We start from the raw sequence: 71,584 nt of genomic DNA, 5'->3' as shown, positions 1-71,584 counted from the left end.
TCCTGGGGGTGGGGGACTTCAAGTCACTGTTGACTCTTGGCAGTGGTGGGTTGCCTTCGGTTCTGACCGGTTCGCAAGAACCGGTAGTAAAACTGGTAGGAGGCTCCGCCCACTGACCCGGACGTCATCATAGGTGATATGCGCGGGCGCGATGCAAACCGGTAGTAAAGGTAAGTAGAACCCACCCCTGACTCTTGGTGTCTGCCTGGACAAGTCCCTGAAGTTTTCTTGGTAAGGTTTTTGAAAGAAATTTGGTCTTGCCTTCTTCCTAGGGCTCAATGACTTATCCTGCCTTAAGGCAGGACTAGAACTCGGTGCCTCCTGGTTTCTAGCCTGGTGCCTTGAACCATACCACCAAACTGTCTCATGCTGCATTTATTATTGTGTAAACACACACCCCCTGCGGAGAAATACATGGATTAGAAACGCTTGAAACGAATGAAACATCTGTTCTAAATAATCTGCATTGTTTATTCATTGTGTTTGGTTAAGGTTTTTTCTTTTCTTTTTTTTTTTTGCAAGCCACTTTGAATTTATAGTGGGAAAGAAAATGAATAACGTGTTATGAATGTAAGGTAGTGCCAGAGAGGCTCAGATGCTCCATAGAAAATCACAGGGAAGAGCTGTTCTTTGCCATGAATAAATTATGAGAGGGAGGGGAGGGAAAGAGAGAGGGGGGGCAGAGAAAGCGAGGGAGGGAGAGAGAGGGGGAGGGAAAGAAGGAGGGAAAGAGAGAGAGGGAGAGAGAAAGAGGGAGGGAGAGAGGGAGAGAAAGAGGGAGAGAGAGAGAGAGAAAGAGAGATAGAGGGAGGAAGGGAGGGAAGGAGGGAGGGAAAGAGAGAGGGGGAGAGAAAGAGGGAGGGAGGAAGAGAAAGAGAGAAAGATAGAGGGGGAGGGAGGGGAGAGAGAGAGAGAGAGAGAGAGAGAGAGAGAGAGAGAGAGAGAGAGATATTTAAAAATGAGAGCAGAATTCTCGACAAACCAGAGAAAGAGGCAGAAAAGATTTTCGTCACCTAACCAGAAAAATTTTGAATCTCCAAGGAGCTGTAACAATAGATAAAATATTTTTGCTTCTAATTTGGTAGAAAATAGGTAAAACTGTCTGGAGCAGGGCATTCCAATGTTGATTTCTGTTTGCTGTAAGGCTAAAGATTCGTTTAGTCGTCCTTAGAAATTAAGAAGCATGGTAGAACTTCAAGCATTAGGGATTTTTTTCATGAAGACTTATTTCCATCCCAGCTTTCCATCACTAATAATTTGACCATCTCTCCATTTGGAAATCTGAAGCAGTAAAATTTTTCACTTAGATCTGTAGAAGGCAGTTAGTGACAGAAGAGCCCATCTTGCTATTTGCGTAGAAAAACATATTTGTGTGTGTGTATATTTCCCTTTCTTTTCTGTGTAACCGGACCTCTTCAACAAATGAACATTGTTTCAAGTTAACAAGGGTTTTTGATATATTTTATTTTGTTTAAAATAAAGTTTCATTTTGTTAACCTTCTGTGAGACTGCCCTATTTCTCAAAGAGATGGACAAAGGCTGCCATGCCTCTAACTGTCAGCAGTTTGTATGACAGAAATTATTTAATTTGCTAAAATCTGACCTTTGAATTGCTACAAAGGAAGCAGGGAATTTGAGAGCCCTCTCATCTCATCCATTCATGGGCTTAGGACAGTGGTCAAATTCAATTTTTTTTCCTACCGGTTCTGTGGGCGTGGCTTGGTGGGCGTGGTGTGCCTTGGTGGGCGTGGCTTGGTGGGCATGGCAGGGGAAGATATTGCAAAATCTCCATTCCCACCCCACTCTGGGACCAGCCAGAGGTGGTATTTGCCGGTTCTCCAAACTACTCAAATTTTTTTTTTTTAATTTGATTTATATGCCGCCCTTCTCCGGAGACTCAGGGCGGCTTACAATGCGTTAAGCAATAGCCTTCATTCTTTTGTATATTTTATACAAAGTCAGCTTATTGCCCCCACAAACTGGGTCCTCATTTCACCTACCTTAGAAAGGATGGAAGGCTGAGTCAACCTTGAGCCTTGGAGAGATTCGAACCAGCAGTAAATTGCAGGCAGCTGTGTTAATAACAGGGTGCGTAGACCACTGTACTATCAAGGCACTGTACTATCAAGGCTCTGTACTATCTTTCCGCTGCTGGTTCTCCAGAACCTGTCAGAACCTGCTGGATTTCACCCCCTGGCTTAGGGATAGATGCCAGGTAAGGTCCCAATGTCTAAGGGGCTGCCACAAAGAAGAGGGGGTCAACCTGTTCTCCAAAGCACCTGAAGGCAGGAAAATAAGCAACAGATGGAAACTAAGGAGAGAAGCAACCTAAATCTAAGGATAAATTTCCTGACAGTTAGAACAATTAATTAGTGGAATGACTTGCCTTCAGAAGTTATGGGTGCTCCAACACTGGAGGTTTTTAAGAAGAGAGTGAACAGCTTTTTGTCCAGAATGGGTCCTGCCTGAGCACGGGGTTGGACCAGAAGATCTCCAAGGGTCCCTTCCAACTCTGTTATTCTCTTATCAAATTGTCACCTGGCGCAGGAGGTGTGGCCAAAGCATAAAGACCCAGAGAGCTTCAGGGGACATAGATTGAGTCCTTCAAACTTCTGCCCTACAATCCCAGCTATTCTACTGCAGTCACGTTGTTTTTCTAATAAAGACCAAACATGCCAGAGGGTTTAAAAACAAAAATCTATGAACCATTCTAGATTATTTACTCATTGCGTTTTATGCATTCCCTCCTTCTCCCCAGGTTTAGAGCAGAACAAAAGGATTTCTAAACAGGGAAGAGATACAACTAAAGGGAAGGCATACTTCTCCCACCGATATGGTATTTTATATTGCTGGGCTAGCATCCTAGGAATTAACATTATTATGGCTAGCATAATAATATTGGCAATGAAAAAAATGCATCCAGTTTCTTGTTTTGATAAATGGGGAGATATTTGTCAGCATCTGTGATCTTCAAGCAGTTGAAAAGTATTGTTGTGGCCCACCAGCGGCCTGCGCGGATTGTTGCTGATCCCAACGACGAGGAGGCTGGTGTGGTGCTGTGCCAGCAGCCTGTGCAGCCGGCGCTTGAGTTGGACAGCGAGGAGGCTGAAGAAGATGTGGTGCCAGAGGCAGGGATTCAGTGAGGGCCTTCAGAACCTCCAGAGGCTCTTTTAAGTGAAGAGGATGAAGAGGAGGAGCCTCTTCTCGATGCACGGGCGCGCAGAGCTGCCAAAAGGCAGGAGTGGTTCCTCAGGAGGAGGTCTCCTCGAGAGTAAGGCTTGGGGCTAATTGGCCACGCCCTTAGCCTAGTTAAGAAAGAACGCAGCTTGCAACAAGCTGCAGGAAACAACTTTAGTTCGCTAATCATCGCATTGGGATTTCTCTGCAACCTTGATTCTGGGCTTTCTGCCAACTCCAGTAAGACTCTGACTATCTTATCTGTGGAATTCTGGCAGGCTGTTAAGAATGCTTATTAACAGCCGGCATTTGCTAAAACTGTGTTATTTGAGTAAACTAAGTTTTGTTCAGAGTTTGTGTGTGCTGTGTTCTTTGGGATCCGTAGCTGGGGCAGAACAGGTATCTCTCTCTCTCTCTCTCTCTCTCTCTGAACTACTTCCATCTCTATTTTACGGCATACTTTAAACTTCTAAAAATTCTAAGAATTACAGCCAAGTGAACTCCCCTACATCTGGAGGCAGAAAAATGGAAACAGTCAAGAACACTGTTCTTGGTAACGAGCCTGGATAGCTCTGCAGACAAAGGCACTGTAATTTAACACCAGCTGTCTGCAATTAAAGTAAGTTCGAATCTCACCAGGCTCAAGGTTGACTCAGCCTTCCATCCTTTCTAAGGTAGGTAAACTGAGGACCCAGTTTGTGGGGGCAATAAGCTGACTTTGTATAAAATATACAAAAGTATGAAGGCTATTGCTTAATGCACTGTAAGCCGCCCTGAGTCTCCGGAGAAGGGTGGCATATAAATCAAATTAAAAAAAAAAAAACCAGAGAAGACACAGTACACTTAGAGCATAATTATTTGCCTTTGTAACCCTGTAGTGTTAGAGTGGTCGTTGGTGCTCTCTGAGCTTGGTTGGTTTTTTTCAGATGTTTCATTACCAAACTAGATAACATTATCAGTGCTGGTGCTCCAGCCCTGATGATGTTACTTAGTTTGGGTAATGAAACGTCTGTGAGAAAACAACCAAGCTCAGAGATCATTGAGGACCTTTCATTTCAACCCTGAGCTACAAATATTCTCCTCCATTGGCCTGTAGTGCTTATTCGCTCTCCTATAGCTTATTTCACTCCCTTGTTCATGGTACTTTGTTTCATTGATTCACCAGTTGTAGCCCTTTCTGGACCGGGACGCCTTGCGCACGGTCACTCACGCCCTTGTCACCTCCCGGCTGGACTATTGTAATGCTCTCTACATGGGGCTCCCCTTGAAGAGCACTCGGAGGCTCCAGCTGGTCCAGAATGCGGCCGCACGGGTGGTTATGGGCGCAACTCGTTGTGCCCACATGACACTCCTCCTGCGTGAGCTGCACTGGCTCCCAGTGGTCTTCCGGGTGCGATTCAAGGTGTTGGTCACCACCTTTAAAGTGCTCCATGGCATGGGACCCGGGTACCTTCGAGACCGACTTCTGCCACCAATAGCCTCCCACCAGCCAGTTCACTCCCACAGAGAGGGTCTCCTCAGGGTGCCATCAGCCAAGTTATGTCAGCTGGCGACACCCAGGGGGAGGGCCTTCTCTGTGGGAGCCCCAGTCCTGTGGAATGAACTGCCCCCGGAAGTGCGTAAGATCTCCGACCTCCGGGTATTTTGCTGTGCACTCAAGACCCTGTTGTTCCGCCAGGCTGGGCTATCAACATAACAATTTTAAATTGGGTTTTAAATTCCTGGGGTTTTAAATTGAGCCGAATTCATTTAATAATTTTAAACTATTTTAACTGATGTTGTCTTATGTTTTTAATAGGCTGTACACCGCCCTGAGTCCTTCGGGAGAAGGGCGGTATAGAAATAAAATTATTCTATTCTATTCTATTCATTGTGAAACTGACCACTAGCCACAGCTGCTGAGATGGAGTTGGTGGTGTGAGATCTTTGAAGGTTCTTTAAGGCAGATGATTCATTACAACTTCGGTTTGGTTTCCAATCAATATACATGTTAATGCACACATTACTTGTTATAAGAAGAAATGTTTTGAGAATTTCAGTATCCTAATCACTAAAATATGGAACTTATCTTAGGAACAACTTTCATTTGGTTGAACTTGAGGTTGGTCTGTCTGTCTGTCTGTCTGTCTGTCTGTCTGTCTGTCTGTCTGTCTGTCTGTCTATCCATCCAATCTATCCATACACAGACACACACACACATCAGGAAAAAAAAGTTACTCTCTTGATTTTAAAGGATGGATCCACACTATGTGTTATTATTTCTGAAAAGCTTTTGTTTTTTAAAAAAATGAGAAAAAGACACATTATGTGACTGTAAGATCCAAACTTAATGATAAGCTCAACAATGGACTTAATTCCATATACATATTTATGCTTATCATAAGGAACGTTTCTTTTTTAATTGAACAGAATAGAAACTATATTCTAAACTCTAAATCGATTTAGATCAAACTGGGGTTAACTGTAGGGGTGATGATCTACTACAAGCATGTTCTTTTGTTTTCTTTGTATCTATTTGTATGTTTGTAATTTGTTTTATATTTGTGAAATGGCCAAAATGACCAATAAAGGTTCTATTGTATTTTAACTGTTGTTTTTGTTATATCTACAATAGTTCATTTATGATGATAATGCTGTTGTTGTTTTTTTCTCCATTGGGTTGCCGCTTTTTATTGTAGACTTCATTTTGTATTTCATTATTTTAACAATTTTTTTTAAAAAAAATCCAGAAATGGAGTAAAACCCATTCAAGCAAAGAAACCCAAGCTTTTGAGGCTAGAAGAGTATTTGGGAAATTTGTAAAAGAAAAGATACGGCCAGTTAGTATGGATCAATTCATTAAAGAGTCTAAAAACTGCTTTGTTAGTGTCTAAGAACTTTCCATTAGAACTGTATAAAGTCCTGAGTCATATTTCCATTTCAGGGGGAAAAAATGGATCAACAATGAATTATCTTAAGTGGTTAGAAACTGACATGTCAGAAAGCAGAAATCCAGTTTGTTTCTGTTCCCCTATCTTTTTTTTTAAACCGGAAAATTAATGTCACAAGTTTTAAGGTCATGTTATGATTTCATAAATATCTTGCCATGAAAAATTCTACAATTTCCACTAGAATCCTTCACAACGTTCTCCAAATGCATTTCACTTTCTCCAGAATATATTCCTGATTATTTTTCCATATATTTCTGGAGAAATATATCAACTTTACAGGACAATGTTTTTGAAATGCCAAAACAAAAGGAGGGGATGGAAGCAGGTATGTTTGTAATCCAATCCTTAAACAATTACAACTCTCCCAAGAGAGTAAGTCTCTTATTGCTAATGTCCTACAACACCTTAAAGAATATTGTATACTTTAGAATTAAGCCAGGGTCAAAAATAGTCCCTAAGTCTACTTTTCTACCATCACTATTACCACTACTCTAGAATCCCTCTCCTAGAACTAAGGAGAAATTTCCTGACAGTGAGAACAATTAATCAGTGGAACAACTTGCCTCCAGAAATTGTAAGTGCTCCAACAATGGAGGTTTTTAAGAAGAGATTGGATAACCATTCGTCTGAAAAGGTATAGGGTTTCATGCTTGACCAGGGGATTGGACTAGAAGACCTCCAAGGTCCCTTCCAACTTTGTCATTCTGTTTATCTCTTGTTTTGTTAATAGCTAAAAATCACTGATACACAAATGCAGCATAAACCCTAATGTAATGCCTAGGTTTCTTCCAAGACGTTCTCAGATTTTTTTAATATACACCATAGGGCTCCATTGTATATAGGTTGTCACCTTGCCAATGCTATACTTGTCAGTTGTCACCTTCCAGAAACTTTAAGTGTAAATCTTGCCCATCAAAGCTTGTCCACTCTATTATTAAAGTTGACTCAGCCTTCCATCCTTCCGAGGTGGATAAAATGAGGACCCAAATTGTTGGGTGAAAATATGCTGACTCTGTAGACCACTTAGAGAGGGCTGTAAAGCACTGTATAAGTCTAGGTGCTATTGCTGTTAACCAAAGACTGTCCCATTTGTTTTGTTTTTTAAAGAATCGATTGCTTTCCCTCGTGGTGCACGTTGCATCACAGACATTTTCTCTTGCAAAGCGGGGCGGAGATCTGCAGATTTGGCGTGCTAAATTCACTGCTGTTTCCACCGCTAGTGTTGTTGTGCAAACCCAGACGAGCCAGAGAGTGCAACAGCGTTTGTTGGTGTCCATGAGACAGTGGGTGGTGGGCCTCACCGATGTTACTCATCAGGCCGTTCGACATCAGGCAGTGGGTGATGGAATTGCAGTGAGTCAACTTCTCTTCCCAAAACTGTTTATAGACTTCCTGGATTTCCTTTTCCATGTGGTTGTTAAGTAACGAGTTAGACAGGGGTTCCTTGCGGAGAGCCAGGCTGTTCTCCCCGACATCGTCCCCGTGCCCCAACTTTAGCCCCCTGGGTTTCTGTAATGGGAAGGGAGTATCTAAGGGGAGATCCGTCGACAAGAACATGGGACCAGACAATTCGTTGTAAGTCTGGTCCACGATGTGATCGGAATCATGGGTATGGTCAGCGATATGATCTCCTCCGATATGCAGATCGGGATAATTCTGATAAAGACTTTGGCATGACCAAGATCTGTACAAATCCAGCTCTTTCCTACAGTGCTGCTCTTGAACTGGTACACGCTGAGGAACGGACAGGGGTATTTTGTGGGTTTTGTTCCTTGGTGCATCTTGTCCAGGGATCTGCTGATGACGTTTTGGATCCATGTTTCTGCCATGAATCTCCGCCACCTTCTCAGCTGCTGCTCGGCTGGATTCCGTAAAGAGCTGTTCATTTTCATCCGTATTTGCAAACTGGCCTTGCCAAGTTTCTTGTCCAACAGGTTTCAGCAACCGGCCTTCACGGGAGTCAAAAGGCTCACTTTTATAGGCAAAGACAGTTATGAAGCTTTCTGCCAGCATGGTGGCTCAGAAGACAAATCTTCAAAAAAGACTACGCAGAGAAAATGCCTTTAAAAAGAAAAAAATACACGGAGAAATTATTTAGAGAAGGAAAGAGAAAACACATTCAGTTGTTTAATTCATTGTACCTCGGTTAAGATTAGAGCAAAATATCCTCAGCCTTCTTTAAACCGAGATCTTCCTGGTTTATTGGATTCCAGAATTCCCACATCAGCATGGTCAGTATGTAGGAATTCTGGTATTTATAATCTAAAACGTCTGGAAAGCGTCTCTTACAGGGATTAAATTTTTGCTTTTCCTTTTCTGCCCTGCCACTAATGCTAAGCAAAACATATTCTATAATCCCATTAATTTGGCAATCCATTACAAAACACCAGGACGGTAAGAAGGAACATTAGAGAATCAGGATGTTCTAAATTATCCGGAAGAAACACTTAGAGAGCTACTCAGTGGCTCCACAAACACTGAAAATGATTTGGAATTAAGCAAGCAAATGAAAAAGTATCGGTCTGTGGATATCAAATCCTAATTTATCATTGGCTGAGATCATACATTCTAAGCCATGAATTATGGTTTGCAGATCACAATGGTAGGATTCACACAACACGGTATACTCTAAGTATGAAGGATTTACTCACAAATTAGATCACGATTGGCTTAGCTAGATGAGTGAAGACTCTTACGAAAATGTTTGCTTTGCTTTAGCTCAATGCATTCTGTGAATCCATGTTATGATTTGTAGATTGTATTTTACATATTAGTCTGCCACACAGACACCCATCTGACTGCAGCTTGTTCAAGAAAAGCTGATTAAGGAAGTAACGTTTGATGCAATGTATATGTTGTTTTAGCCTCTGATTCATTTTCCTTAGCTGCGTTCCTATTGCACATATAAATCTTTCTTCTTCTTCTTTTTAAAGGAATTAGAAAGTTGGTACATCAATTTCTTTTATCAGCAAAACATATAAGACAGGCAAATTACAATTTCTTCTTGAGAAAAGTTGAAGCTCAAGGTTGAACTCTGGGGTCCTTGTGCTGTCTCCCCTTGGTTGTTTTCTTGCCAATGTTTCATTACCAAACTAGGTAATCTCATCAATGCTAGAAGGAAGTGGGGAGTTGCTCTCTTTTTATATATTAGTGGTTTGCACTGTCGAAAAACAAAATAGGAAACAAAACACTTTCCCACCCACAATCAACACCCAGATAAGGACAGATTAACACCAAGATTAATACTAGACCAACAAACAAGAAGTAAACAATACTCCAATTAGAATAGAATAGAATAGAATAGAATAGAATAGAATAGAATAGAATAGAATAGAATAGAATAGAATAGAATAGAATAGAATAGAATTTTTTATTGGCCAAGTGTGATTGGACACACAAGGAATTTGTCTTGGTGCATACGCTCTCAGTGTACATAAAAGAAAAGATATGTTCATCAAGAATCATAAGGTACAACGCTTAATGATAGTCATAGGTTACAAATAAGCAATCAGGAAACAATATCAATATAAATCTTAAGGATACCAGCAACAAGGTTACAGTCAAACAGTCATAAGTGGGAAGAGATGGGTGTTAGGAATGATGAGAAGATTAATAGTAGTGCAGACTTAGTAAATAGTTTGACAGTGTTGAGGGAATTATTTGTTTAGCAGAGTGATGGCGTTTGGCAAAAAACTGTTCTTGTGTCTAGTTGTTTTAGTGTGCAGTGCTCTGGTGTGCAGTAACTACTAATTCAGACAGACAAACAGTAAACAACAGCCTAATAAAGGAACTACCAAAAATACTCCCACTTACACTGACAGGACAAGCCATTTGTATATAAAAAGAGAGCAAATCCAACTCCCTTCGGCACTGATGATGTTACCTAGTTTGGTAATGAAAAATCTGTAAGAAAAACAACCAAGCTCAGAGACCACCAAGGACCCCACAGTTTCTTCGTTGCGTTAATAATTTCCTTCGGGGATTTATGAAAACAGGCCAAATGTGTCCATTCAGTCCAGAATTGCTATGAGGGGCAGCATATACATTTAATAACTTATTATTATTAATTCTCACAACTATTTTATTGCGATTCTCATTTCTCAAAAATAAAAAGGTTAACAGGAAATTGTGGTTGAGCATAGGAGGCTCACCCAAACCATCTTCCATGCGCATAACAGTGATCAACCTAAGTGTCTCTCAACCTTGGTTAAAAGTTTCTCAACTTGGTGCCCTTGTTCTGAAATCTGATTCGAAGAACCACAAGTTGTGTAAAGTCCTGCAAGTTAAACAGCCACAATGAATTATCTTTCTAGGCCCAATTTTATACGCAGCCTATCCTTCCGATTCTAGGTGGCTTAAAATAAAATAAAAAACACTTGATAAATGTATAAAAAGATCTATAGCATTAATAAATATTTTTTAAAAAAACTATTTGGAAAAAGTGCAAAGAAGAGCAACTAAGATGATTAAAGGCCTGGAGAACGGTTGTAGGATTTGGGTTTGACTAGTCAAGAGAAAAGAAGGACTAAGGGGGACATGATAGCAGAATTGCAGTATTTGAGAGGCTGCCACAAAGAGGAGGGGGTCAATTTATTTTCCAAAGCACCAGAGAGCAGGACAAGAAACAATGAATGGAAACTAATCAAGGAGAGAAGCAACCTGGAATTAAGGAGAAACTTCCTAACAGTGAGGACAATTAACCAATGGAATGGCTTTGTCTTCAGACATTGTGGACATCACTGGAGGTTTTTAAGGAGACATTGGATCGCCACCTGTCTGAAATGGTATAGGATCTCCTGTTTGAGCAGGAGGATGGATTAGAAGACCTCCAAGATCCCTTCCAGCTCTATTCTGATTCTATTAGAATCTATAAATAAAGGTCTAGCCAGTAGCTGCCATAAAAACAAGTTGGAAGAGTCTCTTGAAGAGGATTATTTTTGTCACCTTCTTGAAACATCATCAGGATAGGGGCAGACTAAACTTGGAGAGGAGAATACTGTAGTCCAGAAGGAAGGGACCACTCATGTGAAAATTTTCCCCTGTTTTGTTTCAAGGTGAGTACTGAATACCTTCTATTACACTGTCTAGGTTGGGCAGATTCTGTATAATCTCCCCTGAATGTACCCATGGTCTAAGCGATAAAGCCGTACACTGTAGGTCATCACTAAAATATTGCAGGGGAATTCTACGGTATTGTCTGATAGCAACAGGTTTAACGTGGCATCTCTCCGGATAAAAGGACAGGTAAACTGTAGGAGACAGAGGTAAATTTTGTACAATATTCAAATAATATAATCCAACAAGGTGAGACAGTAGGAATATGAATGGTTTAGTAGGAGTACGATTTGCAGATAAGCTTAGATTTTAATTTGTCACCGACCCTTTTTTGCATCCATGTGATACTGCCTGTAGAGATTACATTGCAAATTATATTTTTTAAAAAAAGATTTTAAAACGTTAGTCCCAAAAGCTCAGCGATACTTGCAGATCCTACCATGAACTACAATAAAGCAATTGGATCTCAAATTGTCATCGTTTGAGCCATCTCAAGATGGCCCCTTCAGTAAAACATATTCCCAATTACATTTGTATTTGTTTATTTGTATTTATTTCTTAAATGTATATGTCGCCCATCTCACCAGCAAGCAATTCTGAGAGGCTTACCACAAATACCCTGGATTGTAGCCTTAACGTATTTAAAATTACATAAAATGTTAACCTTCCAGTGTTTGCAATGAACATACCTTTTGCTGGTTACATGCTATGTGGGATCAAATAGGAAAACAGCCACAAAATAGAGACAAGGATGGTCCTTCTCTGAACTTTTTTTCAGAGATTGCCCAGATGTGCTACTTTCCACAAGCTATGCTTGAATCTCTGGGATTCTGCAATGTTCACGCATTTAACAACAAGTCACTTCCAGTGGGGGGTGGGGGGGCGGAAACCTCTGTGGTCACCCTTCCTGCGATAGTAGATCCAAAAAAGGATCTGACTTTTAAAATCTATATTGTGTAATGAGGCAGATAAGCACTGTTCTCTTGTGACTGGGACGGTTTGCAGAACTGTATTGGAAAGAGGAAGAACGGCTTGATTAGGAAAACGAAAATGTAAATTGTTATTTTCTTTTCTACAGGACTTAAAGAGCCAGGCTGAATCCTGGAGTTATTATAAGGTGTGGAAGAGGGTGGAGAAGGAAAATATATAGAGCCTCAGCCTCAGGATGAATTTCCACATTTCTTACAGATCTTTACCGTGGTCCATTCTAGATCTCACCTGAATTATTCTCACGATAGGTTTAATGGAATAATAGAATTGGAAGGGACCTTGGAGGTCTTCTAGTCCAACCCCCTGCAGGAGACCCTATACAATTCCAGACAAAAGGCTGTCTAATCTCTTCTTAAAAGCCTCCAGTGATGGAGCACTCACAACTTCTGGGTCATTAATTGTTCTCGTGTAGGAAGTTAGCACCCACCCCTTTCCTGGAAGAATGAAATATTTTAGGAAATATTAAAAAGACAGAATATTATGTTTCCCTGGTTGAGAAATGGAGAAACATGTTTTAAAGACAAAGCAACTCCTACCTTCCTGCCTCTCCCCCTTTGTTAATGGGCCAGAGGCAGAAACTCAATCCTTGTCAATGGACCTTCATCTGCAACACAATGGGACCCATCTAGCAACAGAAACTCACCACATGGCACCTGGGAAGATTACATCAGCCAGCAAGGCTAGCTAAGACTCCCACCCCCTGGGAGTCTGACAACCAATCAGGATACTCTTTTGGGGCCCCAGGAAATTCAAAGCCAGAGAGAGCATAAAAACCCGGGGACTCGCTGCATTTCGGCCCTTTTTCTGTTCAGGAACTCAAGCCATGCGATCCTGTCCACCATTAAACCATCTTTCCAAGCAGTCTCCATGTTTCCAGTATCTTTTTCCCCACTTGGAGCCGAACCCAGAAGGATATTTCTTCCAACACTCGCTGGCAGGAAATTTGTCCTTATTTCTAGGTTGATTCTCTCCTTGATAAATTCCATCTGTTACTTCTAGTCCTGCCTTCAGATGCTATGGAGAATAAGTCGACCCCCTCCTCTCTCTCACAGCCCCTCAAATATTGGAAGACTCCTTCCATTTCACCCCAGTCCTTTTCTTTGTTAGACTAGACATACCGAGTTCCTACCATCATTCATGTTTTAGCTTTGCTGCTCTTCTCTGCATCCTTTCTAGAGCCTCAACATATTTTTGTGTCATGTTGATTACAATGGGATGCAGTATTCCAAGTGTAGTTTTACTGTAGACCATACCACCTTAGTTATAACTCACTATTTTATTCATCATGGTTTAATACCAGGTTTACTATAACAAGCTTTGCTTAGGACAAATCATGTTGGTTTTTTTTTTTAGAGTTATAGGCATTTTTCCAGTAAAGAAACATAGCAATTGGAAAGAATTTTCTCTGGACGCATAGTTAGGAAAATTTCAGTTATCTCCAAGGGTAAGTTCATTCATTCCTTCTGGATGTGCAAAAAGACTCCAAGCAAAGCAGCTGTCAGCATTCTGATGCTGCCATAAAAAGGAGGAGCCGAGGCTTGACTTTTCGCCTACTTATTTTCTCTGTAGATAATATCCCCTAGGAGATGGGATGGGAGGGGGGCATTCCTGTGGGCTGAGGTCAGAAGCTGGGGAGACTGACTTGGAAGATGGCCAATGAGAAGATGAGAATTGGGGAACGGAAAAGGAAGGGTTTGGGGGTCAGAGGGTTAGTATCGGCTACGACGAAGTCGGGGCCAGATCTGTCGTACTCAATAAGTGGAATATTTCAGCAAAGATTAATTGTTTGGGAGTGCAATTTATTTGAGATGACATCGAAACCTGACAGCAGCACTGTTTGCATACCAATATTTTATGCAAGTATAAGATTACTACTTAGGTGTTCAAGGTAAGCATCTAACCTGGTTGACCCATCTTATTAAGGAAGGATTTAATCATGTTATAATAGGTAACCAAGCCACACATAATGCTACCTCATTCTGGATGGATTTTACGGGCGATTCTCAGCCCAGAAGCAAACCAACCATCTCAGAGGTCAATGTTATTTGTGAACCAGATTCTGTCACTTGAGTTTCCAGGGTTGTCCTGATGATAAAATGGAATGGCTAAAGAAGAATAACAGAGTGGGAAGGGACCTTGGAGGTCTTCTAGTCCAACCCCCTACTCAAGCAGGAGACCCTAGCATTCCAGCCAAATGGCTATCCAATCTCTTCTTAAAACCTCCAGTATTGGAGCACCCATAACTTCCGGAGGCAAATCGTTCCACTGATTAATTATTCTAACTGTCAGGAAATTTCTCCTTAGTTCTAGTAGCATTATAGTAGGAATTCTAGAGTAGTGGCAATAGTGATGGTAGAAAACTAGACTTGGAACGAAGTCTCGAGATCCTTCAGAGACAGAAGGTGCAATCAAGATGACAAAAGATAGAAAGTCCATTCAGAGAGTGGTAAGGACAGCCGAGAAGATTATAGGAAGCTCGATTCCCGTTATTCAGGATGCTGCTTATAAGCGCTATGTGCTTAAGAGATCAAAGTATTGTTAGAGACCCCACACACCCACTTCACGGTCTGTTTCTGTCGCTCCTCTCTGGGAGGAGGTTTCAAAGTAATTTCTAGCAGGACTTCCAGATTCTGTAACATAGGGCAGGTTTCAAATCCTGTTGCTACCAGTTCTCTCATGCTCGCACGTGCGCTCGCACGTGCAGCGCTTCTGTACATGCGCAGAAGCATCCGGGCAAGTGGGTGGAGCTTCCAGTCGCCGCTGCTATCGGTTCACCCGATCCGATCTGGTGCAAACCGGTAGCAACCCACCACTGCTGTAACAGCTTTGTTCCCTATGATATCCATCTGGCAAACTAGCAAGATTTGTGTCTCTTGCCATGTGCATGGATACATCCGAACTAAACTGTGTTGTTTCTCCATGTCATATAATATATGTGTGTACATGCATAATTTTGTATTTATTTATTCATTTATCTTGTCATGTTTATGTTTATATTAGAGGTAGAAACACTTTGAGAGCTGTATGTAACGTAATTTCATTTTAATGTATGCTTATTAGTGTACATTCAAAGTGACAATGAAATATTCTACTCTATTCTATTCTATTCTATTCTATTCTATTCTATTCTAGAACAGAGAATAGAATAGAATAGAATAGAATAGAATAGAATAGAATAGAATAGAATAGAATAGAATAGAATAGAATTTTTATTGGCCAAGTGTGATTGGACACACAAGGAATTTGTCTTGGTGCATATGCTCTCAGTGTACATAAAAGAAAAGATACGTTCATCAGGAAACAATATCAATATAAATCTTAAAAATACCAGCAACAAGGTTACAATCATACAGTCATAAGTGGGAGGAGATGGGTAATGGGAATGATGAGAAGATTAATAGTAGTGCAGACTTAGTAAATAGTTTGACAATGTTGAGGGAATTATTTGTTTAGCAGAGTGATGGCGTTCGGGAAAAAACTGTTCTTCTGTCTAGTTGTTCTGGTGTGCAGTGCTCTACAGCATCGTTTTGAGGGTAGGCGTTGAAACAGTTTATGTCCAGGATGTGAGTGTTGCAATATTTTCAGGATCAGACTCAATAAAGATAATAGAAGTTAGAGATTTAAATATATTTCTCTTTAATCATAATAGGCATTCTATATTCGCTGAATATTCAAGATAGAAGCAAGTAAAATGGGGAGGATGGCTCCTTATATATACAAGGGGTGGAGCCAGGAATGGGAGTGGTAAATTATGAATACATTAAAGTCCAAAGAATAAGTTAACCCCTGATGTTCCATATATACATTATTTACACATTAGAGAATAAGGCATTTACATCTGACAAATCCCCCTCTAAATGCCGGTTCGTTATACAACACCAGTTACATTCAGATTCAGGACAATATAATACATATAATTTAGAAGTTAAATATTTGTGTTGTTTAGAAGGTAAGGGTTTTGTTAATATGTCAGCTAATTGTTCAGAAGTATCACAATGTATTGCTTTGATGAATCCGTCTTGAGATAGTTGTCTCACGTGCTTAAATTTTATATCAATATGCCTGGACCTTTGTCCAATTGCATCGGATCTAGATATTTCAATGGCCGCTTTATTGTCTTCATGCATAATAAATGGTAAAGTAGGTTTCTTCCAAACATCTGTGATCAAATCATTGAACCATACAAGGTTATTTGCAGCTTTAGACAAACAAACATATTCCGCTTCTGTGGTAGAAGTGGCTACCAGTTCTTGTTTACCAGTATACCAGTAAACTGGACAATCGTTCAATAGAAAAACATAACCAGAGGTACTCTTTCTGCATGATGTATCACCAGCCCAATCTGCATCAGCATAACAAGTAATTTTTGGTTCTTTGTCATTATTGGGTTCCAATATTAAACAAAAATCTAATGTACTTTTCAGATATCTTAAAATTCTTTTGACAGCTTCCCAATGATACAAGGTTGGTCTGCTAACATATCTTGACAATAAATTGAGAGGTAATGCAATATCTGGCCTAGTCCAATTAGATATATAAAGGAGTGAACCTATAACTGATCTGTAAAATGTGTTGTCTTTAAACTCAGGGGAAGATTCATCAATGTTTCTGAGAAAATCAGTTTGCATAGGTGTGTCACATGTTTTGGCATTATTTAAGTTACATTTGTTTAGGAGTTCAATGATTTTATCTTTCTGAGTAAGTTTGAATCCCCTTTTTGTTTTGTTAATTTGTACACCAAGGTATTTGTTCACTCTACCTAGTGATTTCAATGAGAAGTGTTCGTTTAACTTATTTACAAAGATTTCCCTGCTCTCTTTATGCTTTCCAATATATAAAATATCATCAACATAAATTAATACAAATTCAATATGATCATTACTCTTTTTTACAAAGAAACAGTTATCAGCAGTGGTGGCGTTGAAATCCATGGTCTTAAGTACTTTTACCAAACAATCGTACCACCTTTTGCCAGATTGCTTCAATCCGTACAGACTCTTATTTAATAACCAAATTTCGTTCTTATTAGTGTATTGACTGTGTGGTGCTCTTACATATATTTCCTTATCTAATTTTGCGTGTAAGTATGCAGTCTGTATGTCATATTGAAACACGTCCAGATTGAGTGCAGATGCTACTACAAGAGCTGTTTTGACACTCTCTGTTCTCACTGTTGGTGAATATGTGTCAGTATAGTCTTCTGGATATTTTTGTGCATAACCTTGTGCAACTAGTCTGGCCTTGTATAAGGTATTACCTCCTTCTAAATTCTTAATTTTATAAATCCACCTGGTACCTATAATTGTTTTATCCTTAGGTGCGATCGCAGGTGTGAATACATTTAATCCTTGTAAACTTTCCATCTCTTTTTCCATAGCTAGTTCCCATTTTTCTCTTTCTTCACGGGGAAGTTTCAATACTTCCTCATATGTATTAGGTGTTATTTGTTCTTCATCCATATGCATTATGTAATCTTTGTATTTATTTGGTATTTGGTTTCTATTGTTTCTAATATTTCTTTCAGGTTTGCTATGGTTGTCATGCAAATATCTAGCTTCCTTTTTTGTTAATGTGTCTGTCTTTATTTTATGCTGACTATTTGTCCAAGTTTTGGTTTTGTTCTTACTTTTGTTAATACTTTGATTTTCTGTTGTTCCTTCCTCGCAAGATATATTATCTTTGCTTTTATTAGGAAATATTTCATTAAGGTGCAATTTAGACCAATTGGCCTGTTCATGGAACACAGCTGTTCTGGATACTATAAATTTGTTATTATTATCAATGAATCTGTACCCTTTGGTTCCAGTTTCGTATCCCATGAATCTTAATCTCCTGGATACGTTTTCTCCCTTTCTCCTCAATTGTTTAGGTATGTGTACGTCTGCAGTAACTCCAAATATGTGCATGTGTGCTAATTTGGGTTTTCTATTGTACATCACCTCATATGGTGTCTTATTCACAATACTGGACCATGTCCTATTTTGAGTGTAATTTGAATAATGTAAGGCTTCTGACCAAAATTGTTTGCCTAAACCAGCATCCTCTAATGTGCATCTAATCATGGTTTGTAGTGTGGAATTCTTTCTCTCTGCAATCCCATTTTGAAATGCAGAAAATGGATTGGACGTGAAATGTAGCATCCCTCTATCCTTTAACCACTGGGAGAATTCTTTAGACATGAATTCACATCCCCTATCTGTCATAATTTGTTTTATTTTGATATTATGTTGTGTTTCTATGCGTTTGTAGAATTCCTTAAATTTCTGAAAGGTTTCATCCTTGTGCTTTAATGTGTAAACAAAACCATAGCGACTGTAATCATCCACTATTGTTAGGAAGTAACGTTTTCTATAGGTAATTGATGGAGTTAATGGACCAACTAAGTCCATATGTACCAAATCAAAAATATTGTTGGTTGATCTGTTAGATTTTTTTGGTCTGGGACTGGTTTTTAGTTTGGTGGATTTACATACTGAGCATTCCAAATAATTTTCACAATTTTTTATTTTGACACCTTCTGCGTGTTCAGTCATTTTTTGTACTACAGGAAAGCTTGCATGTCCTAACTTCCTATGTAAGATGTGAGCACACTCATCATGAATTGGTTTACCTATTTTTGGTTTCTTCTCATTGTGTGTATTTTTGTTATCATGAGTTATTTTACATTCATCATTGTCACTGTTACTGACATTTTCATCATCTGCTTCAATACAATCTTCCATATTTGAATCAATGTTATGTAACCATCTTTCTTTGGTTATCAGATAGGGTAGACCCCCTTTTATCATCACAGTGCCTACATTTGTTTTGTTCTTTTCTATAGTTGCTTTCCCCTTTGAGAAAACTATATTGATGTCAGATTCTCTGCTTAGTTTTATAGCACTCAGTATGTTGTGAGGTATTTCTGGGATTAATAATACCCCCTCTATTTTCCCTAAACCAGGCAAGGTCACATTTCCTCTGCCTAATACTTGAACCTTTTCTTGATTAGCTACCTTTATCACAAACTTATCTTCTGTAAATGAAGATAATATACTTTTGTTGTTAGTGGTGTGATTTGTTGCACCAGAATCAATAAGCTAATTATTGTTCTCATCTTGTTGTGTTCTGATGCTGTCTTGTTTATTTAGCCCATTTAGTGACCCAGATTTTCTCTCTTTTGAATTTTCTCTACCCCCTCTACTTTCTCTGTAATTTGGTGGACTTCTATATTTGTGTCTATCTGTGGAAGATTGTCTGTAATTGTATTTGCTCCTATATTCTGGCCTATGTCTCTCCCTTGGGACTTTGGGACAGTCTCTTCTACTGTGTTCCCTGGATCCACAATTGTGGCATCTAAAGGCCTCATTATATTTATCTTGAAAGACTACTTTCCTAAAAGATTTGTGTTCTGTTTGGTTACTGGAACGATTTTTTCTTGAATTGTCTTCTGCTATCAATTTATTAGATAGACTTTCTATTGATAAATATCCCAAATTAATGGTATCTAAGTGTGACATAAAGCTATCCCATGATGGATCAAGTGAATTGATAATAACACTTTTCATTGTTTGATCTGAAATCACTTCCCCCCTCAATTGCAACTCAGCTCTTATTTTGTTTAGATTTATCAAATGCTCACTTATAGAAACCCCTGGTTTCACTCTAGAAGAAAAGAAATCCTTAGACATTCTTGTGGTTGTGGCTACGCTATCGCTGTGAAATAGATTAAACATGCATTGAATTATTTCTGATACAGTTAGGTTTGGTTTGATGCTATGATACATTGCAGGAGACACGCTAGAAATTATTATGAAAAATGCTCTATGATGTAAACAATCTATTTTTAAAGTCCAAGGTCTTCTTGGAGGACTAGTTATAAAGAATAGTAAATTTTCTTTCATAAAAATAACCTGAAGCTGTTGGTACCACTCTTGTAAATTAATGCCATCAACTCTAAGTTTTGGGAAGTCACTGGGTAAATTCCCCACATTATTTTGTCCATTACTTACAACCTGAGGCAGTCCGTGGTCTCTCAAGTGCAGGAAATTACAGAACGGCATTGGGATGCTTGTAACGAGTCTGCGCGGTTCTCTGGCCAGTTCAAGTCTTTCGGGGCTGTCTACGTAGTTTTGCACATGCGCGTTGCTCATTTCTTCTTTGGCGCCGTTGTGGAAGGTTCTCTCCATTTCAGCTCTCTCGATCCGCTCCTCTTCAGATGAGTCGGTCTCTGGCTCGGTTTTTGGGGCTTTGGTGATGGCGACGGTTCTTCTCTTTCTCTTGTGTGCGCTGGCACTCGATTCTGTCTGCGGTGTAGGACGGAATCGGCATGGCTCTCTGGGCTCGGGTGTCGTCGTTTTCGAAGTCAGGATGGGAGCGTGCAGGTCTTGAGTTGTCGGTTTGATTTCTTGCTTCTTTGTTGATGTCTTGGAAATTTTCAATCTTGGCCCAAAAGCAGCAAAAAGCGTTTTCATTGCTGACTTTACTTGAGACTTTGTTAAATCGTCTTCACTTTCTGATTTTGGTTCATCTGAAGAGTTTGAGACTTCTTTTTCACTTTCTTCGTCTGATAGCGTTTTTCGCGCCAGAAATTTTGAACTGAGCGTTTTGATTGGCTCTGCTTCACTCTCTTTTGAAGTTCGTTGAAACCAAGATGGCTGCCATTCAAAATTTCGCGCGATGTCACATCTTTTCTTTTTTACAACTATTTTCTCAGTAGTCATTTCACTCACAGTTTTTTGATCTTTGGGTTTTTCTTTAATGACGTTTTTCTCTCTCGCTGCTCCGCTGTTTCTCAGCATCTCCTGGAGGTCCGCGATGAGTCTTTCATCATTCTTTTGGCTTTTTAGTATCTTTAATATCTCTGACCTGAGTTCGTTATTTTCTATCTCGATTTCTTCCTGGTCGTTGTTTTCACTCATCAGTTCTTCTTCTTCAGTGGTGTATTCTTCGGATTCTCTCGAAATCGCATTAGTGGATTCGTTGATCGTCTCTTGATCAGTTTCTATTTCTTTGCTGTAGGCCCTGGTGTTGGGCCTATCTTTCTTGGACATTTTTAATTACTTATTGAGTCAATTAACCATCCTCTGCTACCAGCTTGTTGCAATATTTTCAGGATCAGACTCAATAAAGATAATAGAAGTTAGAGATTTAAATATATTTCTCTTTAATCATAATAGGCATTCTATATTCGCTGAATATTCAAGATAGAAGCAAGTAAAATGGGGAGGATGGCTCCTTATATATACAAGGGGTGGAGCCAGGAATGGGAGTGGTAAATTATGAATACATTAAAGTCCAAAGAATAAGTTAACCCCTGATGTTCCATATATACATTATTTACACATTAGAGAATAAGGCATTTACATCTGACAGTGAGGGGTGTGTAAATATTTTCACAGCCCTCTTGTTGACTCTTGCAATATACAGGTCCTCAATGGAAGGCAGGTTGATAGCAATTGTTTTTTCTGCAGTTCTAATTATCCTCTGAAGTCTGTGTCTGTCTTGTTGGGTTGCAGAGCCAAACCAGACAGTTATAGAGGTGCAGATGAAAGATTCTATTCTATTCTATTCTATTCTATTCTATTCTATTCTATTCTATTCTATTCTATTCTATTCTATTCTATTCTATCCTAATTCATCAAAGACACGTCTGGCCTCCCTTCCTCTCCTTGAATTCCAGATCTTCTGCACCCTCCTGCATTGCCCACAAACTCTCAGTCAGTCTCAGTGCCGGACTCCAACTCCTATCATCCCCTTCTTGCTAGCCGGGATGTGCAAGCGTCTCCAACACCAACCTAATTTCCGTCTGATGGGTCTTTCCAAGAACGTTCGCCGCAGTTCCCCTCCGGCCCGCAAGGGGCGCAGAAGAGCAATAACCAGGGAAAGGAGAGACCGGGCATGGGGGGGAGGGCTGTTCTTTGAGTGACAGCGCGAGCGGCCATTCTGAACGCAGGAGCCTCGCTGGCGGTTGTGTTCCCATAGCAACGGCGGCTCCGGGCAGAGCATGGCCGCCCTTCGGGTGTATTACACCAGTGTGACGGGCTCCAGGGAGGTGAGGGGCAGCCTGGGTGGGGCGGCCGCGCCCGAGAGCCCCTTACAAGCCGAGCTGCTTGGGAGGGCGAGCCTCCCCCAGCCCTTCTGCGACAAGTCGCCCTCCGCGGGAGTGCAGAGACTACAGGACTCATCATCCACAGCGCCTTCCTTGTGGTTGGGGTTGCAGGTCCCCTCCCCCTCCAGAGACATGGGGACCACAATTCCAGTCATCCTCAGCGCCCTTCGCCTGTCTTGGAACTGCAAGCCCCGCCTGGTGCTTCTGAGATCACAGTTCCCATTGTTCCCAGCCCACCCAGCACTGTCTTGGGGGGGGGTCTCAGAACTACAAGCCCCATGCCTCTCCCGAGACTCTGGGATCCCAACTCCCATCGCTCTCTGTGTGCTATAACCGCCATCTGTCCTCCAGAGGCTCTTGGATCACAGCTCCCATCACTCCCACCCACCCTAGAGCATCCGTTGTGTGCCTTGGAACTACAAACTCCAGTATCCTTCCAAAGGCTTGGATCACAGCTCCCATAACACCCAGCCACCTTAGCATCTTTTGTGTCTCTCTGGAATACAAGCCTCAGCAGCATTCCAGAGACTCTTGGATCACAGCTCCCATCACTCCCAGCCACCCTAGCATCCGTTGTGTGCCTTGGAAAGATAAGCCCAAGAACCTTTCCAAAGGCTTGGATCACAGCTCCCAACATTCCCAGCCACTTAAGCCCCAGTAGGATTCCAGAGGCTCTTGGATCACAGCTCCCATCATTCCCAGCCACCCTAGCATCCGATGTGTGCCTTGGAAATACAAGCCCAAATACCTTTCCAAAGGCTTGGATCACAGCTCCCATCACTTCCAGCCACCTAAGCCCCAGTAGCATTCCAGAGGCTCTTGGATCACAGCTCCCATCACTCCCAGCCACCCTAGCATCCAATGTGTGCCCTGGAAATACAAGCCCAAGTACCTTTCCAGAGGCGTGGATCACAACTCCCATAACTCCCAGCCACCTTAACATCTTTTGTGTGTCTCTGGAATACAAGCCCCAGTAGCATTCCAGAGGCTCTTGGATCACAGCTCCCATAACTTGGAAATACAAGGCCAAAATACCCTTCCAAAGACTAGGATCCCAATTCCCATCTCTCCCAGCCAACCCAGCACTTTCAGTTGAGTGTCGAAGTACAACCCTTGGACCCCTTCCAGAGACCCCAATTCCCATTACCTCTGGCCACCAGGCTGGGAAAGGCTGATCCAGGGCATCCTCTGGTGGGATGGGGACATCCTGAGTAGGGAGTGGGGGGTCAGGGAAGCGGATCCCTCAGACAGGCTATTTTGTATTCAAAAGATCAATAAAAGGCTTGCAATGAGATCAAGGTTGAGTAAAGGCTGTGAAATGCACAAACTTGGGTCTACAGGGGAGCCTGGAGAAGAGGGGCCTCAGATCCTTCCCTCTGGGCTGCTTTGGAGTTCCTGAGATTGGGGATGAGGCAGCTCCACTTCACCCATGATGGCTTGCCATGCCTCATTCTCGAGCTTTGATTGACAGAAAGCAAACCCCACTCCTTAGCACTGATCATATTACCTAGTTGGGTAGGGAGATGTCTCCAAGAAAGCAACCAAGCTCAGAAAGCACTAAGGCCCCCACAGTTCAACTCAGAGCTACAAATACACTCTTCCAATGAAGTAATATGATAATACTCATTGGAACCTTCTGTGCAAACCCACTGAAATGGGGCAGCCAACACCAGTGCTAGAAGAGACTATATAAGACAACAAATCCCACTCCCTTCTACCACTGATGCTGTTACCTAGTTGGGTATTGAAATGTCTGCAAGGAAACAACCAAACTGGGCATCTATATATCTGATGCATTTCATCTGAGGCAGTTTACAGATTTAAAGAAGTGCAAGTTGTGCTATCATGTTTTTAATATAAATATATATATTATTCTATAATTTTACACCAGCATCTTCCATCTGCTAGAAGCAAAAATAAGTCCTAATACAGGCATTCCATTCAAGGCACATTTTTTTAAACATTCAAAAGCTGCCACTCTTTTAAAAATAGTAATTTTAAAAATAGAAACACACAAACTATGGCTCAAAATAAATTAGTTTCAGAAAAAATCAGTAGAAATAGTACTACAAGAAAGCTGTGCCAAAGTTATGATGTCTTAAAAATCTGCAGTTGTCAGAAGTAGTATACAGTCATGGGCAGACTTTAAAAAAAAAAACCATTTCTGCACAAGTTTAAAAAATACTAATTAGTTGTCTGGATTCTTTCTTTTTCTTGTAGCATAATGATCTAAGAAATTTCTAAGTTTGAGTTTACTTTAAGGAAATATACAGGGGATTGTACCCTATATGTGGCCTTGTTAATGGATGCATCTTTGTTCTCTACCCTATTACCAAACTTTTAATTTAAAAAAGAATCCATTGTGATATAAAAAGAATCCAGTGACTTTACCTTGGCAGAGGGCAGGAAGGACGGAAATGCAAAATTACTAAAATTGGGTGAGCGGAGGGGGGGAAACTGTATTGAAGGGTTATGCTCAAAAGTGGGCACGAACTCTGAGGAAGCTGCTGCTTCTTTAGCCCCAGCTAAAGTCACCCACTTTTGAACTAACTCTTTTTGATATAAAGTTAGTTTCCAGCACTTCTGACTAAAACCCGGAATTGTCCTAAACAGAAGATTAGGGCAGCCCCATGGTAACACCTGGATTTGAAGAAATGCTGTCAGATCTGTGACACCCCAAAATCTCTACCCTCCCTCTTCCACCAAAACTGTCGGTATATCTAGGTGAAGCAGAGGCAGTCTGAGGTTCTTCGTATTCTGGATGGAAACCGCATGAAGTACCAGTTGGTGGATGTCTCGCTCAGTGAAACTTTGCTGCAAGAGATGAGGGACAAAGTTGGCAAGGCTGATGCAGTCCCGCCCCAGATCTTTAATGGAGACGAATATTGTGGGGTAAGAAAAATCAGACTGGGGGAGGCAACCAAATTATGGATTCGGTTATAATGGCTGGAAAACAAGTTGAAGAGCAGGTGAATAAAAGCACACTTATTCAAAAGATATTTTGTATGTGAATATGTCTCGTTAACCTTCCCTCCCCCAAAAAGGGGGAAAAAATTCTGGAATTTAATCACTTCCTCCCATTCTTGCTTTTCTTCTTCCCTCATTGGTACCACCAACATGTTGCTTGTTTCTTCTTCGAACATCGCAATCATCCCCAGCGTAAGTTACATGTTGACTATGCTATTATTTCCAACTGGAAAAGGGTGGAGGAGAGGAAGGATAGGGAAAGGAGCCCTGGTGGCGCAGCAGACTAAAGTACTGTTATTAACACCAGCTGCCTGCAATTACTGCAAGTTCAAATCTCACCAGGCTCAAGGTCGACTCAGCCTTCCATCCTTTCTAAGGTAGGTAAAATGAGGACCCGGATTGTGGGGGCAATAAGCTGACTTTGTATAAAATATACAAAAGTATGAAGGCTATTGCTTAACGCATTGTAAGCCGCCCTGAGTCTCCGGAGAAGGGCGGCATATAAATCAATTTTTTAAAAAAAAAGTGTGTGTGAATTACATTACATCAATGAGCTATTATTTAGTCATCCAAAGTGCACAAAAGAACCAAACATTATTCCCATTTTTAGGGCAAATCAGATTTGCAGAAGGATAAGTTGTCCCTAGAGAAGGTCAGTTGGTTTGGCTTTGATTCGAAAATATTCTTGCTTGTATGTAGCGGGAATCACATATTTTTACCATCTTATCCCACCATAGAGCTTTCTTTTTTGCTTTCTCCTTCCAACAATCCAAATTGGCAAATAAAGGTTGATAAAGAGTTCTCAGACCATGATAACCTGTAGTATGGTTTTGTTCAGGTTAGCATGTTCTGTGAATCTCCTTGTTAATAAATCATGATTTAATGTGATGTCTCTAGTCAGTGAGCGATTGGCACAATCCAGTAATCTTAGGAATGGAATGGCTATTTGAATCCAGGATCATCAGATTCAAGCTCAACAATAACAGCATTTTGAAGAAAAGTGATGTCCAGCTGAATGACTTTCATCCCCGGGCTCTTCTGGCTTCTTAACTCAGTTAACTTCTATCTTTTGTATTTGTTTCAGGACTTTGAGATGCTGTATGAAGCAACTGAAAATGAAGAAGTTAAGAAATTCCTTAAGGTAGCAGCTGGAGACAGAGTGGGAAAAAATGTGGCAACAATTTGAAGATGTTCCTTTATATAAGTGTTCAATGCTTAAACCATGTTTTTTTAAAAAAGTTTAAATAAAGGGAATTTTGTATGTCAAAGAAATTCAGCTCCCTGTGAAAGACATGGGAATTGCAAAAATTAATACCCACTGTATCAGCTTTTTGTGTAAGGTTTACTATGAGGACAAGGCAGTAACACCTTTCTCTAATAGCAGGAGAACACAACAAGTGAGCCATCACTTTGTGGTAGGTGGGTGGGCGCACATTAAAACACGCCTACTTGAAATCTCTCCTACCAGATAGAAGGATTTTGACTCATTTCGAATGCCAGAGTGAAAGACCAAATGGAACCTATCTTTTGAAGTTGTGACTTTGAATACCGATATTATCTGGATGAATAAAATAATAAAGTTACTCAGAGCTGTTGGGTCTCCTTTGAGAACATGATTCAAATATCCTGCAAACGCATGTGTTGTCTTTAGGTTGAATCAATCCTTGAATTGATTTAGAAACTGATTGTTTTTCCTCCAAGTTTTTTTTAAAGATATTTCTGTACTGTAACATCCAAAAATACTGATAAATCCCCTTTAGTTTTCAGTGGTCCCATTTCTGTTGACTTTCATAACCCCCGTTACCTATGAGAAGTTATTGAAGAACGAGAAAAATGTTAAAAGTATAAAGAGGATTCCTAGGCACTAAAAAGCTGGCAATTGCCATACCTGAAGCGAAAGCAGCAGTTAAAAATAACAATGATTGTTTTGTGTGTAAAAGGAGGAAAACTTTATTATGAAATCACATATTATTATAACAGAAAACAGCAGAAGATGTGCAGCTTTTATTAACAGATTTCTGGAATCGGAAGCTGGCACAACGTCCTCATTGCCACAATTAAGCCCAACGTAACAGATCAGATGAAAATCCATCTAAAAATGTGTGATTCCTCTGATATACTTTTTTTTAAAAAAAAAAAAATTCTGATTGAACTTTCCTAATTCAGAGCCCACGGCCATCATGAAATAGGGGAAAGAAAGGTTTCAAGGAGTTGTGAACGGCTATCGGTTAGGAAAAGGAACAGGACTGCCAGCCAAAGAGACTCAAGCGCAGTGGGATTACGAGAGAAAAATGGAAGTCATGAACGGATGGCAAGGACTGATAGACCAGAAGATGGGTGATCAAAGGCCTGAAGCGGAAACTAGCAGAACCCCAGCAACAACAGACCACTAGTGCCATTCGCAGAGTTGCAAGATGCCCACTGGTGGCACAGTGGTTAGAATGCAGAAGTGCAGGCTAACCCTGCCCAAAGCCTGGGATTCGATCCTGGTGGAGCTCAAGGTTGACTCAGCCTTCCATCTTTCCGAGGTAGGTAAAATGAGGCTGACCCACATTGTTGGGGGCAAAATGCAAATCTTGCTGCTAGATTGTAAACTGCGTAGAGCAAGGGTCTTCAAACTTGACAGCTTTAAGACTTGTGGACTTCAACTCCCAGAATTCCTCCTCCAGTCATGTTAGCTCAGGAACTCTGGGAGTTGAAGTCCACAAGTCTTAAACTTGCCAAGTTTGAAGACCCTTGCCCTAGAGAGTGCTGTGAAGCGCTATGGGGCAGTATATAACCTTAACGCTATTGTTAATGACCACAGCTCCGTAGCAGGCCAAGCAATGGCACTAGTTCAGGATAACAGCAGACAAAACAAAAGGACAACTGCTAACGATAATAGGGCTCCTGGGAATGGCAATCAAACAAAAACCACAAGGCTCGCTGAGTAGGCCTGTGTAAGAGGAAAAGTGCAGGCCGTAGGGATGTGGGCAACTATGGCAACTTTAAGACCTGTGGACTTCAGCTCCCAAAATTCCTAGGAGTTGGGAGTCCACAGGTCGTAAAGTTGCCAGAGTTGCCCATCCCTGTCGTGGAATATAAAAGATATAGCGTAGAGGACATCATACAAAGATGGACTTACAGGGTTAGTATAATAACAAAGAGACTGCTTATAAGAAATTAAGAGTATAACAAATTTGAGTTAAAATATACTCATTTAATGCAAAATTAATGAGATTTGAGCACAGGATTACTCCAACAGGTATAGGAAATTAAACAATAGACTATAAGAGATAAGATGGTTGTCTAACATAGGCTTCCCAATAGCAATGAATTAGGAACCCAAGATATATTTAGATCAATATATTGGAGTGAAAAACTTTGGGGAACCGGTTTCAGCCACTGGATACAGGATTTGTCCCGTCTTGAGTTTCTTACATTAAAAGCCATCTCAAACCTGCAGGGTATTCTCTGTCCAATCTGAGCCCAGAGCCAGGACAACTAGGAATGATCATTTGTGCAAAAGCATATACCGTATTTTTCGGAGTATAAGACACTCCGGACTATAAGATGCACCTACCTTTTTTGGGGAGGAAAACAAGAAGAAAAAAAAATCTGCCTCTGCCTCCCAACAATTTGCCTCCTTGCAGCAAACAGCAAACAGCCCGTTTCAGCTTCAGCACAGCCTGATTAGCACAAGCAGCTGATTGTCGGTTGGATTGACTTCCCAACCATCAGCTGCTTCAGGCTGCAGGGATTGCCATAGCCTATTGTCGCCTCTGTGCAACCCATTTTCTGCCTGCTCTGGGCGGCCAGGATCGGAATGGGCAGAAAATGGGGTGCGTGGAGGCCAAAAACGGGGCGTGCACAGCCTGAAAACGGGATGCAGAGACCAAAAATGGGGCGCATGGAGGCCGCAATAGGCTATGGCAATCCTTGCAACCTGAAACAGTTGAAGGTCGGGAGGCCGATCCAACCGACAATCAGCTGCTTGTGCTAATCAGGCTGTGCTGAAGCTGAAACAGGCTGTTGGCTGTTTGCTGCAAGGAGGCAAATTTCTGGGAGGCAGAGGCCAAAGGGGCTACAAAGGGGCAGATGGATGGGGCTACATTTGGTGTATAAGACACACCCAAATTTTCACCCTTTTTGGGGGGGGGGAGTGCATATTATACTCCGAAAAATACGGGTAGTATGAACTATGTAGAGATGGTCCTCTTTTGTTTTGAAATCCAGAACTGGTAAAACCAGACATTCTACATTAGCATTTCTCAACCTTGGCAACTTCTAAGATGGGTGGACTTCAACTCCCAGAATTCCCCAGTCAGCCATGATGTGGAATTCTGGGAGTTGAAATCTGCCCGTCTTAAAGTTGACAAGGTTGCGAAATATTGCTCTACATACTGCAGATTTCCAAAGAAAAACACCATACTAAACATCTTTCCAAAAACAGCACAGGTCAAACTTTCACACAAAAGAGAAGCAATTACTGTATCTTGACTCTCAAAGGCCTCATGAAAGCTAAGACAGATAAAATAATGCAGACGTTATAAAGTTAGCCAACTCCTGCAGAACTTAGATTCTGGAGGGAACCATGTCAAATGGTAGGAATCCTAGATTTAAAAAAAAAACCTCATGTTGATTTGTGTATTTATTTGCATGTATTATTAAGTGGCGAAAGGAATATTTGGATGGAGTTGTCTACATTAACTTTGGTCCTCCGCACGGGCTAAGAATACAACGTCCGTGAGATAAAAAGGCAACATACATCTATCTATCTGTGGAGTTCCTGATATTCCCCGAGCTTGATTATATCTGCATATGATTTGTTACGATTTTTTTTTTATATGCCGCCCTTCTCCGGAGACTCAGGGCGGCTTACAATGCGTTAAGCAATAGCCTTCATACTTTTGTATATTTTATACAAAGTCAGCTTATTGCCCCCACAATCTGGGTCCTCATTTCACCTACCTTAGAAAGGATGGAAGGCTGAGTCAACCTTGAGCCTGGTGAGAATTGAGCTCGCAGAAATTGCAGGCAGCTGGATGTTAAATGCTGCCTTAGTAGGAGGCATTAGCCTCCTACGCCACTCAGGCTCCTATTTGACTAAATAACCTCATCAGTGCTCCTTTTTTACGTAGCTTGCTTTGCCAGTGTGGTTGGGTGTGTGGTTTTCTCCTTGGTACTTCCTTGATTAGGGTAACATTTTCTGCTTGATTGTTTCTCTGGTGTTAATCCCTGCTTATCTAGTTCTTGGCTGTTGAAGGGGATGGGTTAATCAAAGAACTGCCAAGAAGAAAACCACTGCTCACCAACGCTGTGGCAGGGCAAGCTGATGTACCAAAACAGAAAGCAAACCCCAGACTCAATCTCACTGATGATGTTATCTAGTTGGGTAAGGAAACATCTGCAAGCAAACAACCAAGTTCAGTGTGCTCTAAGGTCTCCACAGTTCAACCCTGAGCTATATACATATATATACCAGTATATTCCCTTCTATTGGATATATCTATCTTGATATAATTTGATTGAGGCTTTGAGATTCAGTTGCATTTCTTCAACTTTCCAAATCCACAGGAGGGAGACACACATTTTGCAGTATTACTTGTAACTAATACGTTTATTGGGGTGGGGGTTCTTGCCCATATCTATTGGCAAGTGATCGTTGTTGCACTTTGTGAAAATACTAGGAGTTTGACAAACTGCTAAAGGTAAACTTCACAGCATTGCAAAACCAGACTGAAAAATCAATGGAGCTTCCGGTATCATAGAGACCTACAAGCTTCATTCCTGCAAATGATTTTTATTCAGATTTATTTCATATTGGACCCTTGATTTTAACATATTGCATCTTGCACAGAAAACGTTTTACAAGCTCAACGTATCAAACTAAGTTTTATTCTAATTCATAATTACTTGACCTTGTTTCTTAATAATAATAATAATAAAAAAAAAAAGTATTTTGGCCCCGTTTTACATTTGCTTCACATTCTAGAGAAATAAGAACTATTTTGTTGTTTTCGTAAATCCAGAGGATTAGAAATGCACGTTTTACTGAGACTGCACAAAAATCTTGCCTTTCCCTAAAACAGTTATTGTGTTCTCATCAACCCTGGCAAATCCTGCCCTGATTCCATCAATGAGACTCCAGTGGCATCAATCTATGTTACAAAAGAACAACTCTACAAACATCCTAACCACATCAAGTCATTGCAACTTCAACTGTGTGACATTGCAACTTTTTAGAAATAGCCATTAAAAGAAAAATCAACTTTAGGACATCCTATTTGTCATTTCGGGTTTTGAAGCAGGAGAGGCACTGGGGTTTATTAATAAACATTTTTGCAGCTAGATTTTCTCTGCATCTGCAAGTATAATTACAGATCTGTGTCACGGAGAGCAAAAATACAATGCTTTTGTTAATTTTACAAAAAAAGGGGGGGTGAGGACTTTTATGTAATTGACAGGGAATAAATCATATCCACTGCAAGAGTCAAAATTCAATCAAGGGTTTCTAGAAGCTTCATTTAATTTCTCTCTCTCTTGTTGTGGCACATTTATATTTATTATTATTATCATCATCATTCATAATGATAATACTATTTGGTGTGGCTTCCTGTTAATCCTATATGGCAGAATATTGTGGAGAGCAGCCAGTAATTTTGGGGAAAAAAAACAAAACCTTTGTTTCTCTTTCCTCCAAGCGCATTGGTTTTTGCTATTGTAAGGGAGAAAAGCTGTAGGATTTTTCTCTTTGCAGAATTTTTAAGGCTTGAGGCTGGGAGGAAGGGAGGGAGGAAGGATTCACATCCCTTGTTTTGCTAGTGCTTCTGCCTCCTGTGGAAAGACAATGAGAGAACTGTTAGCCAGGTTTATTTTTAATGAATAAAATAAAACAATTTGGTCACCTGTACAGGTAGTCCTTGATTTATGGCCGTAATTGTATCCAAAATTTCGGGTTGTTAAGTGAGATGTTTGTTAAGTGAATTTTGACTCATTTCACCACCTTTCTTGCCACAGTTGTTAAGTGAATCATTGCAGTTGATAAGATAGAATAGAACAGAACAGAACAGAATAGAATGAAGCACAAGGGATTTGTCACCGATCGACACACTGTTTGCAATTGTAATGGATGATGGATGTTTTATGTTTTGTTTGTTTAAAAATTAAAAAAAAATCAAGAAAAAAAAGAATAGAATAGAATAGAATAGAATAGAATAGAATAGAATAGAATAGAATAGAATAGAATAGAATAGAATAGAATAGAATAGAATAGAATAGAATAGAATAGAATAGAATAGAATTCTTTATTGGCCAAGTGTGATTGGACACAAGGAATTTGTCTTCAGTGCATAAATTCTCTCAGTATACATAAAAGAAAAGATACATTCGTCAAGAATCATAAGGTACAACACTTAACCTGGTTAAGTGAATCTGGCTTCCCCATGGACTTTGCTTGTCGGAAGGTTGCAAAAGGGCATGAGCTTGGGACATACCTTGTTTCCCCGAAAATAAGACATCCCCTGATAATAAGCCAAATCGGGCTTTTGAGCACATGTGCTAAAATAAGCCTCCCCCTGAAAATAAGCCCTCCCCAAAAATATTTAAACGCAGAGCTGGAAATCAGGTAAGACAGCAAGAGGAGCCCCATCTTGCTCCACACACCCCAAAAATAATAAGACCTCCCCAAAACTAAGGCCAAGGGCTTATTTCAGGGTTCAAAAAAATATAAGACAGGGTCTTATTTTCGGGGAAACATGGTAGCTTGGGACATAGCAACCGTCATAAATCTGAAACAGTAGCCAGGCCTCTGAATTTTGATCACATGGCTATGGGGATGCCGCAAAGGTTGTAACTGTGAACAATGGTCATAAGTCACTTTTTCCAGTGCCGTTGTAACTTTGAGCGGTCACTAAATGAACTGTTGTAAGTCGAGGACTACCTGCATTAGTTTCAATAGCTGTTGGAAGAGGACAAGACCAAATAAATGGTGTGGCCTTTGATAAATCAAACATCTCAAATAAATTCTTCCACATTCTTATTTTGGTCATAGATAAGGAAGAAAAATGACATCTGTCTCAGTAATACCACTGACGCTTTTAAGAGGGGAAAAAAGATAATCAAAAGCTAAGATGGTTAACATAATATTATATATTGGAACACTGAACTATTTCTATTAAAAATTCTTAGTACTCATCCTAAGAGCAGACTAAAGGGACAGTCTCCGAACAAGGATGCAAAAAACAGATGAAGATAAAATAAACAAAGAAGCTTATCAGCCTTAAAATATAAAATTCTCAGGCATATTCGAGTATCTTTTTGCAAACTTTAACTGCTGCCAGAGGAAAATCTAGCACTGTTTCATGTAATAAATAGTTCCTTATTGGAGAGGAGAAAATCCAGGAAAAAAAAATGGATTTCTTCCTCATGGTGAGAGGAAATAAATTTAAAATGCCACGCTTGCATTTTAGACTTTCAAAGCACAGGAAACAGTGTTCAAGCAACGGTGGCAATACCTACCTTTGAACCAGGTGGGGCAGTCAAGCCTAAAAAAGCATAGACGGCATTATTCTCTCTAGCTTCAAAGAAAGCGTCATAATCCTTTGGGATGAGAGAGGGAAGAAAAGAAAAATCAATATATAGCCTTTAGGAACCAGTTTGTAGTATTTGATCTTTGGGGAAAAGGAATTCATGAAGACCCATCATTCCTATTTATAAATATTAATATATTTCCCATTTTTTTCCCGTGGTACTCAAGGAAGCAGAGGAACCTAACTAAGCTCTGAGCAGAAGCTGGCTAGATGATTATTTTCAAAAGACATCCTAGAATTTCATCTTAACGCTCAATACTTTTCTTTAAATGAAATCTATTCCGTTCATTACAGTTGACTTCACAAGCCCATCCTTTATTCTTAGGATATTCCCTTAGTAAGAAACAAGGTAGCTGTGATAGGGAATTCATCCCTGGAGAATTGAACTTGGCTGGCTCAGTTACGTATTGCTGGCTTTAAAAATCAACATCTACTCCAGCTGGTTTGGCAAGGAATCTGATTTTTGTATTATACCTGGAACAATAAATAGGCTGAATAGCTTAGTCTCTGAGAAGTATTTCTGAGTTGGGAAATACAGCCAAATTCAAATATTCCCTAGAGGGCAGAATCTTTATATTACCAAATATTCATCTTTTAAACTAGTTTTAATTCTTGTATCATAAAAGAGGGCTATGAATAGGATAGAAATCTTTAGAAAAAGAAAGCAGCACCTTTTTGAAGAATGTCTATGGAGATTCTCAGTCATTCAGGTCATGGTTGTCCCAAAGGTGTTTTTTCAACAGGCAACTTTCTGGGTTTTTTTCTTTGAAGACGTTTCACTTCTCATCCAAGAAGCTTCTTCAACTCTTCAGAAGCTGAAGTCCAGTTCTCTCTTGAAAAAGCACCTTTGGGACACCTTTTTGCAGAGGTGAAAATGAGAATGTCTGTAAAGGTAAAGGTTCCCCTCACACTTATGTGCTAGTCGTTCCCGACTCTAGGAGGCGGTGCTCATCTCCGTTTCAAAGCCGAAGAGCCAGCGCTGTCCGAAGATGTCTCCGTGGTCATGTGGCCAGCATGACTCAACGCCAAAGGCGCACAGAATGTTGTTACCTTCCCACCAAAGGTGGTCTCTATTTTTATACTTGCATTTTTTACGTGCTTTCGAACTGCTAGGTTGGCAGAAGCTAGGACAAGTAACGGGAGCTCACCCCGTTACACATCACTAGGGATTCGAACCGCTGAACTGCCGAACTTTCGATCGACAAGCTCAGCATCTTAGCCACTGGGCCACCGCGTCCCTTTTGAGAATATCTGTAGGCCCCATTAATCCAGAAATAACCAACATCTAGAAATGACTTTGGTTCCAAACAAAGCATTTGTGACTCTATTTCTACTATTAAAAATATTTTGAAAATTCTAGAATTGAGGTCCGCACATCTTCAAATTGCCAAAGTTGAGAAATCCTGGCTTAGTTTATAGCCCAGGGATTTGTAAGGGTAGCCTGGAAGAAAAAGTCTATTTAATCTTTTTCAGTTCAAATGAAGTAGACCTGGCATTTCTCCTCTGTTGTGGCCTTCCTCCTCACTCCATCCCAAAAGTTACTTGCAAATGATGTGCCCTCCCACGAGGCAGGGAGTTGTTGTGGCCCGCCGGCGGCCAGCAGAGCTGGCAGCAGAGTCGGATAGTAAGGAGGTTGGGGAGGAACTTGGGCCAGTCCTGGGGGCTGGGGAAAGCTTGGACGAGGGCTCTGCATCGGAGGCAGAAAGGGAGCTAGACAGCAGTGAGGAAGAGGAACAGCTGGAGCCTGTTCCCAGTGTGCTCCTGCGCAGAGGTGCCAGAAGACAAGAACAACGCAGAAAGCAGGGTCGACTCAAGAGTAAAGCCACACCTTGGAGGTGATTGGCCCTTCCCATAGGAAACAAAAGAGGAGCGAACGGAGAATGGGCTTTTGCAGGAAACAATTCGTTCGTTCCGTGACTTTCAGAGACTCTGTGCTAAGTTTAGCCTTGTACTGCATTTGGGAACTAGTTACGTGGCAGCTTGCCAAGCGAGATAAGGTCTGTGTTGATAAATATTCCTTTGAAAAACTGTTTGGACAGGCCTTGCTGACTGTGAATGAAAGGAATTCACAGTCGTGTAAATAAAAGAGGTTTTTGCCAGGACCAAGACTCTGCTTCCTGCTTTTTAAGGGAGCCTAGGTCAGAACAGGAGTCTAGACTTGTGGCTTATAGAATAAAGCTTCCTGGAAGATTTTCAACACAAATGAAGAAAATGGAGGCCGTTGCTCACCCCAAGGTACTGGCTGCCATTAAAGATTCGCGGAGGCAATGGATTCCCGGCGGCTGGCCGACACTCTTCTGGGACGTTCTCCCTCATCCATTTGCGATTCTCTTCATTGGCTGCAATGTCTTTCTCTTCAAACTCAATCTTATTGACTTCCAAGAAGCCAATCACATCTTGCTGCTGCTTTTTAATCTAGGACAAAGATACATGAATTAATGACTTTTTAGTTCCTTCTCTGTGTGAAAGTGGAGAAGGACAATCCATCTCGCAGATGCTACGGTGCACACAATGTCCTTCAACATGTATGGAGGTGGACCTCATGCTGGTAAGAGAAAATTAGCATTAGCATTAGCTTTTAGACTTATATACCGCTTCACAGTGCTTTATAGCCTTCTCTAAGCGGTTTACAGAGTCAACATATTGCCCCTAAACAATCTGGGTCCTCATTTTACTGACTTCAGAAGGAGATAAGGCTGAATCAACCTTGAGCCAGTGATTGAACTGCTGGCAGTGGACAGAGTTAGCCTGCAATACTGCATTCTAACCACTGGGAGGGAAGAAAGGCAGGCAGGCAGGCAGGCAGGCAGGCAGGCAGGAAGAGCAATAGCCATAGCATTTAGACTTATATACTGCTTCACAGTGCTTTATAGCCCTCTCTAAGCAGTGTATAGCCCTCTCTAAGAGTCAGCCTCTTGCCCCCAAACAATCTGGGTCCTCATTTTACCCACCTCGGAAGGATGGAAGGCTGAGTCAACCTTGAGCCTGGTGAGATTCGAACTGCCAAATTGCAGGCAGCCGGCAGTCAGCAGAAGTACCGTGCAGTACTGCACTCTAACCACTGTGCCACCACAGCTTGTCGACATGCTGTCGATGTGGCCCAATACTGGGCGCATGTCATTTAGTTTTAATCCTATTTATCCTATATACTTTTAACACATGTTATATTTCTATGACCTATTCTATACCTATTTTACTTGCTCAGTGTTAAATGTTGTATGTCTATAAATTGAAGGTGCTTCTGACAGGAATAAAAAAAAGGAAGTTCCTTCTGGCTCCCTCTAATGTCCAACCTTCAAAATCTCATCCTTTAAAAAAAAAAAAAAAAAGAATTCAGAACAAAAACATTGTCCCATGGGAAGGATTCTTATATTAATTCCAAAATCTTATTTAAAATCCATCTGGATCCTTTACCTGTTTGTAACTTTCCAAGATCAAACTAATAACCCTTTTGCTGTTTATTTCAAAAGGGAAAAAAAATCCTTAAATTTCTTAAACCTGTATTTAAAACTTATTTTGCTAAGAATTAAAAGGCACTCAACCTATAGAAAGAGAGCAACAGAGGAAATCTGGACATACCTACCCTGCTTCCCCGAAAATAAGATATCCCCTGATAATAAGCCCAATCGGGCTTTAGAGTGCATGCGCTAAAATAAGCCCCCCCCCGAAAATAAGCCCTCCCCGAAAATATTTAAACACAGAGTTGGAAATCAGGTAAGACTGCAAGAGGAGCCCCGTCTTGCTCCATGAGCCCCCCCAAAATAATAAGACCTCCCTGAAAATAAGGCCAAGCACTTATTTCAGGGTTCAAAAAAATATAAGACAGGGTCTTATTTTCGGGGAAACAGAGTATATCCTACCTTTCCTCTACAATCACAAGGCAGTATACACAGCCATTGTGTTTCCATTTTTCCCACAAGAAGTTGTGAGTTTTTAATCTCAGGGTGAACCAGAAAGTGAAATTCTCCACTCCTAGTCCAACACCTTGCCCATTCTATCACATGGTTCATTTCATAATGAAGGAAACACACATATTTGCTTGGGTTTTCTATTACTTTTAGAGTTTATGCAACCTTGCCTATACAATGTCTAAGCCTGCATGCATTAGTTCATCTGAATGGAACTATTTATTAAAGTTACCTTAATGCGTAATTATAAAATTTAGACAGGAAGACTTAATTGTTGTTTTTCCATGAACAATTTTCTTCTTGGAGTGAAAATGTTCAATTATAGTCTCCAACCTTTCCTTCCATTTCTTCAGAGACATGAATGATTATAAGGAATCTGGTTGTTAACAAGGAAGCTGTGGACTTTGAGCCACACACCTGATCCCTCCTGGTCAGCCTTATGCCCTGGAAGCCAAAATAAAGAATGGCTGGCTAGAAGCTCATGAGAAAATCAGAATTGAAGAGGTGACATGACTTCTAATTCAAGCCAGATGCAGGACTTTTCTCCAGCAGCTTTTCCATATATGGGCAAGCAAATACACTCTAGTCCTCCAACCAAACAGATGTGAGAGCAGCAGACAGGCAAACTAACTCCAAATATGGTTGCTGAGCTGCCTGGTATGTAGGAAGACAAACTGAAAGAGGAAATGAGGGGAAGAAATGCAAGCCAATTCTTTGGCTTTGCAATGGACAGATGCAATGGGCTGATCTTGGATCCATGGGTATTTGAGGAACATTAGGGTCAAAGAGAAAGACGTTTAGAAGGATGAGAATGCGGACTGACATCACTTCAACCCCTAGGAACACACATAGTCTTGTGGTGTAAAAGATCTCGTAGAGTACTCCTGCGCATACCTGTGTCTTATCACTTTGAGTCATTGTTGACTCTTTGCAATTGCCTGGACAAGTCCCTGCAGTTTTCTTAGCATGATTTCACAAGTGGCTTGCCATTGGCTCTTTCCTAGGGTTGAAAGACAGGAACTGCCCCAAGGTCATTGGCTTTAGGCTTTGTGCCTAAGGCAGGACTAAAACTCACAGTCTCCCCCTTTTAACCTGATGCCTTAACCACTAAGCCCAACAAGCTAATAAAAGTAGAGTAGAGTAGAGTAGAGTAGAGTAGAGTAGAGTAGAGTAGAGTAGAGTAGAGTAGAGTAGAGTAGAGTAGAGTAGAGTACAGTCGAGCCGAGCCGGGCCGGGCCGGGCCGGGCCGGGCCGAGCCGAGCCGAGCCGAGCCGAGCCGAGCCGAGCCGAATAGAATAGAATAGAATAGAATAGAATAGAATAGAATAGAATAGAATAGGTTGACTCAGCCTTCCATCCTTTCTAAGGTAGGTAAATTGAGGACCCAGTTTGTGGGGGCAATAAGCTGACTTTGTAAAAATATACAAAAGTATGAAGGCTATTGCTTAACGCATTGTAAGTCGCCCTGAGCCTCCGGAGAAGGGCGGCATAAAAATCAAATTAAAAAAAAAATAGAATAGAATAGGAAAATAGAGAATAGAATAGAACAGAACAGAATGATTGGACACACAAGGAATTTGTCTTTGGTGCATAAGCTCTCAGTGTACATAAACGATAAAAGTGATAAATCATGATCATAGTCATCAGAATACATTCATCATGAATCGCAAGCGGAATTGACAGGTTATTCTACTACGATAGTGAGCTTCTTAGATACACCCGACTGGCCAGTGTATGGTGCAATTGCTGAATTAGCCAGTAGCCAATCAACCAATGCTAATATGAAAATATCTGGAGCATCAGATTTTGATTTAATAATATTATTTTGACACCATCGATACAATTGCAAAAGCCAAAACTGGGCAGATTTATTTATTTATTTTTACAAAGTAACCTTTGCAATCATGTTGGTTATAGTGAGGCTCACAACTGCAAGGCAATAGGTAGCAAAACAAATCATTACTTCCTGGGAATTTTAGATGCAATAGATTCACAAATTCCTTCTTTATATCACCATAGAAGACCAAATGTAGAAGACAAAACATAGAACAATATAGAAGGAAAGATCTTGGATGTTCAAACCCTCTTCTGCTTAAACAGGAGACCCCATGCCATGCTGGACAAATGGTTATCCAATCTCTTCTTAAAAACCTCAATTGAAGGAGCATCACAGCTTCTGGAGGTAAACTATTCCACTAATTTATTGTTCTCACTGTCAGGAAATTTCTTAGTACTAAGTTGAATATATCTTTAATGATTTTCCATTTATTACTTCTTGTTTTACCCACAGATCCTTTGGAGAATAGGCCAGTCCATTCTTTTCTATGACAGCTCCTCAGATACTGGAAGACTGCTATCTTATCACCACTAGTCCTTCTCTTTGATAGACCAGACCTGGGGTGAAATCCAGCAGGTTTTGACAAGTTCTGGAGAACCGGTAGTGGAAATTTTGAGTGGTTCGGAGAACCAGCAAATACCACCTCTGGCTGGCCCCCAAGTGGGGAGGGAATGGGGATTTTGCAGAATCCTTCCCCTGCCACGCCCACCAAGCCACACCATGCACACCAAGCCATGCCCACAGAACCGGTAGTAAAAAAAAATTGGATTTCACCACTGGATCAGACATATATAGCTCCCTCAATCATTCATCATGTGATTCAGCTTCTAGTCCTCTAATCACTGTTGCTCTTCTTTGTACTCTTTTTAGAGTCTCAGGATCTTTTTTGTATTGTGGTAACCAGAATTGGATGCAGTATTCCAAGTGTATAATATTCCACACCTAAAAAAGATATTGAGACTCTAGAAAGAGTGCAGAGAAGAGCAACCAAGATGATTAGGGGACTGGAGGTTAAAACATGCGATGAATGGTTGCAGGAACTGGGCATGGCTAGTCTAGTGAAGAGAAGGACCAGGGGAGACATGATAGCAGTCTTATAATATTTGAGGGGCTGCCACAGAGAGGAGGGGCTCAAGCTATTTTCCAAAGCATCTGAAGGCCAGACAAGGAATAATGGATGGAAACTGATCAAGGAGAGATTCAACCTGGAAATATGGAGGAATTTTCTGACAGTGAGAACAATCAACCCATGGAACAGAAGTTTCCTTCGGAAGTTGTGGGAGCTTCATCATTGGAAGCTTTCAAGAAGAGACTGGACTGCCATTTGTTGGAAATGGTGTAGGGTCTCCTGCTTGGGGGGTTGGACTAGATGACCTACAAGGTCCCTTCCAACTCTGTTAATCTGTAATCTGTAAGTGTGATCTCACCAGTGCAGCATAGAATGGTACTATGGATCTATGGATCTCAGGAAGACCTCACTTCCTAAGATCTTCAATCTATCCCTCTCTTGATGCAGCCTAGGACTGCACTGGCCTTTTTGGCAGCTGCAGCTGGCTCATACTTAAATGGGGGGTCTACTAGCATACTTAGATCATAATTCACATACATCACCTAGAATCACAGTTAAGTAGCCTAAATGCAAAACCTCGATTTTGGAAAGAAAAATATTCTCAGATCTTAAAACATCAACAACAAAAACTTTCAAATGGGCTTCATTTATTTTGATAGCATTCTCCAATATATGTCTATGGAGATTCTCAGTCATCCAGGTCATAGTTGTCCCAAAGGTGCTTTTTTCAAGAGGAAACTGGACTTTCTGGTTTTTGTTTTGCTTCTTCATCCAAGAAGCTTCTTCAGCTCTGACTGGATGGTGGGGAATGGATTTATATTCCTTGCAAACAGCTCCAGTATATTCCCCTGAAATGCAGTGGACTTTATTGCCCTCATTAGGTAAAGGTAAAGGTTCCCCTTGCACACATGTGCTAGTCGTTCCCGACTCTAGGGGGCAGTGTTCATCTCCATTTCAAAGCCGAAGAGCCAGCGCTGTCCGAAGACGTCTCTGTGGTCATGTGGCCGGCATGACTAAACACCAAAGGCGCATGGAACGCTGTTCCCTTCCCACCAAAGGTGGTCCCTATTTTTCTACTTGCATTTTTTTACGTGCTTTCGAACTGCTAGGTTGGCAGAAGCTGGGACAAGTAACGGGAGCTCACCCCGTTATGTGGCACTAGGGATTCGAACCGCTGAATTGCCGACCTTTCGATCGACAAGCTCAGTGTCTGAGCCACTGAGCCACTGCGTCCCTTTTATCGCCTTCATTAGCATAGACATAGCAGGTTAACAGAGGAACTCAGAAGGAATATTTCAAAAGGATTTTTAAAACAATCTTTCAGAAAGTCCAGTAATTTGACCACTGTCTAGAGCAGAGGTGGGGAGCTGTGGGCCCTTTATGACTTGTGGACTTCCAACTCCCAGAATTCCTGAGCAGAAAAAAAAATTGGGAGTTGAAGTCCACAAGTCACGAAAGGATCATAGTTCCCCACCCCTGCCTGGTCTAAAGGAAAAAGTGCTCCTTCAGTTGGGAATTCTTTATGGCTATTACTGAAATAATGCAGCCTTTTCTCTAATGGACCAGAGAGGCAACGTTCCAGAGCCACAGGCATTTCAACTCCCTATCTGCTTCCTGCAGATTTACTCTCCCCATTTGCACTTGGCAAAATTCCTTTAAGTCACAAGTTGTCTTGAAAAGTTTAGAGCGGAAACAACTCAATGCAGGAGTGAGATTGAGCCAGTCTGGAAGGAAAAGCAATAGGCAAGCAAGAGAAACTTGGAATAGCGATGCACAATATAAATCAGCTCTGGGCTGATTCAGAGGGGACATGTCAGCCCCCTCAAGAACCAAGAAAGACCTGTGGAGTTAATTCTGAGAGGCTTCTTTTATTGTTCCTTACCTAGAGAGACAGAAATCTTACCTACACTAAAACAACTACAGGTAGTCCTCAATTTACAACCATTCGTTTAGCGACTGTTCAAAGTTTCAATGGCACTGAAAAAAGTAAATTATGACTGGTTTTCACACTTATGACCATTGCAGTGTTGGAAGAAATATCCATCTGGTTCAGTTCCAAGCCAGGAGAAACACTGGAAAGATGGAGGCTGATTGGAAAGAGAGTTTAATGATGAAGCAGAACCACATCGATGGTTCTGGTGCAGCTGACCACATGGAATTGAGAATGGGGGGTATTTATACCTTCTCTTCGGCTTTGCACTTGAGCTTCCTGTTCCTGTGCAAGAATATGTATTCTATTGGCTGTTGTCAGACTCCCATGGGGCCATGTACATATCCTAGGAGCTTGTCTGAGCTATGCTTGGTTGAAGTTTGGGCTGATGCAATGAAGGAGCTTGTTGGACAATTCCTATTGTGGCTGAGAGCTAATCCTACCTTTGTTGGATCTTGGGTGAGGGTATTTGCTTATGAATAGAGCTAGCTATCTCTTTATCTCTTAAGTGCTAACATGTGCTGAGGGCTATTAAGGAAGGTGGGGGGCTGCTTTCCAAGAACATGTTTCTCCATTTCTCATCCAGGGAAATATAATATTCTGCCTTTTTAATATTTTTCAAAATATTTCATTCCTCTAGGAGGGGGGAGGGGTAGCTTCCCACAGCAGTATTCCCATAGTCACTTGATCAAAATTCAGATGCTTGGCAACTGATTCTTATTCATTTATTTGTTTGTTTGTTTGTTCGATTTATATGCCGCCCTTCTCCGGAGACTCAGGGCGGCTTACAATGTGTTAAGCAATAACCTTCATACTTTTGTATATACCTGCTTAGTAGGGCTTTCGGCCCCCCCCAAGGGGTGTTCTTTTTTATACAATGTCAGCTTATTGCCCCCACAATCCGGGTCCCCATTTTACCTACCTCGAAAGGATGGAAGACTGAGTCAACCTTGAGCCTGGTGAGATTTGAACTTACAGTAATTGCAGGCAGCTGGTGTTACTTAACAGTGCTTTGGTCTGCTGAGCCACCAAGGCTCTTGTTTACAACAGTCATGTGACCTATTTGTCAGGTCACCTTTTGTGACCTGACAAATAAAGTCAATGGGGAAGTCAGATTGACTTAACAACTGTGCTAAATAGCTCAGTAGAAAAGAAACTAGAAGCAGAAAATGCCCAAAAACTTGTTTTGGTCCACCAGCAGCCTGAGCACCTGGCAGCGGAGTCGGACAGTGAGGAGGCTGAGGAAGAACATGGGCCAGTCCTGGAGGCTGGGGAAGGCCCGGATGAGGGCTCTGCGTCGGAGGCAGAGATGGGGCCAGGGCCATCTGGGAGTGATGTGCGGACTCCGGAGCCTCCAGAGGCTGACAGCAGAGAGGCAGAGGAACAGGATGAGCCTGTTCTTAATGCACGCATGAGAAGAGCTGCCAGAAGCTCTTCTCATGCGTGCAAAGAGGACGACTCAGGAGTAAGGCCAAGAGATGATTGCCCCCTCCCATAAGGCTTAAAGACCAGCAATGACTCTTGGGCTCTTTGCCGGAAAACAACGTTGATAGATTTGTTTCTTGTCTTGCTGCATTTATTTCATGTCGGCGTCTTCTGCTTCTGAACTTTTGCCAAGAAAAGCCTTTGGCAGGTTGCCTAATTAGACTAAGATTGGTGATAAGGCTGAAGAATTGTATTATGAAGAATTTGTTTTGAATTAGTTTGGACTACGCTGAGAATGAGTTAATTCTCAGCTGTTCTAATAAAGTCTGTTTGTTTTCGAACTGATTGCGTCTGATAATACCTACTTGGGCCTGGGTCACAACTAAACTTTCCCGTATACATTTGCAACCAGGATTATGACAGTCTTATTCCCGGCAGACCGAGAAGAGGTGAGGTTGAGCAAAGATGCTGCAATTTGCTCCAGCTAAAATGCTGGCTTTCTCCAAACGGGGTTGACCCACTTGAATGTATGCTAACACTTGTTTTTTTTTTAAGACAGGTGATGTCCTCCTGTTTTTAAAAATTTAGGAATTACACCTAATTCCTGACAGGCTCATTCAAACCTCTTTGGCTGCGGCCTCCAGCATCCGTCCATTCAAATGGCTTGGACTTCTGCTGACAGAGCTCAGAACAGGCCTTCCTTTCAAATGAGGGGGGGGGAGAGGTGACAACAAGGAACAATGGACTGCTGCCAGGAGAAATTAATTTATCTGCAGGGAACTGAGCCAGCCTGCATGTTTTGCCTTTGTTTGACATTTAAAAGAACACTAGGAATGTGCTTACTGCTCCAGACTGAAAGTGCACCCAGCAAGAGCGCAGCTGGGAACTTGGTGGGTTTCGCAGGAGAAGACAAGAAAAGTAGTTAGGATGACATAAAGCCAACTGGTAGGCTGCAAAAAAAGGCAGGCAGCTTTTTTTTTTTTCTCCTCCCCCCCAAAAAAAATATTTATTTATTTATTTTATTTTGTCAAGCATGTAAAAGATAACAGATATAAATATAAACACAATGATGAATACATTAAATGGGGACATTAGGACAGGGACGGTAGGCACGCTGGTGCTCTTATGCACGCCCCTTACAGACCTCTTAGGAATGGGGTGAGGTCAACAGTAGACAGTCTAAGGTTAAAGTTTTGGGGGTTTGGGGGAAGAAACAGAGTCAGGTAGTGCATTCCAGGCATTGACCACTCTGTTGCTGAAGTCTTATTTCCTGCAATCGAGTTTGGAGCGGTTTACCATTAGTTTGTATCTATTGTGTGCTCGTGTATTGTTGTGGTTGAAGCTGAAGTAGTCATTGACAGGTAGGACATTGTAGCAGATAATTTTGTGTACTACGCTTAGGTCAGACCAAAGGTGGAGTAGTTCTAAATTGTCTAAACCCAAAATTTCAAGCCTGGTGGCATAAGATATTCTGTTGCGAGCAGAGGAGTGGAGGACTCTTCTTGTGAAATATCTCTGGACTCGCTCAATTGTATTAATGTCCGATATATAGTGTGGGTTCCAGACAGATGAGCTGTATTCAAGAATTGGTCTACCAAAGGTTTTGTATGCCCTAGTTTGCAGTACAATATTACCGGAGAAGAAGCTTTGCAAGATTAGGTTAACAACTCTTGGCCACCAACTGTTATACCTGATGGTCATTAAATCATAAGGAACTCTTTGGAATTAAAAGAATCTGCCTTAACCTAGCCAAGGCTAGGATATTTGGGCATGAACTTTTTTCAAAGTTCTTGACTTCCTGGTGTTGGGTACATATTGCTCACACTTTGCGGTAAGCAAAGAGCACAAAAATCTAAGGAATCTATATTTCTGTAAACGGTGTACAAAGGTTTACAGGCTAGGAATGCAGGTAGGGTTCAAATCAACAGCACTGAGACAAAAGGTGACTTGAATTAACATTTAAATCCATTCATATTAAGACTGATGGTTATCTAAGATGCCACAAGATTTAGTGCATTTAATTTTAGGTTTCTTGGAAACGCCAAAGTAATATATTCAACAGCTTGTTGACTTTAAAAGTCCTGATCCTCCCTAAAAAAAATAAAAAAAGAACTTTAATAAACTTTTTTTTGTCTATCAGGCTCACAGGTCACAAAAAATTCCATTGTGAGAAACTGGAGACAAAGTCTTGATAAATCACAAGCTAATTTTGGTCCTCCTACAGAAAATAGTATTTTGGGGTAGCGTGAGGTTTTTTGTTATGGTTTTTTGTTTTGCTTTTTAATTTAGCAACCACTGAATTTGGTAGATTCAAAACAGATTTAAAACAAAATAATAAAACAGAACAATCAGACTGTTAAATGTTACCATTATAGAGTTAAGATCCTTCCCAGAATCAGTTTTCGTCGGATAAGCTAATATGGAGTTACATTGCTGGAACATATAGAGAATTTAGCATTGCATATCTGAATGGCAGTGTAGAGAACTTCCTTCTTTTAATTGTAAGACAAGAAATAGCAGCTACTGCTTGCCTTATCCAAACCAGCTCAATTAATGATAGCATCTAATTAATTTTTGTTATGGGGCTACATGGGGCTACCCTTGAAAAGTGTTCGGAGACTACAGTTGGTCCAGAATGCAGCTGCGTGAGTTATAGTGGGTACACCTAGATACACCCACATTGCACCAATTCTCCGCAAGCTGCACTGGCTCCCTATCGGTCTCCGGGCAAAATTCAAGGTGTTGGTTATTACCTTTAAAGCCCTACATGGCTCAGGACCAGGCTATCTTCGAGACCGCCTTCTACCATATAGCTCCCAACGATCGGTAAGATCCCACAGAGTCGGTCTCCTCCGGGTCCCATCATCTAAACAATGTCTGCTGGCGGGCCCACGGGGGAGGGCCTTCTCTGTGGCTGCCCCGGCTCTCTGGAACCAATTACCTCCTGAAGTCCGGACCGCCCCCACCCTATTGGCCTTCCGGAAAGCAGTGAAGACCTGGCTCTTCCGGCAGGCCTGGGGCCGTTGATCTCGTTATAGTGATCTTGCGAGACCCGGCCACAAATTGCAATGTATGTGTTTTAACGTTTTAATGTTTTAATGTCTTCTTTTAACTTTTGTATGGGATATTGTTGCATTGTTTTATTCTCTGTTGTAAACTGCCCAGAGTCCCTTGGGAGTTGGGCAGCATAGAAATGCGACTAAATAAGAAAGAAAGAAAGAAAGAAAGAAAGAAAGAGAGAGAGAGAGAGAGAGAGAGAGAGAGAGAGAGAGAGAGAGAGAGAGAGAGAGAGAGAAAGAAAGAAAGAAAGAAAGAAAGAAAGAAAGAAAGAAAGAAAGAAAGAAAGAAAGAAAGAAAGAAAGAAAACATCGAATTGTTAACTAGGGCATACAAAACCTTTGCCAGACCAATTCTCAAATACAGCTCATCTACCTGGAATCCACACTGTATATCGGATATTAATACAATTGAGCGAGTCCAGAGGTATTTCACGAGAAGAGTCCTCCACTCCTCTGCTCACAATAGAATCCCTTATGCCACCAGGCTTGAAATTTTGGCTTGGACAACCTAGAACTACACCGCCTACGGTCTGACCTAAGCATAGTACACAAAATTGTCTGCTACAACATCCTACCCGTCAATGACTACCTCAGCTTCAACCACAATAATACATGGGCAAACAATAGATACAAACTCAAGGTCAACCGCTCCAAACTCGATTGCAGAAAATACAACTTCAGCAACAGAGTGGTCAATGCCTGGAATGCTCTACCTGACTCTGTGGTTACATCCTCAAACTCTCACAGCTTCAACCTTAAACTGTCTGTTGACCTTACCCCATTCCTAACAGGTCCCTAAAGGGGGCGTGCATAAGCGCACCAGCGTGCCTACCGTCCCTGTCCTACTGTCCCCATTTATTCGTACTCATTTCCTGTGTTCATGTCCATGTTAATACTTATACCTGTTTTCTTGTATTATTATTTTATTTATTATTTTATTAAATTTCTATACCGCCCTTCTCCCGAAGGACTCAGGGCAGTGAACAGCCAGAAGATAAAACACAGAAATACAAAATTTAAAATAAATTAAAACGAATTAAATAATTTAGGCTGAATTTTAAAATACCTCATAATTAAACAGATTAAAATTTATGTTTAAAATTTAAATTTAAAAGAGATGATTTAGGCCAGGCCAGCTTGATGAAATAAAAATGTTTTAAGCGCGCGACGGAAGGTGCGAAGATCCGGGATCCTCCGTATCTCCGGGGGGAGCTTGTTCCAGATCGTAGGTGCCCCCACAGAGAAGGCTCTCCCCCTGGGGGCCGCCAGTCGACATTGTTTGGCCGACGGCACCCGGAGGAGCCCCTCTCTATGGGAGCGTACTGGCCGGTGGGAGGCTATTGGTGGTAGCAGGCGGTCCCGTAGATAACCAGGTCCTAAGCCATGTACATGTTTGACAAACTAAATAAAATAAATAAAAAAAATAAAAAAATCTACTGCCATCCAAACCATAAAAAGGATTAATCAGGTCCATGGTGTGTGTGGGGGAAAACACCAAGGAGATATTTGTGTGTCACCCTACTCAAAGTATTCCAGACAGCTCAGTTTCAAAAAAACTAAGCAGGTCTCAATCAGTTTTGTTTCTCTCTCGTCTGTGTAGTTTGGGTTCTAAGTAGGGGTGAAATCCAGCAGGTTCTGACAGGTTCTGGAGAACCGGTAGTGGAAATTGTGAGCAGTTTGGAGAACTGGCAAATACCACCACTGGCTGGCCCCAGAATGGAGTAGGAATGTAGATTTTTGCAATATCCTTTCCCTGCCATGCCCACCAAGCCACACCATGCCCACCAAGCCATGCCCACAGAACTGGTAGTAAAAAAAATTTGGATTTCACCACTGGTTCTAAGTCATGGTTAATGGAAACCATAGTTTGGCATGATGCCTCAATTAAGTAAAGGCCGTTTTTAATGGCCATAAGAAGCTCATCTATCTGTTTCTCAAGGATTTCCAGCAATCTTGCTAACTGGGTGCTGCTACGTGTGCAGACGAACTCTGCCTACAGCCAGGAGTTCGATCCTGACCAGCCCTAGGTTGACTCAGCCTTTCATCCTTCTGAGATTGCTAAAACGAGGACTCAGATTGTTGGGGGCAATACGCTGACTCTGTAAACTGTTTAGAGAGGGCAGAAAAGCCCCATAAAAGCGGTATATAAGTCTAAGTGCTGTTGCTATTGCTATCCCAAGCAGATGCTGACTTCCCTTAAGAGCTTGGGACACTGAAGGAACACTGGAAAATCACTGGCTTAAAGCTGCAAGCATTCACTCTACTGCTCAGCACTGTAGGAGGCCTGATAATACAAAAGCTATTTTGGGAAATGGATAATTATCACTAAGTGCTCATGACTTCTTTTAAGGTTGCATTAAGCAAAAAAACCCCAAACAAACAAACCCAAAAATCATATATAAGGCAATAGCATCTACAGAAGCAGCAGGGATATTGAGTTAAGGACACAATATGGAGTGCCTTGGCCAATATGGACTATGCCTTGGGTCAAAGGGGGAAATGCATACATCCAGTTTCTAAGGGGGAGAAACCAAAACGTGCAGAGATGGAAATCGGGGGGTCTCTTCTAAAATTGGACACAGAATTTATTCAAATGCTGAATCCAGATCCAGAAAAGGCAGTCAGGATATTTCTGCTTTGATCCTGTTGATCCTGTTCAGTACTAATTTGGCAAATGAAGCAGCCTGAAGGAACTCTTGTCAAATCTGTCCATCCATCAACTCAGCCATTCCAACAACAGGGGAAGCTTCCTTTAGAAGGCAGGAAATAAAAAAAGCACAACGCACGGAAAGATAAAACATCGCTTTGATTTCTCAAGTAATCCTTATGCGAGCAAGAGGCAATTGTTTATCAACAAGAATCAATACGCTCCAGGCATTTCCACTAGTGCACTCTGGGTGCTCTGCTTTTTTTTTAAAATTTTTAATTTAGAGACTGTTTCATTTAATGACTGAGTTTCCAGTCTCAAGTGTGGTCATTAAACAAGGGCTATGTTGTGGCCTATCGGCCTCCGGACCCTCCAGTAGCCGAATCAGATGAGGAGGAGAAATGGGAGTCAAGGTCAGCATCGAGGCAACCTGAGAGCTCCGAGGGGGAAGAGGGAATGGAGCTGGCAGAGAGAGAAACAGAGGCGGAGCCTGGGCCATCCGTCAGTCCTCAGATGGAGAGTCAACAGTCCCCAGGTCTGGAGGTGGTTGATGAGGAAGAGGAGGAACAGCTGGGTCCTGTGCCTGACGTGCAGATGTGCACAAGGCAGAGGAGAGGAGAGTAGTGGAAATCTATGGGCCGGTCCTTGGGACAGAATAGCCACCGCTGCTAGCCTTTATATAAGTTTAGTTTAGTTTAGTTTAGTTTAGTTTAGTTTAGTTTAGTTTAGTTTAGTTTAGTTTAGTTTAGTTTAGTTTAGTTTAGTTTAGTTTAGTTTAGTTTAGTTTAGTTTATTTGTATACCGCCCTACTCCCAAAGGACTCAGGGCGGTGAACAGCCAAACAATAAAATACATAGATACAAAAAATAGATACAAAATATAAGGCTTTATAGAGTGGTATTAGCACCACCCTTGATCTTGATTGTATTTTACGGATCTTGATCATATTTTACTTTTACTGACTCAAGGACAGGAAACAAAAGTAATGGAGAAAAGATTAGTGCGCCATACCAGCCACGAGATTTGAAATATCGCTCTGCTTCTGACAACTTGACACAATGGTATAAACTAACAGCAGCTGGATTTGCTCGGATGGGCCTCCCATTTGACAGAGTTTCAAGCTGCAAACACCACGAAGGCTGACAGGCTAACAGTGGTGGATGGAGAAGCCAACCCGTATTTAATTCAAGTTTAGGCTGTGAATTTTACAGCTCGTAAGACAGGATGAATCTGAAGCAGTTGAAATTTGAAAAACAGAAGGAAATCTAGAAACGTGAAAAAATTGGGGAGCATTCTAAAGATGTCTGAAAGGTGTCCAAAATGGCGGTTTTATTGCACCTTAATCAGACACCAAACGAAGGAAAAAATCCTTTAGTAGCATTGCAACCGGTTGGTACAGGAGATATATTTGAAGAAAACATTGCCAACAGTGGTGGAATTCAGCTGGTTCTCTCCGGATCGCACGAACCGGTAGCAGCAACTGTGGGAGGTTCCGCCAGGGGTGAAATCCAGCAGGTTCTGGAGAACCGGTAGCGGAAATTTTGAGCAGTTCGGAGAACCAGCAAATTCCACCTCTGGCTTGCCCCAGAGTGGGCTGGGAATGGAGATTTTGCAATATCCTTCCCCCAGGAGTGGGGAGGGAATGAGGATTTGGTAGTATCCTTCCCCTGGAGTGGGGTAGGAATGGAGATTTTGCAGTATCCTTCCCCTAGAGTGAGGTGGAAATGGGAGATTTTGCAATATCCTTCCCCCATGAGTGGAGAGGGAATGGGAATTTTGTAGTAGCCTTCCCCTGGAGTGGCGTGGGAATGGAGATTTTACAGTATCCTTCCCCTGCCACACCCACCAGGCCACACCCACAGAACCGGTAGTAAAAAAATTTGAAACCCACCACTGGCCCAGACATAATGCACGGCTATTGCGCATGCGTGCGTGCACTCATTTTTGCAAAAAAATAGGGAAGGTAAGGGAATCCCACCTGTGATTGTGAACTTTCTTCAAGTTTACTCACACGATAGGTGTAGGTAACATATTTCCCGGTAAACAAAGCACATTGGTTGCGTCTCCCACCCTTTTGAGTAGGGCTGACAATTTAAAACAATACTCCAAATGTTCTCACATCTGTTGATCTACGTCTGTGCATATGTGTGTTTGTATGAGTCACTGTAGCGCCCCCCCCAAAAAAAACACCCAATACTATCATGGGATTCTACCGCTCGTTTAAAAATCTCTACATGGTTTTTTTTTGTATCTTTTTCTTTTTTTTTTTAATCTCCATAATCCTGTGATGTAGATTGCTACCGCTGCGGATTCTGGAAATAATAAATCAGAGCAAAGAGAAAATGTTTTTTTCTTTCTTTCCAAAGTCGTCCAGAAAAAGTCACAGCTGGGTGAGAATCTAAATCTAGGATTATATCCCAAATGCATTCAGCGCATGCAGAAACTCCAGCACTCCATGTACATATGTACAAAGAATTTCTAGATTTCTAGGGCCTCTTTTCTGGGGGGCACGGAGAGGGATTATTGGAGGGCTAAAGCTGCCTACAATCACTGAAAGAGAGTGGATGGTCATAGAAATTGTCTCAATAAATAAATAACGGTATAATAGCTACCTTAAACACTGCAGAGGTTTAAGGATCCTGCAAAGAGCCATTACAATCCACAAACCAGAACAAATCTCTAGGTTTTGGAAATGGGTTTTAAGGAGCAAAAGTGTATTTTAAGGCCCTGCAAGATTTAGCAAATTCATTCTGCTCCTTAACTCCTACTCACCCACACTCTCACAGAGAGAGAAGGAGGTTAAAATGTTGAGACAACCCATTTTGGCAAAGTTGCAGCAAAATTAGAGTAAACAAGTATACTTCCCAATCCAAAGCAGATTGTCCATTTATGATCTTAGTAAAAAAAAAAAAAATTAGGATGCTCTCTTAGGTTTACTCTTTTACATTCCAGATTTACTCTCCTGGTACTGCTAATCAAATGTGTATTATTTTTGAAGGTGGATGCCATGTTTAATTCTCTAGAATAAATTTAATTTTGCCATTTACACGCCAGTCTTCAGCTGGAAACAATCTTGAGCAGCTTACAGGGTTTACAGGCCCCTCCAATCAGTAAAATCTTACTGCAACTCCCCAAATTTGTAATGTGGGATTTTTTTTAAAAAAAAGGCCCTTTCCTGGCTGGGAAATTCTGGCTATTGAAGTCCACATTGAAGTCCTTCAAATTGCCAAGACTGAGAAACACTGTTCTAGAGGATGAACAGACTAATTTTTGCTTCCAGCTTTTAAGTACACTTTAAATTAGTGCACAAAGTGACCTATTTGACCTTCCCATCCTACCCTCCACATAGCTCATTTACCCCAACTTTTTCCCCTAACTGAGCAACTGATACATTAAGAAACTTGATTTTTTAAAATTATTTGCTTGCTTAAGATATGCTCAATGGGGGGGGGGTCCTTGGGGCTCTCTGAGCTTCATTGTTTTTTTGCAGACATTTCATTACCCAACTAGGTAACTTCCTCAGTTTTCAACATCATCAGGAACATCATCAGTGCAGCATGCTACTAATGAGACGTAGCCTTGTACAGTTTCCTTCCATTATTCCTTGTCTGGCCTTCGGAAAATAGCTTGATCCCCTCCTCTCTGTGGCAGCCCCTCATAATTTCAGCTTTCTCCTCTAGGATTTTCAACACCATGACTAGTTTCACACCAAAGTCTGTAATATTAAGATCTGGAATCCCGTCAATCTTCATTCTGCAGGCGCCAAAAGTGACATCCTCATTTTAGACCTATCCTGAATAAATCTCGTATTTATCTCACTTGAGGACTGCAGCTCCAGTTTGCTTAAAACCAAAATTTCCTTTGAACAGAATCAATTCTGTAAAATGTGAGTTGGAGGGAAAAATTGGACGCCAGCCACTAACTTCAGTTGGCAACCCAGCGAAAAAGCAACGTGGTCGAAGTCTGAAAAGAATGCCTTATGGCCGCAGTTTGAGTTCCTTCAGAAAGCAGTGGGCCAGAAGTTATCCACGAGGCCACCCAATGACTGCCTTTCAGTAGGAAAGGCCCAGCTTCTTGGCAGGCTCTGAAATCAGCCAAACAATGTTTGACTTTTACAGCTCTGAAAATGGCTTTTGTATAGTCCAAAATAAACACAGAGGCAACCTCTCCAATGGCTGGAGGGCAGCTGCTTAACATGGTTATCCATTAACTGCTAAAGGTTCAGCAAGGAAATTGGGGAGAGAGGGATGGAGAGCCATAGTTTGCCTGCTGAGCTCTGCCGAACATCCCTAAGACAGTTTGATTCACATTTTTCCTCTATTATTGTTAAAGGCATTTAAACATCTCATATTTGCCAACCACAGTTCAAAGATTAACAGCCAGAATAATTCAAAATGAATCGGGGAGGTAGTTTTGGGCAACGGCGCTTCCACCGATTCTGTGTCTTCCTAACAATTTACAAGTTCGTGTTTTTAGGGTGGTTCTCGGAAAAGCTGCTTGGTGAAGCTTGCCAGGAAACCGCAGAATTAAAGAATTATGTCTCCCTAAAGACTGCTTCTATGCTTTTTTCCAGTTGAATTTTCCAGCTTGGTTTGGAACAACAGATGCTGCAAATTATAACTTATTATACAAATCTAACCCATCCTTTTAAACATCCATCCTCTCATAGACTTTCATGTTCTCCAGCACACCCCAGTGCCATGATTAGATTTCCTGTCTTGTATGATCATTAAAAGACATGCTCAAGGCATATTTTAGCCATTTAGCCATCCACAACCACTTTCACTACAGTGTGCACAAATCCAAACTCACTTATACAACCAAAAAAAAACTATGAATCAGGAAGTTCCAACATATAATTAGCAAACCAGAGACCTGGAAACCACTTACACAGTTGGTAACTCCTGGATTAGGCCTTCCCCACCCCGCCCACCCCGTCCCTCCTATCAACTCCTACCCTCAAAACGACACTATAGAGCACTGCACACCAGAACAACTAGACACAAGAACAGTTTTTTTCCCGAACGGCATCACTCTGCTAAACAAATAATTCCCTCAAACTATTCACTAAGTCTGCATTACTATTACTATTAATCTTCTCATCATTCTTATCACATATCTCCTCCCACTTATGACTGTATGATTGTAACTTTGTTGCTTGTATCCTTATGATTTAAACTGATTGTTTCCTAGTATGATTTGACTGCTTATTTGTTCCCTATGACTATCATTAAGTGTTGTACCTTATGATTCTTGACGAATGTATCTTTTCTTTTTATGTACACTGAGAGCCTATGCACCAAAGACAAATTCCTTGTATGTCCAATCACACTTGGCCAATAAAGAATTCTATTCTATTCTATTCTATTCTATTCTATTCTATTCTATTCTATTCTATTCTATTCTATTCTATTCTATTCTATTCTATTCTATTCTATTCCATTCCATTCCATTCCATTCCATTCCATTCCATTCCATTCCATTCCATTCCATTCCATTCTATTTCTATTTCTATTTTTATTTCTATTCTATTCTATTCTGTATTCTATGCTATTTCTATTTCTATTTCTATTTATTTCTATTTCTATTCTTCTGTTGAATTGTGTCTTATTCTTAGAGACGATCAGAACAAGTCCCTGCAGTTTTTCTCGGCAAAGTTTTTTTTTTTTTTTTTTGGAAGTGGCTTGCCATTGACTCCTTCTTAGGGCTGAGAGAAAGTGACTGGCCCAAGGGCACCCAACTGGCTTTGTGCTCAAGGCACATCTAGAACTCAAACATCTTTCTCAAGGTTTCTAATCTGGTGCCTTAACCACTACAACTACACTGGGTCTCACCCACTGACCTCTACCCTTCCTTTAAAAGTATTTGCTCGGATTGTTCCCCAAAATAAATACCTTTTAATGGTCTCTAGATGAAATTGGGTCGAGATCCACTGGCACAAGGCATAATTGCTGAGCACATTGTAAGCCGCCCTGAGTCTTCGGAGAAGGGCGGCATATAAATCAAATTAAAAAAATAAAATAAAAAATAAAGCTAAAAGCAATATTTAAAAGAACTAAGAAAAGAATCCGAACAGCAGGAAGACTGGATATTCCTGTCTCATTCCTACAAAGGAGGCCATCCACCCTTTTCCAGTCCTCAAAAAATATTCAGTATGATCCCCATCCATCCAGTCCTGCACTCAACGATGAATCACAGTGGTACACAAAGCACGATGCTCGAGTTCATACAGCACACTGAGACCCTATGAAACAGATGGCTTAGAGGGTGTGAATCAGAGGTGGGTTCTAATTTTTTTTACTACAGGTTCTGTGGGTGTGGCTTATTTTGTGGGCGTGGCTGATGGTCATGTGACAATTATTTAGGATTTAGCAGAGGTAATGGTCTACCAGGCTTTTCACTTAACAACTGTGGCAAAAAAAAAAAGACATAAAATTAGGCGTCACTCACTTAACAACATCAGTGGAGGGACAGTTATTTGTTAAGTTTAGATTCGGACTTCTAGATACTAACGTTAGATTCGGCCGCTATCGGAAAATCCCGTCTGACAAAAGAATATGCATATGTGGGGTAAACGTCGTGGAGGACACGGCGCATATAATATTCGAATGTAGTCTCTATCAAGAAGTAAGAAAACAATATCTGTCCCCAATTATAAATAAATTTCCCCACTGGAATATAAGCCAAAAATTAGCATTTCTGTTGAGGGCTGACTCTCCTCCCCTGGTAAGAGCGATCACTCGATACCTTAAAAGAATGACGGCAATACGAGCCAGTTATATCAAAAAACATTTTATCGATGTAAGGAAGATGAGCGCAGTTAGAGAGGAGCTATCCTATTTGGGTTATCTAGTCTTGGCAACTTAGCTATTGAAATTTGATATTGTAAAATTTTAATGTCATCTATCATATATTTTTAGATTGCTATTTTTGTAACTGTTTTATCTTTTTCCCTTTTTCTTTTCTGTTTTGTTTGAAAAGGCCTTCGGGCTATTCAATAAACTATACTGCACTTAACAACTGCTTTGCTTCACAACGGATATTCTGGTCCCAATTGTGATTATTATATTGGGGATCACCTGTAGGTATAGCATCTTTCACTTTAAGTCAGTGGGTTTGTTTTCCCCGAACTTGACTTAAAATGTGTGGACTTCAACTCCCAGAATTCCCCAGCCTCCCTGCTGCGTGAATTCAAGGTACGCCTGTTGGGAATCTCCAAATGGCCAATGAAACAGCCATTTTCACGGGGTTTGTTTATTATGGACATTGCTCAAAGGAGTAACAATTAAATTAGTATAAACCACAGGAAGATACCTGCCTCAGAGGTTTATGCAGGAAGTCCTTGATTTACGACCACAATTGAGCCCAACATTTCTGTTGCTAAGCGAAACATTTATTAAGTGACTTTTCCCCCATTTTATGACTTTTCTTGCCACACTTGTTAAGTGAATCATTGACGGTCTTAAATTATTAACACGGTTGTTAACGGAATCTGGCTTCTTCACTGACTTTGCGTGTCAGAAGGCTGCAAAAGGAGAACCCCCAGGACACCGCAACTGTCATATATGTGAGTCCATTGCCAAGCGTCTGAATTTTGATCTCGTGAGCAATGGGGATGCTTCAGCGTGTGACAATTGGTCGCAAGTCACTTTTTTCAGTACCCATGTCTCACTTTGAACAGTCACTAAACGAACTGTCGTAAGTGCAGGACTTACCTATCATCCAGAATGTAGTTATGAAGGAGGAAAGGAGAAGAAACACAAGGAAAGGGTAGCAGTAAGAAAGGATAAAGCAGCAGCTGCAATTTCAATAGTAGTTAAAATCTTTCATTTGGGGTTATTGATTAAAGCAGTGTTTCTCAACCTTGGAAGCTTGAAGATGGGTGGACTTCAACTCCCAGAAACCCCAGCCAGCAGCGCTGGCTGGGGGACTCTGGGAGTTGAAGTCCACCCATCTTCAAGCTTCCAAGGTTGAGAAACACTGGATTAAAGGATGAAAGCTAATATCTCTACTGCAGAGATGGCTTCTAATAGCTGCGATACTTAAGAAAGAGAAGAGGAACAGAAAGTTCTCCTTCCTCCCTTTCTATCATTCTGTAGCGTGAAATTTCAGGGATAATCTCAACGCTAAGACAAATTGCCTACACCATTGTCTCAGCCTGGATAAAAACAGTTTCTTTAATTATAGGCTTTGCCCAAAACATGTTACATTTTAAGTAGCACTGATGTCTCTCCACCAAACCCTCCCCTCGTGAAAGCACCAGGGGTGGGCTTCAAAAATTTTAGCAAGGGGTTCTCTGCCTGGTTGCTGGGTGGGCGTGGCCAGGGTGGGCATGGCCTAGTTGGCCTCCTGCACCATGGCGGTGGGGGGGCATTTTTGCCCTCCCTGGGCTCTGGAGGCTTTTCTCGAGCCTCCGGAGTGCGAAAATGTCCTCTGCAGGCTCTGGAGGCTGAAAACGTTTCCGGTCTTCCTGAACTTCCAGTAGGCCCATTTTTCGCCCTTCCCGAGGGTCCGCACGTACCCTGCACTTACCTGCATCCAAAGCGGGCCACGTGGGGACTCCTGGGATGGGCGGGGGTGGGCGGGGCCAGCCAGGAATGGGATTCGGAGGTTCTCCAAACTGCACAGAATCTTAGCTAGAGGTTCTCCTGAATCCCTGCCAACCCCCAGCAGCCCACCCCTTGAAAGCACCCATGATACATTCACACACCAGTGGTGGGTTCCTCCCGGTTCGGTCCGGTTCGGCTGAGCCGATAGCGGTGACGATATGACGTCACCGAACCGGTTCTCTCCCACTGCCCTCCCACCCCCCCCCATGTTATTCTTACCTTTTATTTGGTCCCACCCCCAATCTATTGCTGCCTCCTAAATCCCAGCTGATGACTAGAGGGAAAAAAACTGTTTAAACTCTTGCCGCAGGGCTTCAAAGGGCCATCCTACAGCTGATCAGTGTTAAAAGCAAACAAATGAGTCGGGTCGTAAGTGTGAGGACTGGTCGTAAGTGCGAGGACCTTCCAGAAATGACTGACCAGTTAACCACGCCCACCTAGTCACATGACCTCCAAGCCACACCCAAAAAATAAGCCGGTAGTAAAAAAATTTAGAACTCACCCCTGATTCACACACACATTCATCAGCGTACTACCATGTGGGCGAACCTAGTAAAAGCGTAATTCTGCACAAAGAGAAATTCGGCACAAAGGGACTTTATGTTAGTTTCCTGGAGCAAAGGTTAGCCTCCGGGAGGTTCAGATCTCCACAAGGCTTTAAGCTAAGCTGCAGCTCAATAAGAGTTTTCCACGTGAACTTTTAAGAGTCGACTCCCTACTTGTAAAAAGGTCACCAACGCAAGAGGAGGCCGAGTGGGAAACGATCGACTCGGGAAAGTATTAAGCAGCTCCTAAGATTCATTTTAAGGCTTGTTTCTCTAGTGTTCTTGCGGTACTGATTTACCATTTTAAACTGGCTTTTAAAAAGTCTGTCCAAGAACAACAGACCGTTGCTTTCTTTAAAGCATAAGAACCCGAGGGCTTGCAAAGGTTTTCCTCACTTTATTTTCTTAGCGATAGCCCTGCCCAAGATGGTCCAGACAAGAAGCACAAACAGGAGTGCTAACTTTATCTTTATTGTAAGTATAATATTAACAGATTCTTGCAAGACTGAATGTGCTTCTCCCTTCCTTCCTTTTACTCTCCAGAAAACTAGGGAGGGTTTTTTCTGAAATGTTTCCTTCCCTCCCCCCCCCCCCCCTTCTGTGGTCTGAAACATCTTTTACTTACTCCTTGTCTAGTCTGCAGCTCTCCTTCCTGTCTCCCAAGGTCATTCACACATAGCATTACTCTTACTGACCCCAAGAGGTAGATCAGGTGAGTCAGACAATTGACAAAAAAAAAAAAGAAAGAAAGAAAGAAATCACTAAGTCTGATGACCAAGCAGAGCTTTTGCATCAAGATCTCCCCCAAAGTACACCACCCTACTTACTCAATGCAATATTTTGGTCATCCCTGTGTATTTTGGGAAATAGCCCTCCGGTCTTTCCCTAGCTTTGCAAGTCCTTCATCAATGCTGAGTCACAAGAGATCTCACTTAATGTACTCACTGAATTATAGGCTGAGGCATTTTGGATGAAAACACAGAAAGGAAACGTGAGAAATCCGTAAACACTCAGGTCTGCGGGACAGAAAATGCTTGGGAAAACCCACAAAGTGGAAATAAAATTTAGAATACACTGGCAAAGCAACATGAGGTGCACCAAACACCTTTGCTAGAATCGAAACAAAGACCAGAGCTTTGTGTTTCAAACAGTAGGATCTTTGCTTGGAGTGGTGAAAGCAGGGTGCTAAGTGGATTAAACGGATGCTTATTGTTTAGATAATCTCGGTAATCTTTTTTTTTTTTAAAAAAAAGGTGAATATGGCAAGCTGGCAACTTGATTCCTCCCAGGCAAACTTTATCACCGGAGCCCAGAAGGCACTAAGAAAAAAAAAAAAAGAATTCTTGCACAGAGAAAGAATCGGTGCATCTTCAGAGGCTCTCCAGACTAACAGAAAGCTTCCTCTAAATTAGAAAAAAGGGTTGCACCCGGTTGGGAAGCCTCAAGCATGTATTTTAGGAGATGGAAAATGTTTGTGGTCCAGCCCTGAGCAGCAAAGGATCCCATCCAATGAAGATACACTGGACTATTATATCCGGGGCGGGGGGGGGGGGCAGGAACTAAACCACAAAGCCATTATTTACCCAGGAGTGAACTGCACTGACCAGGTAGACCTTACTATAGAAGAGACCAGCCATCCAGCCCTGCTGATGAAAACTTTAAAAAAGGCCACAACCACATCCTAGGTACCACCTACCACCCTTCACTAGCGAGGCAATCCTGTATTCATTTAAACCAGTGTTTCTCAACCTTGGAAGCTTGAAGATGGGTGGGCTTCAGCTCCCAGAATCCCCCAGCCAGCAAGATGGGTGGACTTCAGCTCCCAGAATCCCCCAGCCAGCATTGCTGGCTGGGGGATTCTGGGAGTTGAAGCCCACCCATCTTCAAGCTTCCAAGGTTGAGAAACACTGGATTAAAGGGTGAAAGCTAATATCTCTACTGCAGAGATGGCTTCTAATAGCTGCAATAGAGAAGAGGAACAGAAGGTTCTCCTTCCTCCCTGTTTATCATTCTGGCTGGGGGGTTTCTGGGAGTTGAAGCCCACCTATCTTCAAGCTTCCAAGGTTGAGAAACACTGATTTAAACAGATAGGCTCCCAGTTCAAGGCCCCATCATTCCAGTGCATAGGAATTGACCATGGGCATCTTCTCCATGAGCCAGAAACTCTCTGCCACAAGGGCTCCCACACCAGTTGGGAAGGGGGTGGGGGGGGGGAAGAGGGCCTTGGTAGTACAGTGGTCTAAAGCACCCTGTTATTAAGAACAGCTGCCTGCAATTACTGCAGGTTCGAATCTCGCCAAGGCTCAAGGTTAACTCAGCCTTCCATCCTTTCTAAGGTAGGTAAATTGAGGACCCAGTTTGTGGGGGCAATAAGCTGACTTTGTATAAATATACAAAAGGATGAAGGCTATTGCTTAGCGCATTGTAAGCCGCCCTGAGTCTCCGGAGAAGGGCGGCATATAAATCAAATTAAAAAATAAATTAATTAATTAATTCAAAAAAAAGAGAGAATTAGGTTCCAGGTGAAGGGGCTGCAACCACAAAGCACCCGCCCTGCTGAAGTTGAGCCCTGCTCTCATTTGGGGGGAGGGGGATTGGGAGGAGGGGGGGGTCGCTGCAAAAAGGGAGGGGAGTCTCCTCTTTCTCTACAGGGTGGGGGGGGGGGGTTGGGGAAGGCTGGGCAGGAGGGGTGCGGTGGCAACTTTCCTCCGGGACAAAGGCGAAGAAAGTTGGGAGGCAGCGGTGGGGAGGGGGAGTGGAGGAGGGAGAGAGAGAGAGGAGGGGGCGTCCCCTTACCTTGGTGGAGCCGGAGGAAGAAGCGATGTAGACGTTGATCACCATCCTGGAGGAGACCCAGCAAGGGCAGACAGGCCAAGCGAGCGTCGGAGGAAGGGAGGGTGGGGAGTGGGGGCGGCTGGAGAACCGGAGCAGAGCCGGGCGAGGTCCAGCGGGGCCGAGCGCTCCACCTCCCGAGCCTCTCGCGCGCTCTGCCTCTCTCGATCTGGCCAGCCTTGGAAGATTCGGGCGGAGCGCCGTCTGCTAAAAAGGCGCCGTGGCAAAAGGCGGGGCGGAGGAAGCCCCCGTAAAAGGGAGCGGGGCTGCGATGCGGAGCAAACCCCGCGGATGGACTGGCTGGGAGGGAGAGAGGGAGGGATTCGCCTCGGCCAGCGCTCCAACCCCGGCCCCTTCCAAGCCGAGAGCCAAAGCCAGTCGGCCCCGCCTTTTGAGAAGATGCGCCAGGTTGCAACTCCCATCTTCTGGAATGAGCATCCTCCCGGGAAGAGCTGGACTAAACAGAACAGAAGAACAAAATTAGAAGGGACCTTGGAGGTCATCTAGTCCAACCCCGGCCCCTTCCAGGCTGAGAACCAAGCCAGCTGCCCTGCCAGGTTGCAACTCCCATCTTCTGGAATTAGCATCCTCCCGGGAAGAGCTGGACTAAATAGAACAGAATAACAAAGTTAGAAGGGACCTTGGAGGTCATCTAGTCCAACCCCGGCCCCTTCCAGGCTGAGAACCGATCCCAGCTGCCCTGCCAGGTTGCAACTCCCATCTTCTGGAATTAGCATCCTCCCAGAAAGAGCTGGACTAAACAGAACAGAAGAACAAAGTTAGAAGGTACCTTGGAGGTCATCTAGTCCAACCCCAGCCCCTTCCAGGCTGAGAACCAAGCCAGCTGCCCTGCCAGGTTGCAACTCCCATCTTCTGGAATTAGCATTCTCCCGGAAAGAGCTGGACTAAACAGAACAGAATAACAAAGTTAGAAGGGATCTTGGAGGTCATCTAGTCCAACCCCGGCCCCTTCCAGGCTGAGAACCAAGCCAGCTGCCCTGCCAGGTTGCAACTCCCATCTTCTGGAATTAGCATCCTCCTGGAAAGAGCTGGACTAAACAGAACAGAAGAACAAAGTTAGAAGGGACCTTGGAGGTCATCTAGGCCAACCCCGGCCCCTTCCAGGCTGAGAACCGATCCCAGCTGTGTTGCCTGATCCTCAGAGCCTTTTCAAAGCGTTTTTTTAACCACCACTTCCCCGGAAGAGGTTGCAGAAAAAAATGCTTTGAAAAAGCCTCTGACGATCCCAGCTGAGCCGCGTGATCATCAGAGGCTTTTTTTTTTACTTTTTTTCTTTAAATAAATTTTTATTTGAATATAAATATTAAAAAAACATAACATAACATATACACAACAAACATTTATACAACATATAAACGAAAAGATTATGTTTCCTTCTTAGGCATTTTTTCAAAGTGACATTCTACTTATATTTCTTCACCTCTCCTTAATCTAATAACATTTAAAAAAAAAAATCGGTAATATTTCCCCCTATATTTTTTGTTTATTTCTCATTTTTTTAAAAAAGTAGTTTTTATTGAATATAAATATTAAAAAAGACATACGTAACATATACACAACAAACATTTATACAACATATACACAAAAAGAGTGTAATTTCTTCTTAAGCATTTTTTCAGAGTGACGTTCTACAATTCTACTTATGGTATATTCCTTCACCTCTCCTTAATCTAATAACATTTTTTATTATATATATATATTTAAATCAGTAATATTTCCCCTATATGTTTTGTATATTTCTGATTTTTAACCAATTATACCAATTATTCCATATTTTGTAATAATCTGAGCTGCACGATCATCAGAGGCTTTTTTTTTTTTTTTTACTTTTAAAAGCATTTTTTCGGAGGAAAAGGTTGTAGAAAAAATGCTTTTAAAAGTAGGGGGGGAAAAGCCTCTGATGATCGCGCAGCTCAGCTGGGCATGGTGTGGGGGGTGGGGTGGCGCAGGGATTTTTGCTACCAGTTCTCTGAACCACCCGCCACCATCGCTACCGGTTTGGGCGATCCAGTCCGAACCGGGAGCATTTCACCCCTGGCTTCTTGGTTGTCTCCTTTGCAGGAGACCAATAAGGCACTGTTTCTCCACCTTGGCCATTTTAAGATATGTGGACTTCAACTCCCAGAATTCCACAGCCAGCATGAATTGAAGAGCACACAACTTAAAATGGCTAAAGGTTGAGAAATACTGACTAGAGCAGGGGTCTCCAACCTTGGTAACTTTAAGACTTGTGGACTTCAACTCCCAGAATTCCTCAGCCAGCAAAGAATTCTGGGATTTGAACTCCACAAGTCTTAAAGTTGCCAAGGTTGGAGACCCCTGGACTAGAGCATCATCTGCTTCAGCCTTTTGGATCTTCAGCCTTTTGGTCAATCAGCAATTTGACGTAACCAAGAATGGTGTGTTGTAAGCTCAGGAGACATACCTTCACTTCCTGTGGTTTTGTTTATTTCAACAAAAGGAAACCAACTTTTTCTCTCCCATCTATTTCTCTACAGCTCCGTTTGCAGAACATGCAAAGTAGCCAATCCCATCACACGTTGTGCAAATCCAAGTCTGTGCGTTTGTAGTTTGGGGCAGTGTTTCTCAACCTTGGCAACTTTAAGGTGTGTGCACTTCAGCACCCAGCATTGAAGTCTTGCTTAAAGTTTAAACGGTGGACAAACATTGGTTTAGGATATTGCACAAAACCAGGTTGAAAAAAAACATGGTTTAGATATCAATAAAAGGGGTGTGGTGGCTCAGTGGCTAAGACGCTAAGCTCATCGATCGAAAGGTCAGACGTTCAGCAGTTTGGAATTCCTAGTGTTGCATAACGGAGTGAGCTCCCGTTACTTGTCCCAGCTTCTGCCACCCTAGCAGTTCGAAAGCACGTAAAAAATGCAAGTAGAAAAGTAGGGACCACCTTTGGTGGGAAGGTAACAGTGTTCCGTGCTCCTTTAGCATTTAATCATGCCGGCCACATGACCACGGAGACATCTTCGGACAGCGCTGGCCCTTCGGCTTAGAAACGGAGATGAGCACCGTCCCCTAGAGTCAGGAACGACTAGCACATATGTGTGAGGGGAACCTTTACCTTTACCTTTAATGAAGTAAATGAAACCCCGGAGTAAAAATAGAGAGAGGGCATTGTGGGGATTTTTAAGAATGGCTAGCAGCACCTCCAAGGATGTGCCAGCAGCCTGCTCTACCAACTCCAAGAATCAGTGGCTTCTTAACTTTTTTCTAACCTTGGTTGAACCTTTTCTTTTTCTTTTTTCTTTTTTTTTTCCTTTCTTTCTTTCTTTTTTTTTTTTGCTTTAATTTATATGCCGCCCTTCTCCAGAGACTCAGGCGGCTTACAATGCGTTGAGCAATAGCCTTCATACTTTTGTATATTTATACAAAGTCAGTTTATTGCCCCCACAATCTGAGTCCTCATTTCACCTACCTTTGAAAGGATGGAAGGCTGAGTCAACCTTGAGCCTGGTGAGATTTGAACTTGCAGTAATTGCAAGCAGCAGATGTTAATAACAGTGTTTAGTCCACTGTACTACAGGCTCTTATCTTCTTGATCATCAGAGTCACTTAACAGAGAAGGGAGGTGTACAAAGTAGATGGGACAGACAGGTAGATAAGCAAGCTTATCTAGTCTGAGATACTCAACATTGGCAGAGGGTCTCCAGAGTTTCAGACTTTTTTGGGGGGGGGCAAAATGTCACAGGCTTTTTCAACACTTTCAATGGGACCATCTATTCTGAAGGAGTTGGAATTTGAAAATGGCGGTGGAGGTCAGAGTAGTGGAGGTGTTTGGATTTCAGTGGATAAACAAGCACTTTGCAACTAAAGAGAGACCTCTGCTGGATCAGCTAGAAAATTAAAGTGACTGACTCACTTGTTTTTCAACCTTGGCAACTTAAAAAGATGCGTGTGGACTTCAAGCTCTCAAAATTCCCCAGCCAGCATGTCTGGACTAACTGGTTCCAGCAAGAAGCCCAGAATTCAATATACAATTCTTCCCCACCATTTTTCTTTGCAGGGAAGGGATATGCAAGCCACCCTAGCTCTATTTTCTTTTTTTTTAAATTAAAAAAACGCAGACCTCTTTAAAATATGTCAGTGCTATTTCTATTGGAAGCAGAGGGGTCTACAGAGCTGTTTACCAACTGTTTATTTAATAACATGCAACTAAGAAACTACTAGGCCAAAAGTGAACAAACCGCATCTGGGTTTGTGATGATGCAGAAATCCAGCCACTCTTAAACTTTTACTTAGTTTTAAAATGTATTTACTTTTGATTTGAAACTGCCCAACAGCCCGAATAAGATTTCTTCACACCTCGTTTGCAATACAACGGGAGCTGCATAGATGCTTCACCGGTTGATCTGGATTCACAGCACCTGGCTTGCTCTGAAGAAGGCCCTCTGGGACGACAGCAGCAAATAGTGGCCATGACAACTGGTGAAGCAACAACTGAACAATTGAGATGCGGGTTAACAAGGACTCGTCCATTGCTACCTTAGAAAAGATTGCGCATAAGGCTTAAATAATGAAACGCCACAGGAAGGAAAGCACAATTCTATCCCGATGTGGGTGGACTTTTGTATTTTATCTCCGTCGCCACGGACCTATTACCGGCAGTGGAAAAGAAGGGTGGGGGGGAGTGAAAAAATGAGAGGGAGTTTGACAGGCAATCTGGCTCTCTAGCCACGTGACTCATGGACCAAGGGTACAAATAAACAGCATACAATATTTATTCCGTTGTGTCAAGAAGAGTTTGGTGAGAGTTAGACAAGCTGCTTCTGGGTTTAATTTGATAAGAAGAGAGTATATGGATTAGGGCAGAGTGATATTTGCAATCTGACTACATCCTTGGGGAGGAAGATAGAGATAGGTGGAGCCAAAGGCGAACTGGGTAGGGCCAGACCCCAAGGCAACCACACATCTTCCTTAGTGAAGCGTGCAAACCAGCGTTTGCATTTCCTGCCTCGGATGAGGAGAGCACATTTTTTCTCCTTCTGAAGCGTCTTAACAAATTGCATCACTGTCTGATTTGGTGGCAGCAGTGCCTCAGATAGAAAGTCCACACAGAGAGTGGCAAGGACAGCAGAGATGATCATAGGAAGCTCACTTCCTGGTATTCAGGATACTGCTCGTAAGCGCTAAGTGCTTAGAGCTCAAAGCATTGTTAGAGACCCCACACACCCATGTCACGGTCTGTTTCTGTTGCTCCCCTCTGGGGAGGAGGTTTTGAAGTATTTCTAGCAGGACTACCTGATTCTGTAACAGCTTTGTTCCCTATGCCATCCATCTGGTAAACTGGCAAGATTTGTTTTTCTTGCTATGTACATGTACTGTATATATCCGAACTAGACTGTGTTGTTTCTCTGTGTCATATATGTAGGTATATGCATAATTCTGTATTTTATTTATGTACCATGTTTCCCCAAAAATAAGGTCGTGTCTTATATTTTTTTGAACCCTGAAATAAGCGCTTGGCCTTATTGCCGTGCGCTCAAAAGCCCAATTGGGCTTATTATCAGGGGATGTCTTACTTTGGGGGAAACAGGGTAGTGTATATTGGAGGTGGTGACCCTTCGAGTATGCAACAAAATTTCATTTTAATGTATGCCAATTAGTGTACATTCAAAGTGACAATAAAGTTATTATTCTATTATTCTAACCACACCCAGATGCAAGTCAATCCACAGAAAACCACCCCAGCTTCATAGAGCTTGTTAAGGAATTCGCAAAGTAACCCTTGCAAGGGTGTGCACATGAAAGCGATTGAGAGTAGTTACGAATAAACACAGCCAACACACAGATACACTGAGTTGTGTTTACTTTCAGGAAATAGGAAGGCACAGTCCAATAAACAGTCCAGGTCATACTTATATAAAGCAGGAGATAGCAAAACGATAGTCCAGGGATAATCCAATAACAAAGTCTTCTTACCAGTCGTCGTAGTCATTCACAATCAACAGTTCTTCTGGATTTGCAAACAGTAGCATACAGAGATATCAGAGAGCAAGAACAGCAAAGAGAAACAAACCATGTTTCTAGCTCCCTCTTAAGGAGATTGGCTACAGAGCTAACCAATCAGGACACAGTATGATGCAATACAGCAGTTTTAAAGCTATATTGAGGGTTTATATATTGCCAATCCAACAAGTTAGGTAATAGTCATTTCCTAACAGAGCTGTTATGTTCATCCCTTCACCCCTACAAAGTGACATGCCCTTGTTGCATGTCCTTCTTAACAATGCCTGTTCCTTCACTGTTCTCTCCATCAAGCCAGCCAAGAGTCTGTTCTTCTCTTTCCACCAAAAAACAGCTGGGCATTCAGGGGAAATCCACTAGCATCTATCAGACTACAACTGAAAAGTTCAGCCCTGGCAGGGAAGAGGGGGGAAAAAGCTTGTCAACTGCTACCTAATCCCATGAGACAATTAGAAACAGCCTAGTTTGCTCAAGAAAGCCTCTTTTACCCTCAAAAAAAGAGAAGGAACTGGCTTTGCAAGATAACAGGTGACCAAAAGGGCTGCTCCCGGAATCATTGTTATGCTGCAAATCCCAAAGGTGCTTTTTTTTTTTCAGGAGGCAACTGGACTTTCTTGGGTTTTTTTTCTTTGAAGATGTTTCGCTTCTCATCCAAGAAGCTTCTTCCACTCTGAAGTCTTCAGTCTTCAAAGAAAAAAACAAGACAGTCCAGTTGCCTCCTGAAAAAAGCACCTTTGGGACAACCACGACCTGGAAGACTGAGAATCTCTACAGATTTTTAGCTATACAATTTGAGATGAACCAGTGGTGAAATTCAAATTTTTAACCTACCGGTTCTGTGGGAGTGGTGTGTCTTGGTGGGTGTGGCAGGGGAAGGATAATGCAAAATCCCCATTCCCTCCCCACTCCTGGGGGAAGGACATTGCAAAATCCCCATTCCCTCCCCACTCTTGGGGGAAGGACATTGCAAAATCCCCATTCCCTCCCCACTCCTGGGGGAAGGATATTGCAAAATCCCCATTCCCCCCCCACTCCTGGGGGAAGGATAATGCAAAATCCCCATTCCCACCCCACTCCTGGGGGAGGATATTACAAAATCCCCATTCCCTCCCCATTCTTGGGGGAAGGACATTGCAAAATCCCCATTCCCACCCCACTCTGGGGCCAGCCAGAGGTGGTATTTGCTGGTTCTCCGAACTACGGGTTCTCCAGAACCTGTTAGAACCTGCTAGATTTCACCCCTAAAATGAACATCCTTTGAGTGGTGTGGGAGTAGGAATCGTTTCCAGAGAAAAAAATTGCAGAGTACAGAACCAGGAGCACTACTCAGGCAATCCTGAGGACACAGATAAACCTCCAAGTGCTTCAAGGACCTCTAAAAGGGTGCAAATGACCAGCTGTCTGCAAGGAATATCAATCCTTCCATTCCCCACCATCCAGTCAGAGCTGAAGAAGCTCCTTGGATGAGAAGCGAAACGTCTTCAAAGAACAAACAAGAAAGTCCAGTTGCCTCCTGAAAACAAAACACTTTTGGGACAACCAGGACCTGAATGACTGAGAATCTCTACAGACTTTTATGCTGTGAATGTTTGAAGAGGGCCATTAAACACATTACCCTCATTTGTGACAACAAAGGAAAAAACAAGGGTGCTCTACCATGGAGATGATAATTTGGTCAGCTGAATAGGTTCTGCTTCGATTCAGTTCAAAGTCTCTAAATTAAGTGGTGGTGAAGAGCAAGGTATTCACTGCTTGCATTTGTTTTGTTTTAAAGCAAGATGTTTTGTAGCCAGAACTTGGATGAATATATAGGATGAATGAAACCAGAAGACATACAAGTATTTTCACCACTCCCATGCTTCAATTACTGTCCTTTTTTTAATGCATTGTTTATTTAAGGCATTTAGACCTTATTCACCACCTGAAAAGACTCCTAGTGCAGCTTTTGTAAAAATTAATACAAATAAGACTGTCTCTACCTGAAGGTTTCCCATCTATGAAACACGATAAAATAGGAAAAAAGGAATGAGGAACAGAAAAACAAGGAAACCCAAGACCAACGTTGTTAAAGTCTTCTTTTGAAAGCAGAGAACAAATTCCTTACCTTTTTTTCCCCTGCCCATTTTAAAAGCCTAAGTACCAATATGTAGTGAAATAACTCCAAAATGAAAACATCTTATTAAAGTTTATCATGAGATAAAACAAATGCAATAAAAATGAAAGTTAGAGAAGTGCAGAAAGACAAAAATAGTGAATGTTGACTTTTTTCCCCAATGCAGTAGAGTAGAAAAATACTTATAACCTCAACCTTTTGCTTTACATTTCTAAACTTAAAATAGAAAACATTAAACATATTAGAAACACTGGATATGATCCTTAAAGAGTTGTTTCTTTCAAACACCTTAGAGGCCTTTTTTTCCCCTTTCAGGATCACATTATATCACTTCTATCACTCTCATAATCACCTCATTAACCTTTCAGGCGTAATAAGCAAGTTTTATGCCAAGCACCCATATAACAAACTGAATCAATTCAGAATATATCCTAGCAAAAGACAGGCAGTTCCATGTATTTTGATTGAAAACAATATTTGTCCAAGCCCAATTCTGCTTTACCCACTGCATGTATTGATTTCAGGTCTGCTGGCAGTTGTATCTTCAGAACAAAGATTAGGGGAAACCTCAAAAATATTACCATATACAGGTGGTAACTTCTGCCTATGTACAAACTCCACAAGAACTTGAAAATAAAGGTGCAGAGCAGTGATGGCTAACCTTTTTGCCATCGCGTGCCAGGAGAGGGGAGAGTGCGGGGGGTGCGTGCCCACACCCATAATTCTATGCACCCTGCCCCCGCGCATGTGCGCACAACCCCCCCCCTCTCCCTGCTTCTGGTACGCGATGGCCCGGTAGGCCTGTTTTTGTCTCTCCTCAAGCTCTGGGGAGAGCAAAAAATGGGCCTTCTGGTCCCACTGGAAGTTGGCAAACGGGCCGTTTCCGGCCTCCGGAGGGCCTCCGGGGGGGTAGGGAAGGCCGTTTTCACCCTCTCCAGACTCCTAGAAAGGCTCTGGAGCCTGAGGAGAGAGAAAAACGGGCCTTCCCCACCACTCCCCGAGGCCCTCCGGAGGCAGGAAACAGCCTGTTTCCCTACTTCTGGTGGTCCCAGAAGCCCCCAAAATCAGCTGTCCGGTGCACACATGTGCACTGGAGCTGAGCTTGCGTGCCCACCGATATGGCTACATGTGCCACCTGTGGCACGCGTGCCATAGGTTCGCCATAACAGGTGTAGAGTAATAGGTAAAGCCACTATGTTAAAGAAAGACCAACTCAAAGAGAAGTAAGACAGGGTTGCATCTTGGCTCACAGGCTCTTCAATGTGTACATCAACTTTCTTATAAGTAGTTTGGTGCATCAGCCCTTAAAGTTAGCCAATGTTGCAATCTTATTGAATATTGATGGTGTCAAGCTCCAGAAACATGAATTGGATGAAAATGACATTTTCTGGACATTTTAGCTACTAACAGTTCTGAGGGAGTACTTAAGCTGGTGACTTATAAGTGAACTTCCTAGGTTCCTTGTATTGTACAATGTGACTTCAAGCAGTTTTGTTCCAGGAGCAACAACTGATTGACTAGAGATTCAGAGTACATGAAAGCTTTTAGAAAGCCACAGGATCCATCCATGGAATCTTAACCACTATGATACGCTGGATGCCCTTATGGTCCTGCGAAGTAGAAAAACAGAGTTGGAAGAGATCTTGGAAGTCTTCTAGTCCAACCCCCTGCTTAGGCAGGAAACCCTACACCATTTCAGACAAATGGTTATCCAATCTCTTCTTAAAAACTTCCAGTGTTGGAGAATTCACAACTTCTGGAGGTAAGTTGTTCCACGGATAAATTGTTCTGTCAGGAAATTTCTCCTTGGTTCTAGGTTGCTTCTCTCCTT

The 71,584-nt window shown here is 42.0% G+C and overlaps 3 protein-coding genes across 3 annotated transcripts; 1 reads left to right on the top strand and 2 right to left on the bottom strand.

Moving 5' to 3' along the window:
* Positions 1-6,960: 6,960 nt before the first annotated feature.
* LOC139322812 (TLR adapter interacting with SLC15A4 on the lysosome-like) lies at positions 6,961-8,120 on the bottom strand. The gene has a single exon (XM_070952052.1). It carries the CDS (start codon positions 8,118-8,120, stop codon positions 7,248-7,250), a length of 873 nt encoding a protein of 290 aa, XP_070808153.1. The 3' UTR covers positions 6,961-7,247.
* Positions 8,121-22,137: 14,017 nt separating this feature from the next.
* Positions 22,138-26,395, top strand: LOC139322797 (SH3 domain-binding glutamic acid-rich-like protein 3). The gene is made up of 3 exons (XM_070952029.1): positions 22,138-22,185; positions 24,967-25,134; positions 26,294-26,395. The coding sequence occupies exons 1-3, from the start codon at positions 22,138-22,140 to the stop codon at positions 26,393-26,395; spliced, it is 318 nt and encodes a 105-aa protein (XP_070808130.1).
* Positions 26,396-28,918: 2,523 nt separating this feature from the next.
* On the bottom strand, positions 28,919-61,806 carry SH3BGRL (SH3 domain binding glutamate rich protein like). Its single transcript, XM_070951833.1, has 4 exons — positions 61,605-61,806; positions 36,009-36,194; positions 33,709-33,789; positions 28,919-32,025 (listed from the first exon to the last, which is right to left on the bottom strand). The coding sequence occupies exons 1-4, from the start codon at positions 61,647-61,649 to the stop codon at positions 31,993-31,995; spliced, it is 345 nt and encodes a 114-aa protein (XP_070807934.1). The 5' UTR covers positions 61,650-61,806; the 3' UTR covers positions 28,919-31,992.
* Positions 61,807-71,584: the final 9,778 nt, after the last annotated feature.

Source organism: Pituophis catenifer, unplaced genomic scaffold (assembly GCF_029215685.1).
Source record: "Pituophis catenifer annectens isolate HBS135680 unplaced genomic scaffold, rPitCat1.0.hap2 SCAF_11, whole genome shotgun sequence".
Classification (NCBI taxonomy): Eukaryota; Metazoa; Chordata; class Lepidosauria; order Squamata; family Colubridae; genus Pituophis; species Pituophis catenifer.
Note: the sequence above shows the minus strand (reverse complement) of the source record. Positions and strands in the feature narration are given on the sequence as shown.

Excerpts from the sequence above, each read along its gene's own strand:
- LOC139322797 (XM_070952029.1), top strand. The coding sequence starts at position 22,138 with ATGGCCGCCCTTCGGGTGTATTACACCAGTGTGACGGGCTCCAGGGAG. Across the intron at positions 22,186-24,966 it reads GTGTGACGGGCTCCAGGGAG|GTGAAGCAGAGGCAGTCTGA; the intron begins GTGAGGGGCAGC and ends CGGTATATCTAG. Across the intron at positions 25,135-26,293 it reads ATGGAGACGAATATTGTGGG|GACTTTGAGATGCTGTATGA; the intron begins GTAAGAAAAATC and ends TATTTGTTTCAG.
- SH3BGRL (XM_070951833.1), bottom strand. The coding sequence starts at position 61,649 with ATGGTGATCAACGTCTACATCGCTTCTTCCTCCGGCTCCACCAAG. Across the intron at positions 36,195-61,604 it reads CTTCCTCCGGCTCCACCAAG|ATTAAAAAGCAGCAGCAAGA; the intron begins GTAAGGGGACGC and ends TCTTTGTCCTAG. Across the intron at positions 33,790-36,008 it reads ATGGCAGCCAGTACCTTGGG|GATTATGACGCTTTCTTTGA; the intron begins GTGAGCAACGGC and ends CTCATCCCAAAG.
- LOC139322812 (XM_070952052.1), bottom strand. The coding sequence starts at position 8,120 with ATGCTGGCAGAAAGCTTCATAACTGTCTTTGCCTATAAAAGTGAGCCT.